Raw genomic sequence first — 72,089 nt, forward strand, 5'->3', positions numbered from 1 at the left:
TATTTTACACTGCAAAAGTGGTAAAATATTAAATCGACTTTTAAGATTATTTTTAATGTAGCGAACTCCCGATCAATTGGAGTAATTGAGTGGGAATACGTGTTCAAACAAATGCGGCAAACAACGATCGAAGTTGAAGTTAATTTGACCTTGATTCTAGTACAAATGTGTAGATAAATATTTATTTATATGATATTAGATTTTAGGCAGTTTGTATGAGAAGATAGTGGATGTATACGTAGGATGCTGAATGGATTAATTAATCAAATTTAATATCGAGTGGTAAACTCAGAAATGTAATTTCCCGTAACAGTATGAGTGTGAGATTAAGAAGCAGATAGATTTTAGTTTGTGGCGAAATTGCATCTTCTGGTACACTAATTGGCTTTTCTGTTTGTTAGTATTAAATGTTAATAAGTTACTATAATAATTTTCTGTGTTTCAAATTGTTTCATTGTTTAAATTTATTCGACTGTCAAGAAATTTAGCTAAATGATTTTTTAATTGTTTAATGTTTCAGGGTATACAGTTTCAAGTACTAACAAGATTATGTTTAAAATCATATCGCTGTCATAATATCGATTATCAATAATTTAATAAGGGCGATATCAGGGAATTAACTTATAGAACCATTCTCCGTTCTATAGTTTTGCTACTAGTTTAAGTGAAAATAAACTGAAAAACATATGAGAATGCATACATTTTTTTACAAAAAAATTGATTATTTAAAATTTTTTCGATTAATGAAGAAATGTCTGATATGATAACATTTTTCTTATTCTTTCCCCGGTGGAAAAATTCCCGATGAAGTCATATATGTCTACATATATAATTTTTCATACGTATTGATATGACTTTATGCACCCATATAGAACCTGATATAATCATATTTGACCATATATAATTCTTTGACTATAGATATATATGTAAGGTACCGGCGGGTAATAAGGCCTAGCTAAGGGAGATTTTTGAAAAAAATTGAAAATATTGCATTTAATTATTGCAATGTATCATTAATTTTTAAATTAATGCATTAGCCATAAAATATAATGGAGTAATGGTAATTTTCACCATAAACAAACACAAAATTGAATTTTTTCAAAAACCTTGCGAATAGACTTTATTTTACTACGGTAGGGTAATAAGGCCTGCGAGTTATACATACTGGAAATAGTTATACTATACTTGATAAAATTGGTATTAGAGATCAATAATCACTTAAATTGAGCAACAATACTTTTTAAGATGTTGATAAAAATTAGAACAATAATTTTAAATTATTAAATTATTAAACAGAAAGTATTTACCATTTGGTCTTTGTTCCAGTTCGGTTAATTTCACAAAGATAATGAAACCTGTTATAAATATATTAAGAGAAAAAGGTTTTTTAATAGTAATTTGTTTAGATGACATATTTTTTTCGCGAAAAATTATAACACTTGTCGTAATACTGTTTTATGAGCAAAAGTCTTTTTGGAGGAACTCGGCTTTGTAATTAACGATGAGAAAAGTTGTTTACAACCTACACAAAGGTATAAGTTTTTAGGCTTAATAGTAAATTCAAGAGATTAAACCGTTGAATTGATCATAAAAAAGAGTAAATTAAAAATTTACTGACTAAATTTAAAGTTGAAGGTAGATATAAAATTAGGGAAGTTGCAACCTTGTTAGGTATTTTGAATGCCGCTTGTCCAACAGTTGCATATGGACTATCTTACTGCAAGACGCTAGGAAGAGAGAAATTTCTAGCTCTTACTTTAAACAACGGCAATGATGATTGTTTTATGTCGCTGTAAGTCAATCTCAAACAAGATTTAAGCTGGTGGAGCAAACATAGCCAAATTGGTCAAAATCCTATTAGAACATTACAATACGTGATCAAAATCTCATCGGATGCATCATTATAAGGATGGGGTGCTTTCTGTAATAGAAAATTTTCATTCGAATTATAATTTATAATAATCCTTCGTAATAATTATCCTAATTTTTTACTGACCTTTTTCATTTTCTTTAATTTGATTTATTTATTTAATAAAAATAAAAAAAATTTGAAATTATTTAATTGATAAATTTCATTTTCAACAGTTTTTTTATAAATAAATTAGGAATCATCAAGTACAAATATTATTACTAAATTATTCGATGTTGGTATGTGAGTAACACACTGTGTATGTGATTATGTTAGAGGTAGCCGTTGAAAAATGTAATATAGTTCTCTTAGCAATCTAAAATATTGCAGTATTGCTACTGTAGAAATACGTTTTGCTGTAGAAGCGATCTACGAGTAGCTATCTAGTATAGATGGCTCCAGTAGCATTATTTTTTTCTCCGAGTACTTAGATAATTATACCATACTCTCATAATTTTCACTGCAAAACAAATTTCTGAAGTTTATTACAACCATTATTTTATTATTCATTTTATTTTTTCTATTTTTTTATCAGGAAAATGTTAGTGCACCTGATTTAATTGAATTTTATTACGTATTAAAGTTATGAGGTTATAAAAGTGTCAAAGTAAAATTTTTATTGATACTTTTATTTTCAAAGTTTCAAGAAAATATCCATTAACAGTTAACAAATATTTCTAACTAATAATTGTTAACAATTTATATTTAATAAATATTGATAAAAGGATCTTAAGTTCAAGAATCATTTATTCAAACTATTAATAAATCATTTATTGAGTATGAACAAATTCCTCTATCATCGTTTAGGTGATTGTTAAGTTATAAGTTTATAAATTCATTAGAATGAACCAATCGAATTCATTAAATTTTTTGTATGGTAAGTTCATGTTATTTCTTTACTAAGTTTTTGTGACTTCATTAAATACAGAAGGAACATATAACAATACCATAAATCTGTGGCAAAACAAAAAATCTCAAATTTTCGTTAATTTTTTACGGTATTGTTAAGCCTTCATTTCCATTTTAAAATGTACTCCACAAAAAATATGTAAATTTATTTACATATGTAGATCCAGCCCCAGAGATATTCTGGTTACTGAAAAATGTGTTTTAAAATCAACCTCTATCGTCGATAAATACACTTCACTTGACAATCATCTATCTGATTATTAACAACGTCACGGTGACGGCTGAAGGCATCATTAATTAGTGTCTAATCTCTACAATTCTATCCGAGAGCTTGCATCAAGCATAAATATGTTCCAACTGAGCCAGGACAAGTCTACCAATTTCATAACTAGAACAGTCGATATTTATGACAAAACAAATATCTATTTAGAGTCCATAGTTTTTAATTTAATCAACGAAGAATTTTATCTGATTGTCAACACACACACACACACACACACACACACACACACATACACACGCGCGCACGCACGCACACTATAGGAGACTTTCTATAGATATAGTCATTCATCACGATATCTCTGGAACTGTAAGACCTAGAGACTTGAAATTTGGCAGAAATATTCTTTTCGCCGAGTACACGGAGAAAAAAATATCGCTCTCATCACTATACGTATCGTAACTATCATGATCCAGGCGAAAAGTAGTGGGAAAGTAGTGGCGCTGCAAGCGGTGTATCGTGATTATCACGATACGTATAGTCCTTAACACTATACGTTTTGAGGTAATCACAATACGTATAGTGATAGAATACAAACGTTTGTTAACAGTCGCTATACATATGATTGTGATAATGACGATACAGTTTCGTGTTTATCACGATGTTTTTTTCGCCGAGTAGAGGTCATCTAAGAATGGATTTTACGAAATTCCACCCACAAGGGGGGGTTGCAGAGGCGTTAACAATGAAAAATTCCCGTTTTTAAACTAAAGCTCTTACCGACTCCAAATTTGGTAGAAATCTTCTGTAAGAGATGTAGAAATAATCTATAAACGAATTTTACGATATCTTACCTCACAGAGAGTTGCGGGAGTGGGTATTAACAATCAAAATTTTTAATTTTCAAGCTATAACTCCTACAGACTCCAAATTTTGTAGGAATTTTCTGTAAGTGATGAAAAAATAATTTATGAACGAATTTTACGATATTCTACCCCAAAGAGGATTGCGGGGGCGCTAACAATGAAAAATTCCCGTTTTTAAACTATAGCTCCTATCGATTCCAAATTTAGTAGGGAATCTTCTGTAAGAGATGTAGAAAATGTCTATGGACATATTTTATGATAGCTCATCTCACAGGGGTTTGCAAAGGTGGGTGTTAACAATAAAAATTTTTAATTTCCAAGCTATAGCTCCTATAGACTCCAAATTCTCTTTTCAAATTTTTTTCTTCGTGTCAATTATTATTCATCTTTGGAAAAAAGCCACGTAAACATGATAATGATTGCACATTGAAAGTTACAATGAATATTAGCTGGAATAATTATATGGATAAAAGGTAAATGCTAATTCGATGAAATTTGAAATTTGTGCAAGTCAAAACAATACTCTAATTAAATTTCAAGTTTAGATCTAAAAATGTTTAGCGAAGCGGGCGGATAACAGCTAGTATAAATATATGCATAAAAGCTTATCTACTGTACTAAACACTGCATTCAATTCATCAGAGAGGAAAAAAATAGTTCAAATTGTATAAGCAAAAAATGACATTCTATGGTGACGAGCTACACAAGTTATTGTTCACAATACATCCTGGACAATGGCTCGTGCCAAGCAGCTGTTGCTATTTTCTTTCATCGAATTTTCGCCCCTCTCATCATACGCTCACAAAATATACTCTACCCTTATATCCATGTGTGTATGGATGTGTGTGTGATGATCGTATACAAAATGCGTGTGCCAAAGAAATTGATCAAAAGAGAATCATTCACGGATATATATGTACTATACATGCTCGGCTAGCTCCACCAACTTAAACCAAATGTTCATTTCATCCCTCTGCCATAAACCCCTCTCTCATACTCATCACATTACATATATACTCTTACCGATCGAACATATTAAACACCGCGATCCTGAACCATTCGGCTAGTAACAATAGAACCTACTGAAGACACGTGCCAGCTATGAGAATAATGTGCCAACGGTCACGTGCCCACCAACGCTTTCTCATTCAGGGTGTTTCTCTATTATCAGAAAGGGCCACACTGTTACTTTTTTTAATTCTTTACTTCGATAAAAAAAAAAAAAAAACGACGTTATAAACATGTTTTTACGTTTTGACAAATTTTTTTGTCGCCTGTATGTTAGTATGACGCACCAGGGACGTCAAAGAAATTTTTTATAATTAAAATATAAAATATCATTTAGTAAAAAGTATTCAAAATATTTATGACATAAATATGCTTGATAAAAAAATTTTATATGGATTAAAAATTTTTGGCTATGGATCTGTATGGTGGATATATTTTTGTTATAGTTGTATCCATGCGAAATAAAAGCGTAATGAATATGCTCGCTAATTTTTTGTAAAATTATTTGTTCAACTGTGACATGAAATAAATAAACATCATTAACAAATAATCAATAATTTGTTTTTTAAAATTTTTTTTCTTATATTTTTGATTTGGAAGACACCATTGAGTATTTTTTTTATTGAATTATGAATAATATAATTTTGCAAGTATTTTCATTACAATTTCTACTTTTCGAGTAAACATTTTAATTTCTCAGTGACATACATTCTTATGTATGGATAAAAATATATATAATAATGCAAATAAATATTAACCCAGTAAACTGTATTCTTTATTATTGATTGTATTTCCTCAAGAATTTCAAAAGATGGCGACAGTAGTACAATCGAACTGAACATGAAAATAATATTTCGTATGTTGAAAAGTGAGTTTTTGGTAGAGAGAACATTAGAAAATATTTTGTGTATTGTGATTATTTAAAACTTTCATATGTTTATATGCTTGAATATTGAGTAAAAAACTTAATCATTGAATTTCGAGTTTTTTGTCAATCTTAGACTGGTATAAGCAAGATCTTTATTAAAAAAAAAACATTTGAACTCATGCAAAATGTATATCTATATATTTGTCATGTTAAATCGTTTTTAATCGCATTGAGGCATTATGCATTATGCAAAATCGTTTTAAATCTTTTCTTTTAATAAGGGGAAGCCTCATCGAATCTAATTTTTATATTACACTAGCGACCCGGTCCGCTTCGCTGACCTCAGTCAAAATGACTAAAGTTTTTGTTATAATTTTTTATTTTATTATAATGATCAATTAATTTTTAAGTTCGAACAATAAGTTCAATACAATAATAATTAATCTAGAGCAATAACTAAAATTAATAAAATCATAAGTAATAAATTTTGCATTATTCATCGTCAAATAAAAGATTCCTACCAAATTTCAAGTCTGTATTAGAAGTTACAGTGTGGAAATGGAAATTTAACTTTCTAACACCCACCCCCGCAATCCTTATTGGGGGTGGGTTGTTGTAAAATCCGCTCGTAGATCATTTCCACATCACATATAGAAGACTCCACCTAAATTTATCGTTTGTAGGATCTACAATTTGAAAGTTAAAAATTTTCATTGTTAATATCCACCCCCGCAACCCACTAAGGAGCAAGCTATCGTAAAATTCGTTCATAGATTATTTATATATCTCTTACGGAAGATTTCTACCAAATTTGGGAGCTATAGGAGCTATAGTTTACAAACGGGAATTTTTCATTGTTAACGCCCCCGTGATTCCCTTTGAGGAAGGATTTTTTAAAAATTTTTTTACATACAAACCTTCTCCTAAAAATTCTAAAAACAACAAAAAAAAATTTAGCTCAATCGGTCCAGCCGTTCTCAAGTGATGCGTGGACATACATGCGGCATTTTATTTTTATTTATATAGATTTCAAATATCCACTAGAATAATTTTAAAAAATTTGAGTTTTTTCTTTGAAGAGTTTACAGTATGTAAACAATTTTTTAACGTTTTCTAAATGCATTAAGCTCTTAAAATAAATTAAAATAAAAAAAATTACCCATTTAGTTTATAAAAAAAAATCATAATAAAAAAAATAACAAAATTTGCAATAAAGATATAAGCAGTGTTTTATTCTCAATAAAAAATTTTCGGATGTAGCCATATCTGACTTGATATGGCCTGATATGATAAAATATGTCCTGATCTGGTTATATAAGGCTATACATAAAAATAAAACAATTATTGATTTAGTCGGAAATATTCAACACTACCTTGGATCAAAAAATGATATATCGTAACAAATGACCATATCGAATCAGATATGTGTTTATTAAGTCATATCGGATCGGGTGTGGTTATATATGACTTAATACGGTAAAATTTTCGTATCATTCTATGTATGGATCTATCAGGCCACATCAAAAAAATTTTCCATCGGTCGATTCAACAGACGATTTTAATAATTGAATGAGTTTATAAGACATGAAATTTTGAAATTATTAAATTTTTCTTTATTTACCCCAACACGAATACTTGTTTGTTATTCTAAACTTCAATGCGTACAGTAAATTAGCAATCTGAGAACATTTTTCGGATTTGTAGCATGCTTAAGTGTGGGATAAAATAATCAATGGGAGAGCGTAAATTATCTAGAGCGTTATTTTAAACCAAGCTCAATACAAAGTAACACGGGCGAAAGAGCTTATTGTGCAATCATGTTCGAAAATAGAGTCTTAAACCGTGAACAATCCTGTGATTATATCAGAGCACAAAGAGGGATAGGAGCTCTGAGCCGTAGACGTAACAGTAGCAGTAGAAGTAACAGTAGTTGAAAACGCAATATGTATCATATATGTATGTGTATTTATTATCGATGTATGTACAGCGGTAAATTTTTGCTTTAATACGAAGCCCTGGAGGCTTTGAGTTTATTCGCACACTCAGCCCCCCTTTGTTCGCACCACGAACCTCTAATAAATTGGGTTTTTCTGCATACTAATCGATTTTCTTCATTATGACTAATGAATTCCATTAAAATTGCTTTATTTTATTATTCTCGGAAATAGAGCTATGAATTAATTGAATTTTATTCATTTTATATAACTTTTTTTTTCTCTATTCACTTTTCATAAAACTTTATTTTTTTATTTAAATTCTCGTTAGCATTCAAAGAACACATCTTAAATAATTTTGTAAAATTAGTGCTGAACTAATACTTCGTACTCTTTGTAAGGAATTTCCTCACCGTTATAGGGAATGTAAAGACTTCCATGACTAGGATGAATCTATCAAATTAAAAATAAAAAAAAATAACGTTTTCTTTATCAGTTAATGAATTATTTATGCTTCAAATATTTACCTTCCCTACGCAAGGAGTTCCATTATGATAAGCGCGACCGATAAATAATACTTCTCCATTACTAGTTCTGCCACCCTCGACAGCTCCAGGTGGTACTTGACCATGTCTTGATGGTATCCAATGAAACTCCGCTGGCATTAAGATCTAAAAATATATTTGTAAATTGTGATTAATCACAATAATGAACGGTAATGGGAGAAACTACGATAATTAACAGTGTTTGCTTTACAAGGTAAATGAGCGGCTTTAAATTAAGATATTTAAGAATTTAATAAAGCCTAACTGTTCATAAATTTATTTACAATTGATAAAATTTTTGAAAAACATTCGAATAATTTTAAAGTGACGTATGATTTTTTTTTAAATAATTTAAAATATTTATTTATTTACGAACCAAAGGGTTTAAGAGCATATTTAAATAATTTAATAGCTTGGTTGTGAAAAATAAGCTTTGAGAATGTTAAATTATCGGTTTGAATACAATTTGCACCATCGTTTTTTTTAATGCTAATTTAATTTTTAATTATTAACAATTATTAACTACAATTGTTATTGTTAACTGCGTGATCCAATGAGTTAATCTTGAAAAAATAACATTTAATTTGTTTCTCAAATTTTTCAACAACTTTATGAACACTAACACATAATATTTAAAAAATTTTAAGTGTGTTCTGACTTATTAATTTGTAAATTTATCAGTTGTAATTGATACCTTCTACCTTGTTCATCACATCATTGCATCCTATTAAAAATAATTATTTTTATTTTATCAATACATTCAAAATAATTAATTAATCATTCTTTATTAATTAATAATTACTGAGTAATAATGTATTTGGATGAAATCATTAAAAATTTTATTTTTCCCGCCTATTTCAATTTAGTGTAAAATTTTTTTTTCTTTTCTATTTTGATCTTCAAAAAATTTATTTATTTAATTTTAATGCCAAGGCGTTGAGCCGAATGGCAAATTTTATAAACATAGATAATGTTCAAATAAGTAGAATAAATTTTGAAGTATTAATAAAATATATAAAAAACGAATTGCATTTAAAAAAAGAATATAAATCATGTTATTATATTATTTTCCAGCATACTAATTTCTAACTATTCATTACTTAATAAAAAATCAAATAACTTAATTTTGAAAGTCTCTAAACTAAAAACGTTTACAATCTCAGGAGGTCAGTTCTTCCAAAACCTAATTTCAGGATCTTCTTCTGTGAATAACTTACGTAGAAATTTCGGTTTATCCGTCATTATTATGAACTCGTTATTAAAATTGAAAAATTTTTTTTGACGACAGTTGGAAATTTGTTCTATTTAATTTAAGTGCATTAGAAGAAAAAAAAATTTACTATAGTTAGGTTTCCCAAAAAATTCAGCATTTCCGTAAGTAACTCCCCCCCCCCCCCAACAACCTTAATTCATTTATTAAATTTTTTGAAATTGACGATAGTCTTCACAATGTCAAATATAAATTGATTTTTTCTAAATAAAAGGTACTCGATGTTTCATTTAATCAAAATTTTTACTTATCAGCTATACTATCAACTGTGTTACCTACATTATTCCTCGATACACTGAACGTAATGAAATGACGTAATCACTCTACTAATATAGACTCTTCACTTTCGATAAATATTATTAGTCAGAATAGCTTATCTTAAATCATCTCCTCTTTTTGATTATTATATTAATTAAAATATTTATTAAAGATCAATAAAAGGTTATGCTAAGAAAATTACATAGCTCTATCGAGAATGATCTATTGATTTAGACAAATTATTATGTATCTTAAATGTTAGTCAGATGTTACTCATGATTTATGATTAATATTGAGTTATTTCGTCTATCAAGTCGGTAATTTCCGAGAGAAAGGACGATCACTGACTTTCAGATTGTTCATAATTTGCTCAGCCATTTATAGGAATTTTCAATCAACTATTTCATGGTACATACAATATTATTGACATAATATTTATTGACTTACTCGATACTGTGACAATTGGAATTACTTTAACGAGTTCACGACTGCTTCAAGTCTTGGGTGGTGTATGTTAAAAGTAAATACCCTTTGACTTAACCTTGTAGCCAATCCTTATATAAAATTGAGATGAAATGTATGTGGCATCAAACTATTCGTAACGTGATTGGTCGAATATATCATGAGCATGAAAATATATGCAAACGCTATAGTAAGGCGCGCGCAAATTTGAATTCTAGTGTTGTAAAAAAAAGTGTGAAAGAAGCAAATAATTATAGTCATCCTTTTTTTTTGTTTTGAAATATATTCTGTAGAAGTTAATCATTGTTTTGTTATAACTAATTAAGTGTACTTTCAATTGGGATATGATTTTTTTTGTATAGAATATATTCAGAATTAAAAATTGTAGTTATACTTACAATATTGGAAAAAAAAAAAAAAAAAACTTCATTTTTGTAAAAAGTATTTTTTTGAATTTAAGTAATACAATTTACTTACATCCGATATTTGATATCGCGTTCCAGATGCCATAAGGGCGTATACCGGTAAAAGGTCCCAGTGAAAATCCATAAGGGGGTATAACAAAAATTCTATTTTTCTTAAGTTCAAAAAAATTTTTAGTTGGAAAAAAAAAAGGTTTTTATCATTTCTACACTTTTCATATAAAAATACGTCGGTTCCCAAAAAAATTTTTTTATTGTACGCCCTTTTAGGCATCCGAGGTCGGTTCTGAGAGCCATAAGGGCGTATAAAAAAAATTTTTTTTTGGGAACCGACGTATTTTTGTATGAAACGTGCAGAAATGCTAAAAAATTTTTTTCTCAAAACTAAAAATTTTCTTAGGACTTAAAAAAAAATAGAATTTTTATACGCCCTTATGGCATCTGTAACGCGATATATTTTCTATACTTTTAAAGTAAAAAAAAAAATTATATTTACTAAAAAGTTCATGATAATCATTAAATATTAACGATTGTAATATTTTTAATAAATAAATAAATAAGTCATTAAAAATGAAACAAAAAAAAATACATACTTCAAAGTCATGTTTCATGTGTTCACCCCCGCCATGAGCAACATATGCAACACCATGTTCAGGTTTAGCTTTAGCCGGTAACAAATCGCCATGATGATGCGCCCGGCCAACAACAAGATGAGCACCATCCAGATCACGGCCAATGGTAATCATTCCGGGAGTCCAATACCTTGCTCCAGAGTATCTCACCCACTTGTATCCTGTGGTGGAGAAACAGAACAAGAGTAAGACCAAGAGAGAGAAATAGAGAGAGAGAGAGAGAGAGAGAGAGTGAATAAGAGAATAGGGAAACCACCATTGATTCACTCTGGTATTGTGGTATACTTCAGGGATTCACAGACGTGGGCACGATTGTGGAAGCAATTGTGGTGTATGATACCGTGCAACAGATTTGCTCGCTGATTACACCCCCCGGTGGTAGTGGTGGCAATGGTGGGTTTTGCGCTTGATAGAATTCAGTTTACTACTCTCTATGTCTATCAAGTGCATTGCGTCATCCAATATCCACCGAAATTTCTATTTCACTAGTCATTTACTTGTCATTGTATTTTCAGAGAATCCACTACTGTCCCAGGTACACATGTAAATACCTATCGTTATCTCTATTCGTTTAATTATACGTCTAATTATCAGTTATGTTAATAGATAGATATACATATAGATATATGATACGAATTCAATTAAATATGAGAGATCAGGAAGAAGGAAGTCCCCAGGGAAAAAATTTATTCGAACCTACAATGGATAATTTTTTTTTTTTAACATTTTTGTCATGTAAATATTTAGATAATAATATGGGATTTTAAAGTAAAATTTGGTGTCATCGAAATTCTAGACAGTTATGTAGTAACAGCAAGTTTCTCAAAAGTTGTACAATACAGTTCAATCTGCTAAAAGTTACGTGTGTAACGGCCCAAGAAGCAGAATTGATGATGTCGTTAACAGTTACTAAATGGTTATTAATCCCTATGTCATATGTTTTAAGTATTTAACGTTTACTAAAAACTGTTACTTCAATGATTTTTCGTGCAATTTTCTATTAAATTTTATTAGTTTGCTAAACCTGCTTAAATCAAACTAGCATTAATTTATAAAATAAGTAAATAAAAGAATAATTCAGTTATGTATAATTTTATATCTAGGGAACTATTTTTAGACTAAAATTTTATCGAATTAGCAAGAGCTCGTTCATTATACATTAACTCATTGTTCAAGCAAAAAAATCAATTTGTTGCTAATTAGTTGTTCTTATTTAGATTTCCAGATATCATTAAGTATATTTATCCAAAATGGATTTTTCCACGGCTACCTTAAGGACGCTTAAAATTTTTTAGATTGTACTACCTTTGGTCGGAAAAACATAAATATGTAAAAATGAGCAAATTAGCACATCAAGTCATATCAGGACATACACGTCCTGTTATAGAATTCATCCCGATTTTTTACAATGAATTTTTAATCCCGTAAAATTAAATTTTTTAAAATGTAAAGTTATGTAAAATTTGATAAAGCTTAACTAAATTTTATGGTTTTTATTTAACAATGTTAGATGAATTTTTTTCCTAATTCATTTCTATACTTAAAGGCTAATTTTTATTTTTATTTCTAATTAATTTAAAACAAATCCTCTAAATTCAAATCCATGAAAGTCTTGAAGTTAGTCATGGGTCGAAGCTCGCAAAAAACGGGCCACGATGTTTATTGGTTGAAATTAAAGTGCGCATGTAACGTGCTATTTAAATTTCTAGTATATGCTGATAATGTAAGCTCACACATCTTTGGGTGATTGATTTTTTTATATAAATAAACGATTGCCTTAATTTAAAAATTATTTCTTCATGTATCTACTCTCAGTTTTGGTTATCACAATTGGGTCCTACTACGAGCCAAGTTAGAAAAACCCATCGATGTTATACTTACATTACGTCGGGGAAATCCTCTTCGGTCTCACACAGATCTCATTTGGGAAAATTTAGCAATTTTATTTTTATTTTTCGTTGGGTTATCCCTCTTAGGTCCCACACAGGACCCTATTGGGAAAAAATTTAATAAAAATTTTTAATTTTACGTTGGCATTTTCCATTAAAGTTCCACAAAGGGCTTCATTGAGAAAAACTGAATAAAACTACTCATTTTTGCGTTGGGATTTCCCATTTAGATCCTATACAGGGCCCTGTCGGAAAAAACAATAAAAATTTTCATTTCTACGTTGGAATTTTCTAATTAGGTGTGTCTCTTCGGGATCCAATCAGGTTTAGATGTATGCGCTGGGTAATCCTAAAGTAATTTCTAATAGAGTATCAGAACATTTTTTCTCGGGACTATATTTGGAATCAGGCATGATCCTCTTAAAATTATTTTAAGTCTTAGTTAATTAAAAGTGAAATATTGATTACGTAATTTGAAATCTAGAGTAGTATAAGTTTAATAAGTAATAACAATTTCAATTAAAGTTAATGAAGTTTATGAAAGTTCAATATTCTATCTTATTTAAAAAAGCATACTTTAAAATGTTATTAATCGGGTTTTTAGTGAGTTAAGTTGATGAGAAGAAAAAAAAATAATAATTTATACGAGCTAAATTTAGTCTTCGCAAAGTCACGTTTTTACGTGTCTCACTTACGTGATAAAAACTTCATATAGTTTGCAGTGTTTTAGTAAGAATATCCTTTATAACGTGTCCAACTAAAGGTTAAATCCAGTATATAATTTTAACAGAATAAATTTACGTTTTTCTCATCTGGAAAATTGGATTAAAATTACGATTAATTTTACGAGATTATTCATCGAAAATAAGACACAAACACGATTACTCAATAACGAACTCAGTAATTAATTCGTAAGCTTGTGGTCATATAATTGGATATAAACTGATGATAACAATCCATGAGATAAACTTTTCGAAGAACTAAATAATCAATAAAGACTTCAATTTAAAAATTACTCATCAACTGTAAAAGGTTACTTCGTTAATTGTGTTTTAATTTACTTCCCCAGTAGAACAATTCCATTTTATATTTTTCTACTTTTTCCAGCGCGGCTATAAAAAAGTCAGTCAATGACATAAATCAATTATCGGTTGAACGTTGAAAAAGCTCAGAAGTAATTAAAATGTTTATTTTTTTTCAATTATGTAGAATCAGAATCAAAATGAAGGTATCGAACTGATTTTAATCACTTTACTTTATCATATGTATAAATGAGAAAAACTTTTTGATTTTTCAAAAAAAGCTTTAAAATTTTTCTTTTGTCTTAAAATAATTCTAATGAAGGAAATTCAAGCTTTTATCTACAAATTACAACTCTGAGATGAATAAAATATTCTTCAGAGAGTTTTGCTCTTACGAAGCCTTTTATTGTTTCCAAATAAAATACGAATATGTGCTTCTCTCAATAGTTTCTTTTCTTTGGAATATGACATATGGTAACGTTGGTTTAAAATAATATCAACTTGTTCAAAGTATGCCTCTGAAATCTAGAAACTGTCGAATTTCAACTACATTCTTCATTTAAAAAAAGAAAAGTCTTACATGCTTTTCAGAATTGGTTGAATCAAAAATTTTGTTTCTTCAATAGAGATCCTATTTTTAACTTTCTGCTGAGAAAATTGAAAATTTTTTTAGGTAGATTTTATAGAAATCAATCTCTTGCATTGGTCCTCATGTCGGAATTTACTCTAAATTTTGTCGTAATATCTCTTATCTATTTCAAATAAGATTCTAAAATTATCCAAATAAATCGTAATTATTATAGGTTACGATTGAAGAAGTTGATTCTATCAACTGAAGATAACACCCCGAAAAAAAAATTAGGAAAGCGGTTGACCCTAAAAGCCATCCCTGCAACTTCCCGCTTATATTCCATGCTTAAGCTTTCAAAATTTTACTTCTTACGTTTTTGAGCTCTTCGAGCTCTAAAATATAATTTTTGAGTCATTTTGAGCTCTCTAAGCTCAAAAATCTAATAGAAGCTTGATAAAACACTATATTTTGAATTTTTAAACCGCAATAACTTTTAAATACATGAACCGATTTTCACGCGGTTGGCGGCATTCGATGTAGTTTTTTAAGCTTCATGAAGAATTTGCAAGTTCAAATTAATTGAACTAGAAATTTCGAAGTAATTCCGAAAAAACACTTTTTTTCGGTTTTCTTTCGACAACAATAACTCACTAACGAATCAACCGGTTTTGATCGGGCTAGCAGCGATCAACGTGGTTTTTTTATGTTAAGAGCTGATAAGTTATTGAAAATGATCAATTGAGCCGTTTCAAAGTTATTCCAAAAAAACCTCATTTGAAAAAAATTTTCTTTGTAGTTTTTTTGAGATTTCTCCAAATCTACCGATCCGAATCGATTCAAACTGTATTCAAAATCTAAGTTTGGTTAAGCCCTTTCGAATGGCCCCAACCGCGATGGAATCGGTCAAGCCGTTCAAACGTTATAAAAGAGTCACATACATTCATACACACACACACACATACGGACATTATTGTAAAAACATTCAGGGAAGCTTCCTAGAACCTCAAAACGTCGAGATCTGATGAAAACTCGATTTTTGAAAAACGGGGTAAAACCAATAACTTCCTAAGTAGTTAAACAGGGGGTGCTACTCAATCGGTAAAACAGATTATGGGTTCGCGTCAATGCTAAGGTGGGATCTGCCGTATTGGCAATGGATATGGCGGATCTGTTTTACCAGTACCTTAAGGGAGTTGGTCGCTCTGTTTTACCGACATATTGGGGATATGGTGGCGCTGGTGGTTAATTCTTCCGCAATTTTTTAAATTTTGCTATCCGCCATTTTCCCGCCATTTTTTTAAATCTTTCTATCCGCCATTTTGAATTTTACTATCAGCCATCTCGTGGCTGCTATCCGCCATTTTGAATCCGCCATTTGGTGGCTGCTATCCGCCATTTTGAGTCTGCTATCTGAAATCTGACATTTTGAATCTGACTTCAGCCATTTTATGTTATGAATCCGCCATTTTGAATCTGATTTCCACCATTTTTGTTAAAAAATGCACCTGTGATCTCAGCATCAATAATAGTTGCTTAGATCACAGGTGCATTTCATTGTTTATATTCTGAAAAGATTAATATATTCAAATTGTACGTCTGAGGAGTACATGCGAGAAGATACGCCATCTGTCGAGGTTTCTGTCTACTTCTAAACAGGTCTGAACCTGTTCAAGGTCACGGTAACGGCGTAGTTCTCTTTGCTTTATTCCTAACTGCGTAGTAGATGACTCATTCTGTTCTAGAATTTTCTAACTGCGTAGTAGATGACGTCATCATACAGGTCTGAGCCTGTTCAAGGTTGCGTAACTGCGCAGTTTTCTTTGTTCTATTTCTAACTGCGTAGTAGATGACTCATTCTGTTCTAGAATTTTCTTACTGCGCAGTAGATGACGTCATCAAACCGGTTTTTAGGTAGAGGAGTGGGGGTAACTGCACAGTATTGTCTGTCTATATAAGAGGCTTGCCGAGAGTGTACTTCACAAAAACGAAGTACACGTCTCCAGTAAAGTACGAGCTCGTGGTGACTACAAGTTGAAGTACGAGTTCTTGGTGATATACATCTTCTACCTATCAATATTACTAATTGTAAGTATTCATTTACTGTCTAATCAAAATATGAATTAAATGAAGAATCACTTAATGAACCATTACAATTAATAATATATAATATATAACCAATACAATTAATTAAAAAATTTTTACAGCAATCAATCATGGATCTTACCAAGATAAATGAGGTTAATTGTCTTACTGGGATTCTTCCTGTTAAGAAAATGAACGAGTTGGAGTTTAATCGAGAATATAAGATTAACGGTATCAAAGCTATTACAACTGAGTATGGAACTAGGATTGTTGCTAATATAAACGATGAATTCAACATTTATCTACCATCAAGAACTATTCAACATCTAAAAGATGATAACTTCATGAAGAGTTTGAATGAATTAATAGATTCAAACTATCTGTTTATGCGTTATCATGGTGGAAAATATAATAAATTTGAATTTATTAATTCTAGTCTTGATGTAAAAATGACCAGTGGAATTATTTAATCAATAAAATATTGGATTTCAATATAAATAATTCATTGTTTTTATTTATAATTCCTCACATTTTTAATTTAAGATTAATATTTATAATTCAAATTCAATAAGTTATATTAATTAAGTTATATTCATTAAGTTATACTTAATCATAATTTTTTAAGTTACTTATCATAATGATAGTTTGAATTTTGCGCTTCTTGTACTAGAGCCATCTACTATCAGTTTATTCTTAGAGCGTGAAAGCTGTCAATTCAAAAATATTAAAAAAATTTTCTAGTTATATATACATATATAGAATAATACATGACTTTTAATTTAAATAAAAGATAAATAATTATTATTAGTTTATAATATTTTGTTATTAATATTATTAATATTTATTTAAATTAAAAGTTATGTATTATTTGATAAACTAATATGGGTTTGATGTGCTCTCTATCGTCAAATCCAAAAATCTTCTAGCGATATATTTTGAAAATCAATACTCACTTTTTATTTTCATATTACTTTATAAAATAGCATACAACTTTTAATTTAAACAAAGTTAATAATATTAATAACAAAATATTAGAAAATAATTATTATTTATCTTTATTTCAAAAATTATTATTATTATTATTTGATAAACTAATATGGGGTTGATGTGCTCTCTATCGTCAAATCCAAAAATCTTCTAGCGATATATTTTGAAAATCAATACTCAGTTTTTATTTTTAAATGGTTATATAAAATAATGCATGACTTTTAATTTAAACAAATATTAATTATAAAATTTTAAAAAATCAAAAACCATTACGCCATCTGTTGATAAGTATTAATATCAGTAGTAGTGTTGGAAAATTATTTGAATTTAATAACTAACAATAATTAATTCTATTCTTAATTAAATGTGTTAGGATGAAATAATAATAACAATTATAATTCATTTATTTTAGATTTATTGAGTGCTTACAAACCAATCTTTTAAATTTTTTACATTTTCCAAGGCACATAAATCAGATAAACGATCATGATAATTACAAAAATGATTGTTACAAATTTTCATACTTTTTAGAGAGGGACATTTGAAATTATCGAGATCGATTACAATTTTATTATTACAATCAATTAAATTTTGAACCCATAACTTTTTCTCGATACCTTTGACATAAATAATTTTTTTATGACAAGTTAAATAATTGAGAACTTCTTTGAGCTTGTAATATGAAGTTGTTCCAGCATTCCAACCGATTCCATGATAATTTCGGATCAGCCAGGTATTCAGACGTTGATAGTTGACTGGTAACACCTTCCAGCGATATGGCGGTTGAAATAGTGTGCATGATAACTCTTCAATATTATCAATATCATGTTGAATTGTTATTGAGGCCAACTCCTTAACAATGAAGCGATTATCAGCTCCTCTGAATCCTTGAATGTCTAGAATGATCTCCATTTTTACTGCTCTTGACAACGAAGAGTGACTGAATGATGACTCTTACAATCAATTCAACCTTTTTATAACCCGATCTCTGGATTTTACCCCCACCACTCGATAATCTTATTGGTTAATTATTTTTCTTGATTAATTAATAATAATTTGATTGGTTATTCAAACTATACGGTAGAGTTTTGAACTGCGTAGTAGATGACATCATCAGACAGGTTTGAGTCTGTTCAAGGTTATGTAGTTCTCTTTGTTCTATTTCTGCTGCGTAGAAGATGACGTCATCGGATAGGTTTGAACCTGTTCAAGGTCGCGTAACTGCGCAGTTTTCTTTGTTTTACTTCTAACTGCGCAGTAGATGATGTCATCAAACCGTTTTTGAGGTAGAAGAGTGAGGGGTAACTGCGCAGTATCCTCTGGCTATAAAAGCAGCTCGCTGAGAGCGTACTTCACAACAGTGAAGTACAAGTTTACAGTGTGAAGTACGAGTTTACAGTGAAATATTGTGAAGTACCATAGTAAAATACTGTAGTGACTCTGCTACCCTGGAAGCTGCTACCTGCTGCTGAAATCTGCTGTTGGAATCTGCTATCTGGTCCTGGAATCTGCTGCTGGAATCTGCTATCATCACCAGGATGTACGGGTGCCGTCTACCATTCAGGCGAATGCATGAATTGGAAACTGGGCATAATTATGAGATCACAAACATCAGAATAGTTAGAACACAATTTGGATTCAACGTTGATATATGCTTGGACAACACTTGTTCAACGTTTCTCCCTGCTGCATGCAACCAGAAGTTTTGAATAAGCCGCATCTACTTGCAAAGATGAAGAATATTATCAATAATGGTGAAAAGATTTATTTGTATTACATCGGTACATCATACAATAAATTTAAATTCATTTACACACCATCTATACCAAATGTGCAATTAATAAAAAAGTTTAAATCTATGTAATGTTACTAATATATTTCGTATTTATTATAGTAAGGTTTATAATTAAAAACCCAAAATTATAAATAAGTTTTTCTTTATTTACTATTTTTAATTACATCATGTTTATTTACTATTTTTAATTACATTAAGTTTATTGATTAGTACAGGATCAATAATTTTATTTATTTGTTGTATTCGTCGGTGAAATCATTCTCCGTCTCTTGCTGCTTGTTCCCATGATCCTTTCCTCGCTTGTCTGGATGCAAAGTCCCATACATACATGTAATGTATGGTGGGTTTGGGATCAAACTGCACCATTAAGTAAGTTTTCTCACAGTGCTGCTGATGGGATTGTACTCAATTATTCGATCGTGAATTATCAAGCAGTAAGCAGCAGTTTGATTTGGAAACTGTACTGATGATTCAAATTCCAAGCGTATATCCACAGGTCCAGACTTGATTGACTCGTTCTGCTTGGAACAGTCAATTATATACAGAGGTGCTTTATTCAGAAAAATTTTTTTAGCCAATAGCGGTTCAGCTTCTTTTCCATAGTAAGCACTTTGAAAATTTGTGTACATATCATACATCAAGGCATACTGATTATGCACAATGTTGAGGTTCAAATTTCCATATGGATAACTCTGAGAGTTCAAGAACAGCTTAATGTCTCTTATGCTGCAGTGATCAAACTCGCTTGCGTTTTGATTCGATTGATTCTTTCTTGCTGTTTGGAATCCAAGGATAACAAAACGAGGTTTCTCAAGCTGATTTGTTGTTTTGATTACCCAAATATGCTTGTTGGTAGCTGGTAGCAGTGGATACTCATACAATTCCCAAGTCCGGAAACTGATTGGGATAGCTGAATCGGAGGTTATGTAATTCAACACCTCGATTTTTTGCTTGTCAGATATTGTTATATACGGTACAATCCACTCAATTTTTTGAATCGTAATTGAAACATTTTCATTCTCAACGGTAATAACATAAGCATTTTGATCAGTATTTGATCTGATCAGTATCAATTCATGCTTGGTATTCACGATAATTCGTTGATAATCTTCAGCAAATCCAAGAATGAAACTCAGCGGTACTGAGACATCAAAGTAACCGCTATTATCAGTCAGCTTGTTGTCATCTTCATTAACAATCCAACCAGCATTTTCCAGAATATTTTGTTGTCCCGGACTCAGAGAAGCGTATCCTTTTATAACACTGGTGATACCAACATTCTTACATCTATCGATTTCTACGTCATTGAGCTCATAACGTATCTCTTCAAACATATGACAAACAGCCATGTTGACCATCTTCGTAGTAGCACTTACAGCAGTACCATCAGCTTTCCTCATTCTTCCATAAAAATGTAATGTGCTCTTGCTTGGGAGCAAGCACAGATCTTGATGTTGAACAGCAATCCTGATTTCATCACTGTTGTTGAATGTTGATGATGCATATGGCAAGTGTGAATGAGCTTCACAGTGTGCAATAGATTCATCGAAAATAATTGATTTTTTTATATCTAAGATTTCCGCCATGGTATCACACAAGCTAGACAACAAAAAATTATTTTTATCTTGTGAATTTTCCACGTAATTTTAGTCCTAGACTTTTTAGGAACTCTGCGTTTTGACGTGTCAACACTTTCAGAGCTCGATGATGACTGATGATCTTTGGGCATCCTGCAATTCTTTTATACCCGTTACCAGTCTTTGTCTCATATATAATACCCATTACAGGCTTTTTATATGCAGTCTTATCGTGATAGTCTCGCCACGGAAATTTGCTATTCCCCCGTCCTGATCAACAATACGGAGCCTCAAGTTGTGTATTGCTCGTACGGCGACTGGTAGGTAAATGATGTTTGTTGGCACTTCCACTATCTTATATCCTGCTGGAACCCTCGGGAAAAATTCATGGATTGTGTGATTCTTCTCACCATTGATGTACGATCCAGTAGTTATATTGCACTCGACTCTCAAAGCATTGATTTTCAATATTTTGACTGGTAAATCAGATTTATGTGCTGTGTTAGGTTCAAGCACGCGGTTGGTAAATTCAAGTAATGATCCAATGGAATCTTCAGGTTCAAAATTTATATATTGATCACATTTTATTTCACTTCTCAACTCATTGTTGTTTACTTTTAAAGTGAAACTTAGTTCAGGTAATGTCTTGTTTATATAAGTTTCAATATCTTTAATTTCATAACTCCCTGTTGGTATAGTTATTTCTTGAAATCTCTTGATTGTACTTCTTTTGGATCTTTTTGATGACATATAAAATTTATTAGCACCAACATCAATATTTGGTATTGAATTAAATGTTAGGAGCTTAACAAGCCCAAGAACATAATTTTTTGTTGGTGATAGCTCAATCGGTGGAAAATAATTTGCCTCCAGTATGGAGGAGTTTCCGGATAGTGTCAAGGTGAATGACTCTGCCATGACTGACGCTTGTTGTCTCGACTCACTTCAATTTATAGTTGTCCAGCCAGGAATTTTAAGCACAAATGTCCACATATGATTGTATCAAAGTCTTGATATCTTTTATGATTGTACTTTACGCTACCTACATCGACATATTTCATCAAGTCTTGTGGAGGTTGTAGATTACCAAAACTGTCAAAGTAAATTACTTGATTATGATTCTTCTTGTATGCAACCCAGTGAGTTCCAGGCCCAAGTTTATCATCTAAATTTATTATTGCTGATTCGCTTGTCTTTGGTCCAGATTTTGGTAAATCATTTCTCATGAAAACTCCACGAAAATTTGGAATTTTAAGCAGCTTGACATATTTTAATAAGTCGATGTTAGTCAGTGCTCGATGTGGTAGCTCTACTGGTTTTTTGACTTCTTGCAGCCAGGTCCTTCTGGGTATGGTTTCAGATAAAGTCCCATACCACTGCGGTAAGGTTTGAGGTATAATCCTCTACCTACAGCTATTTCCTCCATCTTCAAGTTGTGACGTTTCTTTTCAGCTAATTGATTTTTGGCTGCGCTGGCATCGTTCACAGCTTTTGCAACACCTGCAGCTCCACCTGTTAGAGCACCAACCGCTGATAACCCTGCAAACAGGGGAATCAAGAATGGAAGTACTCCACCAATCTTTGATGGAACTGGTAGAATACGAGGCAATCGAACGTTTTTCTTCCCACCAACTTTCTTGACAGCTTTGCGGGCACCTCCAAGAGCTGTTTTAACTGGATCTCCACCAGGCTGCATGGACTTTTTAGCTTCATCAACAATCTGTCTCAGAGCAACATCCTTCTTCTTGGAAGTCTTTCTTTTGACTGTCTTACGCTTCATTGTTTTTCTTTTAATTGTCTTACGCTTGGTAACAGGTTTTTCTTTTTTAAGACCCATACCGAAACGTCTTTTCAACTTCATGATGTTATTCACACTCCAAGCAGCAGCTTTTTCACCAATAGCAGCGTCTCTTGCTTGAAATCGTTGCCACGCTTTCTCAGCTAGGATTTTATCAGCCTCGTGACGGGTTTCTAAATTTTCACGATTTTTCGAGTAAGCTATATCGTGTTCCTTACACGCAGCATCCAGAGGATTTATACCTGGATCACCTCGAGCTAACCTCTTAGCTAACTTTGTACCTGGACCGCAGTACTGGTACCCAGGGATATGGAGTTCAAGTGGGAGCTTGTTGATTATGTTGTTGAACAAACCTTTACCACGTCTGCTCTCAGACATGTCACATCGAAGACTGACTCGCTTATCTATATAAGCCGGTATATATACCTCTTGAGCTCAGAATACAATCAGCAGTCATGGACAACAAACCAAGAGCTCAGTTGCCAGTTATCAATTTTGATCAAATTGTTCAAGGAACCGGTGTGAAACTCAAACGACACGGTGCTTTACTTCCCAACAGTATCCGTGCAGTGTTTTGCGGACCATCAAACTGTGGAAAGACCAACGCTCTACTGTCTCTTATTGTACATCCAAACGGTTTGAGGTTTGAGAATATATATCTTTACTCAAAGTCTCTTAACCAACCAAAGTATCAGTTCCTGGAGACGCTGCTTAAACAGATTGATGGTATTGGATTCTTCACATTCAGTGAACATGAAGCTGTAATCAAGCCTGAAGATGCTAAACCTAACTCCCTGATGATATTTGATGATGTGGCTTGTGAAAAACAGGATCACATCAAGGCTTTCTTCTGCATGGGTCGACACAAGGATATAGACAGCTTCTATCTCTGTCAAACTTATACACGAATACCTAAGCATCTGATTAGAGATAACGCAAACTTTCTCGTGCTATTCCGTCAAGATGAAATGAATTTGAAGCATATTTATAATGATCATGTCAATACAGACATGTCATACAACTCATTCAGAGATTTATGCTCGGCATGTTGGAATAAATATGGGTTTGTGGTAATAGATAAAGACAGTGAATTGAACAGTGGTAGGTATCGCAAAGGATTCGACTGCTTCATTAGTATAAATTGAGGTACTTTAGAGTGTGATAGTCATACATGCTGTGGACGTTAACCTGTCAACATGAAGCCTGAAGAAATATCAAAGCAGAAAGATATTCTGCATCAGATATCTCAAGCCAGTGATGCCATCCGACGGAAGCACAAGATGTTGAAGTTGGGTAAAGATACAGCTGAGAAAGCTATGGAAGAAATGTTCAAGCCTATTGTGACACCACTCCAGAGTATAGTTAAATCTTCAAAGTTGAAAGGGGAAAATATTAAAAAAGAAGAAAAACCACAGGTTGAAAAACAAGAGGTTGAAAAATCTTTATATGATGATCCAGAAGTATGCAACAGTTTAATAACAGATGATGAAAGTTCATTTGATAATACAGCACTTGCTATTACTCAGCCACCACCATCAACAAGTACTCCAGCTCGTAGAAATCCTCTTCTTACTAATTATCTACAACGTTTAAGTAAAAAACATAAAGATAATGATATGAGATATGGTGTACGCAGAAAACGTGGTGAAATGCATATGGGTGATTCACCTATTTCATTTGCAAATGATACAATAACTGTCAAAGAAAAAAATTATCCAATAACTCCTGGGTTGTTGGAATTATTGTTTAGAAAATCACCAGAGGATGCACTCATTACCCCAGATGATAAGAAAAAGTACTTGGACATAATTCAACATCCCAACGCTCATAGGAAAAATTATGATCCAAATCGTACCATTTATGAAGATACAACAATCAAGTTTAATAAATACATTGCTGATTTTATCACCAAGTTCGGTAAAGGGTTACCAAAATATATGATTGCAAGAAAACAGAGATTACCAATGGACTATGTTTACTGGGATGATCCAAATGAACTAGTTGATCGTTTGCGACTACTTATGGCATCTCAAGCTGCTGGAAATCCAAGTCACATGAATGAAATCATGTCAATTATTGAAGAGCTTAGGGAGGCTGGAGTTATATATTAAAAGCTTCTGGAAAATTAAATCATTCACACGCTGACAGTCAAAGTGTTCACAACCATGAGCATCGATATATTTGGACGTCCACTGGACAATAACTTAGGTCAACGAGGACCAGCTGGTAGAGGTTTCAATGTAACTTCTGATGGAAACTATAACATTGAGAATAAAAGGTTGTGCAATCTCGGTAATCCTTCAAATGAACATGATGCGGCGACAGTGCAGTTTGTACTGAGACAGATGTCTGAACTGAATAAAAGTATAGACAGTGAACAGAAAGAGATTATTTCACATTTACACTCTGAAATAGTAATACTGAAAGCTGCTGTGGGAAATTTGCAGACGACTATTGAGGAAGTTAAAGCAGTACTTTCCTCTCACCAAAATAATATCAAATATCTCACTGAGAAACTCAATTAACGACAAAAAGACAGTGATAGCTGAAGAGCTTCACAAACCAGCTCGCAGGAACTATAAACGTCGTCATGTTGACATCCGAGGTCTCGATGAGACTTGGCAAGCTGACTTGGTTGAGATGATTCCATATGCGACAGTCAATAAAGGATACAAGTATCTGCTTACAATTATAGACATATTTTCTAAATATGCCTGGGCAGTTCCAATTAAATCAAAAAGTGGTGTAGATGTCACTAGTGCTATGAAGTCTGTACTCCAGCAAGGTCGTATACCTAAGAATCTCCATGTTGATCAGGGTAAAGAGTTTTACAACAAAGAATTTAAAGATCTGATGAAGCAGCACAAGATAAATCTTTACTCAACATTCAGCAATCTCAAAGCATCCATATGTGAACGTTTCAATAGAACACTCAAGAATAAAATGTGGCGAGAGTTTACAGCTCATGACAGCTAAAAGTGGACCGATATACTTGATGACTTGGTGAATACTTACAACAACACCAAACACAGTACCATCAAAATGAAACCTGTCGATGTTACCGCTGCTCAGAAGAAACAACTGTTGAAAAATATATATCAACCACTGAAAACCAAATCGAAGCAGAAGTTCAAAGTTGGAAACAAAGTCCGAATCAGCAAGTACAAGCATGTTTTTGACAAAGGATACACACCAAACTGGACAACAGAAATCTTCACGATCAAGTCGGTGCAGAATACGAATCCAACAACGTACAAGCTCGTGGACTATCAGGATCAACCAATTGAAGGCGGATTTTACAACGAAGAACTCAGCAAAGTCAACTATCCAGATGTATATCTTGTTGAAAAAGTAATTAGAAAACGTGGAAATAAATATTATGTTAAATGGTTAGGTTTTGATACTAAACATAATAGTTGGATCAATAAATCAGATATGTAAAACACAAATTATATTTACATTGTTTTTATTTACAAAACCTTAATACATAAATCCTTAAAAATATATTTACATTGTTTTTTAATATTACTAATTTTTTGTCTCTTATTATTATTTTCATCTTCTACAAGTTTTCGTTTCTTAAAATCTAAGGATCCTTTATAACCCCAAGGCACAGTATCCGTGCTTGCCTCAATGAGTTGACGTTTATCATCAGTCCAACTGAGAGCAAGTTTTTCCAGTTTAATTGTATGTACTTGATGTTTTTTACTTTTGATCATGTACTGCTCTTTCTTCAGCAGCACATTTTCAAAAAGATATCTTTTGAAGTCATCAAACGTGATGGTCTTCAAGGTTGATCCTCCGATACCCTTTGCCCGTTTCTTGATTCTATCCTTTTCCTTCTCAGGATCATGGATTTCGAAGGCGTACAATTTGGCTCTGAGACCCACGAACTCGGACATGATTTTTCCATTGTTCTCATCCTTCATGAGCCCCAGAACCTTTTTATTGACAAGAGGTATGTTGAAGATATTGTTAGGTGGGTAATCGGAGGTATCAAACCTTGAAATATCACGTTTGATGTCTTTATAGATGTTAGGTACATCAAATTGGTAAATTAGACTGTCTGTATCGGTGTACAATAATTTTGAGGTTTTTACATAATTATAGTGAAAGTCGTAGATATAAATTTTAGATAGATCTAATATACTAAACCCTACGTAGATTGGCTTGTTGAAGCAAACTCTAGCTTTTTTAAGTTCAACTATAACCATATCCTCATCAAAAATAGTAAGACTGTGGAAGTTGGGTCTACATACTAAATCGGATACATTGTATCGTCCTTGCCACTTCGTTCTCAAATATACATCTTTGTATTTGCGAACATTTTCCATTGTCTTTCCAAAAACTGCGTTATTCATTAATTTATAAAAGTTTTTTTCAAACTCATTTTTTGCGAGCTTTCTACATTCAGTATTTTTATCAATATATGATTTGAGCCAGTCTGATTGCTCAAACTTCAAGACTCGATGTATTTTCTTAAGAACTAAACCTAAATCTAAGCATTGTTTCAAATTCTGATAATGAATAACATAATTGTTTTTATCATACAGAGTTGTAGTGAGTTTTTGTTGCTTGCTACCAGGTGGTACAAAATGTTCTGGACATAAAGGTAGATCTTTGTGTAGATCATGTAATTTCTCAGGATAGCGTAAATGTACTTCAAGGATGTAGCCTACACTTTCATCATCATTGAAAAACTGATCTACATTGTCTACATTTTCAACCCATTCAAAATTACCCTTGGGCAAAGACATACTCATTGCTGATCCATACAAATTATTTACATCATAATACATAAGGTATGTTTCAGGGTTGTTTGAATCAAAATCTTTACCCATGTACCGGTTGTTAGCTTCAGCGTGTCTATTAGCACACATCGATACCCCACCACGAACACCCTTTTCAATGAAAAGAAGCATCTCAGGATCAGTTAAGGGGGGATAGCCACTGTAAAATTTCGGAAAAAAAATTTTTTTTTTTTTTTCATTAAACTGAAGTTTATATATTCAAAATTATGTATTTCAAATTTTATAGAAAAATTCCGAATAGTTTTCGAGTTATAGTCATTTTTATAAGAGCGCGTCGATTGACCGTTTTACGCGCGGCGCTTCGACGAAAACGTCGCCTGCTCGCTCCGTCTTTGATTCGTACGGGTTGGCGATTGTTTTCCCTCACGATTGTCAACCGTTACAATTATTTGACTTTTAACGTATATTTTTTCTTATTGTTGAGATACTGTACCTCATAGTTTAGTTGTTTTGTATGAATACACACTCGTTCTTTAATTTATTGAGTTTCTTAGTGTACTCGTTATTGTTTACTTACTTATTTTTTTAAATCTTCTGATCTTTTTTTTTTTTGTTTATTTAACAAAAAAATTTGTTAAATAATGGATCGTAAACAAAGTAAAGTTATTAAAAACGAAAGAAAACTGCCAAACGACAGGAAAAATTTAATCGACCGCTCAACAGATATGAAACTGAAAAAATACTGGCTCTCAACGACGTGATAGTGCTTCCAAGAGGAAATTATCACAAAAATCTGATTGTACAATTGATTCGAGTATTAGCTACAAAATTATAAATTTTTTTCGATATTTAATTTACTAAGTGGCTGTGTATCGTGTAAAAAGTGTGGTGGTGATGTAAACTTTACTGAGACAAGTATTCGAGGATTAGGTTTTAAACTAGTTGTGAATTGCAAAAATGTGATCCAGTTTTGATAAATTCATGTCCACTCATCAAGAATGCGTATGAAATTAATCGCCGTTTCATCTTTGCAATGCGGATAATTGGTATTGGGTTATCTGGAGCTGAAAGATTTTGTGCTTTCATGGATTTACCACGACCAATGTTCCATAGCTTTTACGATCGTCTGGTCACACAAATCAGAAATGCAGCTAGAAACTGTTGTGATTTAGTGTTGAAAAAAGCTGCTAAAGAAGAAATCCAAGAAACCTGCAAGCATTTAAAATCCAATGACATTCCTGGAATTTCTGTCTCCGGTGACGGTAGTTGGAAGAAAAGAGGGTTTAAATCTTCATTTGGTATATCTTCTCTAATTGGTTACTTCACTGGCAAAATCGTAGATGTAAGTATGAAATCCAGTTATTGTAAGATGTGTGCGCTAATGAGCTCAAAAAAGGAACAGCTGAATACGATCAATTTATGCAAGACCATGCTCTAGACTGTCCAATAAACCATGAAAATTCTTCTGGACAAATGGAGGTAGATGGAATAAAAGAGATGTTTATGCGATCAAAGTTATTACATAACGTTAAGTATGTAAACTATATAGGTGATGGTGACACTAAAACGTATAAAAATATTTGTGATGCTAAACCGTATGGGGACATGGTGAAGATAAAAAAAAGGAATGTATTAATCACGTGCAAAAACGAATGGGCAGTCGACTAAGGGCTTTGAAGAAGCAACGAACTAACAAGAAGACAAAAACAGGAAAAGAAGAAAATACACAGAAAAGTTTAGGTGGGAAAGGTCGATTAACGGACAAAGCAATTAATGAATTTACAAAGTATTATGGTTTAGCAATCAGACGTCATTCTAATGATGTTGATGAGATGTATAATGCTATTTGGCAAACATTTTATCACAAGTTTTCATCACCCGAAGATCCGCAGCATTTTCTTTGTCCTGAAGGTGCAAATTCGTGGTGTCAATTTCAAAAAGCTGTGGCAACAAATACTTTGGACTCATTAGTTGAAAAACCACCACTTCCTGCAGATATTGCGGAAGCTTTAATACCGATTTATGAAGATCTATCGAATCCAGAGTTATTGGAACGATGTGTCGGTGGGTTTACACAAAATAATAATGAAAGCTTCAATGCATTAGTGTGGCAGCTCGCCCCAAAAACAAATTCTTCTTATTCCCTTATTGTTGAAATAGCTTTATATATTTCAACAATTACATTCAATGATGGGGCTCTAGCAACTCTGAAGATATTAGAGAATCTCGATGTTAAAGTAGGACCAACACTCTACTCATACTGCGCTGAGCGCGACGCTACTCGGGTTAAAGCTGCTGAAAGCCGCATGGAAACGGCCAGTAAAAAAATAAAAAAGTCAAGGTCAATACTAAAGATAAGGAGGAAGAACCCTCATATGGCCCAGGACTTGATAGTTTGATGTGAGTATGAATATTTTGTGAAAGACTAGATTTTAAAGTTGCAAGAATCTTCTTAAAACTTTACTCGCGTTTTTCTCAAAACGACTTTTTCAAACTTTCCGGTACTGTAACTTTCGTAAATATGAACCGATTCTCAATTTTTTTGTTTCCCCGTATTCGTCTACTTAGTGGCTATCGTCGCACGTAGGGGATTTTGAAAATTTTAATTTTTAAGATTTTTAAGGCTGTTTGAGTCCAAAAAATGAGGAAAAAGACGAAAAAATTTTCAATATGGCGCCATTTTTTCTCAAATCAAAATTTTCAAAATCCCCTACGTGCGACGATAGCGACATTCCTATAGATTAAAATGCCGTTTGGTTTTTTTGTTTCAGATAATCCGTTTTTGAGTTACAGTACCGGCAATGGAGGGGGAAATTTTTTTGGTGCTCTACAAAAATGTTTATAACTTTGTGATAACAAAATATTTTTGAATAAAAATTTAGGAGAATTATCCTCAACATATACTTTATAAAACAAAAAAAACCCGATCCCCAAATTCCTTTATTATCCTAGTAAAAAAAATTCCCGAAAATTGCCTATTTTTTCCAGCGTCACAGTGGCTATCCCCCTTAAGTGTATACCGTGAATAAAATGATAATATTTATCGATCGCAGATACAGATATCTTTACTCATGATTTCATAAATCAAGAATACTTAGTTTTGAAGCAAGATGGTTAAACTTCTTCTAAATGGATCCTTTTCTTTAACTATATATTATTTTTTTCTCAGTGTGTTGGAAACAACGATTAATATTTTTATTTGCGAGTTAAATCTTGAATTAACGTAGAAATTCTCAAAAGAGCTAATGCTAGTTTTGTTAAAAGAGATTGTAATTGGAACTGTTTAATAGTTTAACGAGAGTTTCCAAGTATAGTTTAAGTTGTTTTCAAAATAAGAACGGTGGAATCGTGCTGCATATGCTGCTCTCACGTACACTTTGAGACTCAGCCGCTTGAATCTATGTATACATAGATAAGTATGAATAAAAAATGTATATGGATATATAAATGAGAGTGCAATGTACTTGAATAAAAGGCGCATGTGGCTGCAAGCGCAACAAAATTGCTATCGTATATATATTTCTGGCAACAGAATATGACGTCGTTCATCGTTTTTCGATATCCGTTACTCGTTTTCATCGATAAGCCTCTTATCTCACTCTTAACGCATTTCTCTTCTGTCTGTAAGTCGGATTCAACTTCAACGATTATTATTATTCCTATGTTTATTTAAAAACTAAGCCTTTTTTGTGTTGGCCCGATAATTTGTGCTATTTTATCCATAAATTTTGTTTTCTATTTATTGCACTATTGTTTGTTCCGATTTTTCTTTCATCGTATTTGAACAAATAATCTAAATATAAAAATATTTTTATTTCTCTCACGTGCTACAAGCTTAATCAATTTATCAAGTGCTTAGATAATGAAAAATATTTTTACAATTCTATATATCTCAATGACATTGGCCACTCTGATAATCTACAAGTATTTATAGTTAAGAAATACAATGAAATAAATAGAAATAAAAAAAAAAAAAAAAAAGGATGATAATTATAATTGGGATTCGTTGCTTTAATAGTTTTTAAGAAAAAAACTTGACAATACTCGTTAGTAGTTAGAATCTCTTTCTTACTGTCCATTATAATTGATATCAACTTTGTCAATCCTTTCAAACTTTATTATTATTTATTTTTCATTTTCCAATTTTAATATAATCTTTCTATTTTATCGAGATAAATAAGATCTATTTTACAAGGTCTATTGTTCTCTTATCAATTGATTTGGATATTTGCTCTTGCGGATTGTGAAATGATCGTTATCAAATGATTAATTGGATACTAATGGGTTAGAAGTTTTGTGAATTTGAATTTATATAAGACTAGTAATTCAGATAATTAAATACGCAATATTTTACTATTATTTATGAAAAATTATTTATTAATTTAAACTCACCTGGCATATTACTGCAGAATGTATGTATAGAAAGGTAACTTTAGTTGACGCTAATCGTTCAAAGACTGTCAGCTCGAGTAACTCTAAATATATTTGTATGAAATGGGACGCCCACGGTGACGTGATAGATAGTGATATTAAAATATAAACAAAAATACATTCGTCAAGCTATGATAGGTGTTCATTCATTTTATCTCAATACCAGACCGAGAAATAAGATTTTTTTATATACACATTTGTCGATCGAGGCGCTGCTATAGTCCTTATCAAACTGAGTTATTCTACAAATCTGGTGAATGATTTATATCGTTTATACAAATAAAATGTATATTGTATTCTTCTGAATAGTTTCAAAATTTTTAAAGGTAGTTCCTTCGTGGTATGATGTGATCAGAGAGCATTTAATATTGTCAGAAAGTTGATACTATTGTCAAATCATTGTTTGCCATAGCACTACTAAATCAAAATGACCAAAAAAGGTTCAAATAATTATATCTCGACAATAAAACGATAAAGTGTTACTTTTTTGTTTTTTTATTAATTAATCAAAAAATTATTCGTTTTCATTCTGCCAATTTTTTTTTTCTATTTTGTCGAGGAATTTTTTTGATATACCGGAGAATATTTGAGTAGTCAGAGAGTTTTACATGCTTTAAATGAGAAGTTAGCTTGAAAATCGCGAATTTTGTTATTAAATATTTAGCTTTCTAAACGGTCAAAAATTCTGAAACTTCGAAATTTTTTAGTATGAACAAAATCTGTCGAAAAATGGTTTTCCGGAGGAACAACTTTAAAATGCATGATAAATTTTTTGTGTCTATGAATTTTTTTACACGCCTCACAACGCAAAGTAATTGAGATAGTGCTTTATTTTCGAAACGTCAAGGTCAAGCAATTTTGTACATCGAGAAAATACTGTAAATAATCCATCTGGAGTTCCATCATGTGAACGTCCGGATGGCGGGATGCTGATTTTTTATATAGTGACGATAACTCCCAAAAAAATTAATATGTCAAGAGTTCGTTTTTTTTTTTTCAGTTTCAAAATTCAGTTGACTGGTTTCGTATTTCATATTAATAGTCTCGTATACGTAGATTTTTTTTGTTAAATAATTTTTTATTGAAATTGATTATGATACACATGTACAAAAACAAAAGAATTTTTCTCAATTATCTTATGTGAAAACTATGGCGCCACCAATTAAAATGAAATCAAGCTATCATATTACTAGCTTTTAAAAATCAGTTATACAGTGCATTTGTGTCTCAAAAAAGTAAATGAGCATTATGAGGCGTGCACTTTAAGATTTATCAAACTTTTTTGTAATGTTTTGATTTATCAAACTAAATTTGTAATTTCATAGTTAAAAGTTTTCAAAACGATTGTTGAATTGTTTTTAATCATGGCACGATGTTAAATAGAAGGAATAACTGAAGTGGTAAAAATAATTTGAATTACAATAAGCACAAAACACAAATGAATTAAACTTTCAATTTTTACGTTTATATTAAATTAACACTTTAATTTGTATGTGACCTTTAATGTTGTGAATTGAATTACCCCAGATTATATATGCTGGCGACATAATATGAAGGGTTTCTTTTATTACAAAAACTATCGTAACTAGCTAGTACGAGTAATTATAATACACGCGTTCGAATTAATTCACACGGGTAGTTCCTTGGGTATTAAACTTCAGACTTGGGGAATATAGTTATTTATACGAAATAAACTAATTAATATATTCTAGACGTTTTTATGTGCAAATTGTAAAATTTTTTTGTTCAAAAAATTGACAGTTGGTCATTTTTGTATTTCTGTAGGATGAATAAAAATTAAAAACATTTTTATTATCTATTTTTTGCTCAATGTTCCATAACATTTCAGTATTAAAAAAAAAAATCGAAAATTCAAAGAGTTACAGGCTGAAAAAAGGTAGGTTCTGGTAGAAATGTTTCCAACCCTCGTAGCGTTTTTCAACAAAAAATGTTTGAGTTTTTTTGAAGTTATACTTCTTTAGGCGCGTTATGAAAAAATGATGAGAGTGAAATTTTAAGATGCGCGCGCACCTGTGACACAAAATTAACAGTATGAAGCCGTCTGCTTAACCGCTCATTAAGTCTCGAAAAAAAAGCTACCAACAAAATAGGAATTGAACCTCGATATTAGTCGCGCATGTTGGTACGCTCGTCACCTCTGATCACTGTTTTCATATTTATAATATTTATCAACATGTCTCTAGTTTACACATTCACAACACGTGTTTGAGTTTCATACAAGTGCGAATTATATATGTGCTAATAAATTATATTCAGTAGTGATTTAAATTGAATATTTTGATTGATATTACTTACTATTTGTGAATAATAGTGAAAAAAATTGTGCTTATATACTTTTTCAAGTGCTCCAATATAATTGAGGTTAACTATCCGTATGTATTATTTATTGATATAAATTAAAATACTTTTATTTAATATAATTAATACTAAATATTATTAAATTATTAATGTTAAATACTTATTATTGGTTATTTAATATTCACAAAATAAAGAAATAAATTTAATAAAACATTTAATAAAAAGTTTGTGATAAAAATTAAAATTGAACATCAAATTATAATATTAATTTTTAATATTTGCTATTAAATTGAATAAATAATAAATATTTATAAAAATAACTAAATAAATTTAATGAAAACTTTTTAATAAAAATGAAAAGTGAATATTAAATTAAGAAATCAATAAAAATATTTAAAAAATGACCAACCTTAAATTCGATTTTTGAATTTATTATTAAATTTATTTTTAAAATATTAAATAATCAATAATAAACATTTAAAATTAAGAATCTTATAATATTTAGTACAAATTTTGTCTTATATATTTATTATTCTCTAAATTTTGTTTTTAATAATTATATATATCTATATATAATTATATATATATATATATATATATATATATATATATATATATATATATATATATATATATATATATATATATATATATATTATTATTATTATTATTATTATTATTATATATTATTATTAATAATATATTATTATATTATTTAAATTTATATTAAATATATATATTAAATATATTATTATATAAATATATTAATTTTCAATTTTTAATATTAATTATTGATATCTAAGATCAATCTAAGATTCTTTTAGTTTAAATTTGATGACTATTAATGGTACTATTCAATTTCTGTTCTAGTTTTCAAGATGGGTAAAACAAATGCGGAACACTGTAAAAACTATTACAATCGAAAAAAAGCTGCCAAAGAAGCTGAAAAAATTCGACAAGGCTTTTCCGTAGAAAAACCAATAAAAACAACAGGAGCAGAACGTACTCGTGCTTATAGGCTGCGAAAAATAATGCTTTCACAAGCAAACGAATCATCCGTGACTGACATTTTGAAGTTATACTTCTTTAGGCGCGTTATGAAAAATTGATGAGAGTAAAATTTTACGATGCGCGCGCACACCGTGACACAAAATTAACAGAAATGAAGTTGCCCACTAAATCGCTCATTAAGTTGAGGAAAAAATGCTACCAACAAAACAGAAATAGAACCTCTATTAGTGGCGCATGTTGGCACGCACGCCGCTTGGTTCACTGTGTATTTATATTTATATTATTTATCCACATGCTTTGAGTTTCTACATTTAAAACACGTGTTATAATCAGAAGTGATTTGAATTAAATATTTAAATCAATACTAATTAATATTAGAAAATATTTGTGAAAAAACTGTGCTCATCAACCTTCTTAAGTGCTCCAATACAATTTAGATTAACTCTATCTGTATGTATTACTTAGTAATATAAATGACAAAATTATTATTTAATATAATTCATACTAAATATTATTAAATTATTAACGTTAAATATTTATTATTAATTATTTAATATTTAAAAAAAAAAAGAAATAAATTTAATAAAACATTAAGTGAAAAATTTGTGATAAAAAATTAAAATTGAACATCAAATTTAAATATTAATTTCTAATATTTATTATTAAATTGAGTGAATAATATAATAAAATAATTAATAATTAATAATAATAAACATAATTTAAAAACAACATTCGAATAATAATAGAATTTATGTTACACTTAATGTAAGAGAATAATAATAAATATTTATTTATTTAATTTTTCAAATGTAAACTTCACTTTATTGACTATAATAACTCTTTTTCCAGTCTTGGATTATTTTATTGTAATTAATTATTTGCATACAATCAAAAACTATTTTTTTTTTAATGTTAAAAGTATTAAAAAACTATTAAAATTATTATGCCAAAGAAGTATAACGTCTTACACGTGTACATAAGTACACGCACCCTTTTTTTTTTCATGATTCGTCACTATTTTAATTGTAATGTTTACAACAAAACTTTTAAGTGCTTTATTAGTTTTTACCTGCTATTATATACCATAATTTGCGATGACTCAGACTTGTAACATAAATAGCAATATTAGTTCTGAGATAATTAAAGAATGAACACTGAAAATTTAAGATGTTCAGGATACTCATTAGGGTGATTCAAAAAAAAAGAATATTTTTTTTTTCGTTTGGTACTCTGAAAAATAGGTTCCTAGACACCTCTAAGAAAGCCTCTCCAAGCATGAGTTCTTAATTGTAACGGGAAGGTCCTCCTTCTTACAGTTTTCTATTTTTTCTTATTATCAGATAGAAAAATTTATATCTCGCTTCCAACTACTTGAAAAAATATCTTGTTCCTTAGATTTTGTAGGAAATTGAATGCTCTACAAAAAAGGTCTCTTACGATTTTTTCGTAAACCCAACCGTTTAAAAGATATTAACGGTTAAAGTTTGATTATTTTTGGGAAAATTTTTTATTTCTTATGAATTTTATAACTCAATGAAAAAAAATCATTATGAATGATGAAACTCATAGTTTTGTAGGAAATTTACTGCTCTATAAAAATGGTCTCTTATGATTTTTCGATCAAGTTGAGCGTTTACGAGATATTCATCGTCAAACATCAATGCATATCAATTTTTCTAGTTTTTGATCAATAATTCGAAAAATTTCAATTTATTCTGTGAGTTTCAAGGAAATTTAGACAAATTTGAGTTTTTATTATAAAAGCAACTCCTATAGATGTTTTCTGTTCAAAAATTCATTTGAAAGTTTTTATTCTAATAATATTTTTTTTAAATTTTATCTTTAATAATTTAAAATCTTAATCGCGTTGTCATTTATTATTATGAAATTTGTTCAGTGCGTATTTTTAAATTGTTTTTCACAAAATATACATAAAATTTTCGATCGAGGGGATTTTTGTTTTGAATTCCATTTCTTCTTCTGTTTGTCTTCTGAAACTAACGCCATCTATGTTTTTTACTCTCAACTATCTTCAGTATCTACCCATTTAATACCGTATTTTCAGTGTTCCTAAAACTGATCATCTTGAATACGTAATAAAATAATTCATTTTAAATAAGTCTTATAATCATCACATAAATTTATTTATCATCAATTAACCTACAATGAATAAAGAAATACGTTTTATCGGAATACCTCTACAAAGAATTTCGGAACGTAAGTTACCAAAAGTGAAAGAGGTTATGCGTGTGTTTTTCTACCAACTTAAAATTTTAAAGTATTCAATCAAACAAAGTGCTAAAAATTCAGTTGACCAAGTTATTGAACTGTGGAGAAAAAATCAGATTCCAACTAGTGGAGCTCCTAATGCAGTCAAAAATTTCTTCGCTATCACAGTCAATGGTTAAAATTACAAAAAAATTTCGATAAAAAGAATTCAGCGCAAAACCAAAAGGAAATGAAATTTCAGACTGATCTTGAACAATTATTCGACATTGTGAGCGAAAAATCCTTAAAAGTGCTTGATGATAATATTAGAAAGTTGTATTTGGATCAAAAATTCGGTACCCATAAAGAGATTCTTTCTAATAATGTACCTGTATCAAACTTAACCACAACTATGATGGGAATAGATGAGAGTAGTAAGTATCTGAGATATTTAATTATTATAAAGTCAGGTAGTAGTGTAACTTTTCATAGATGACTAGATGACATTTGACTAGACAATTTTTGGAGTCCTTTCTTAATTATTTGTCATCAAAATGAATAAATTCTATACATTTTCTTCGTTTAATTTATAAAACAGATCTTATTCCAGACTTAGATCAACCGTCTACCAGTCATGCGATTGTTCCAAGTGAAAAATCAGAGTCGTTCTCTACGTATACATTAAGTGGAGTTACAAATTTTGGATCTGATTCAGAGTATGAACCTCCAATTCCGACAAAACGAGCAAAACTTGATGTCTTAACTCCTGAAGTCATTTTTGGACTCGACCGAGCTAATGTCAGCAGTAGAAATGCGATGTTTATTATTGCTCCGGTTTTACTAGCAGTAGGTATTAAAATTGAAGATACAACGCTCAGTAATAGTTCAATTCAACGAGCTCGTATGCTTCAAAGAGAAGACATTGCTAAAGGACTTAATGACAACTTTAAGACACACGATAAATACGTTGTGCATTGGGACGGAAAAATGCTGAATGACCTTGTTGGATCAAAATCTGTGGAACGGCTACCAGTTATTTTAACTGCATTTGGTACCGAACAATTACTTGGGGTTCCAAAAATGAATTCTGGGACGGCAGACAATCAAACATCAGCCATTTTATCGACATTGAGTGAATGGGGTATTACTAATTATGTTAAGGCGATGTGTTTTGACACGACGGCAGTTAATACAGGTAACTTATCAATGATAATTTAATCTAAAAAATATTTAATTATTAACGTTCTAGTTTAATTTTTATTGCTTACTGAATTTCACTTTTGAAATTATTGAGAATTATTTACTCATTTGGATTTTAAATATAATCTACAATTTGTTGAAAATATTAAATTTAACGATAGTTATCTATTTTCTTTATACAGGAATTCATAACGGTACATGTAAGGCAATTGAAAAGACTTTGGGAAGAGAGTTAATCTGGTTACCATGTCGTCACCACATTTTTGAGATCATATTGAGAAGTGCATTTGAAGTATATTGGCCTGTGTCATCTGGGCCAAACGTACCAATGTTCGGAAGATTTAAAAAATCATGGGATGAAATAAATAAAACTAATTATAAATCTGGAATTGAAGATACTGTTGTTGCTGATATCATTTTGGATAAAAAAATGAAATATCTAGTTTAATTGCACAATCCTTACAGGTATGATTTAACTGCGATTTTAAGAAAAAAATTTTCTTGTTTCTGACAAATTTTTAATTGTTTTTGATAGTTACTACAACCCCGAGATGACTATAAAGAATTGTTGGAATTGTCGTTGATTTTCCTTGGAGAAATGCCTCAAGAAGAAATTTTTTCAAACGTCCTGGTGCAATTCATCATGCTAGGTGGATGGCGAAGGCAATTTACAGTTTAAAAATGTTTCTATTCAGAAATGAATTTAAACTTTCTAATAAAGAATTGGACGGTCTTCGGCAAATTTGTATATTTATAGTTACACTGTATTTAAAAGCTTGGTTTTCATCAACTTCTGCAACAACTGCTGCTAATCATGACTTGCAGTTTTTGAAAAATTTATTCGAGTACAAAAATATCAATTCATTGATTTCTTCAGCAACTTGTGAAAAAATGATTTTGCATTTATGGTATTTAAGTGATGAACTTGCCATTTTATCATTATTTGACGATACCGTTTCATTGGAAGTAAAAAAATATTGTTGGAGCTGTTAATACTCGTAACGGTACAGATTCTAAAGCTAAAAATTTATAATTGATAAAAACGATTTGAATTCATTAACGCAAAAAGTCTGAGTGACTTTGTTTCTAAAAAGTCTTTAAATCTCTTTAAAATCTTTGATTTACCATATGACTTCCTTGATAAAGATATTAAATCGTGGCCTACTAATGACAGTTACATTGAAAATAAAGAATACTTTAACCAATTGAAAGTTGTTAATGATTCAGCAGAACGAGCTGTTGCATTAGTTAGTGAGTATAATCAATGCTTGACAAAAAATGAAGAGCAATTCCAATACTTATTGCAAATTATCAAAGAACATCGAAAAAACTACCCAAACTGCAATAGAGGAAATTATTTACAGTAAAAGTGTACCGTTATGTTGAAAATATTGAAAATTATATGGCAGTTGATAATTAAATAAATAAATTCTTCGATAAAAAAGTGAAACACATGTGAAACACACTAAATTGAATTATATATTTAAAAAAATGCACTAATTTTTTGTTTTAATGTAATCAAACATGTCCAAGACTAAAAAAACTAATTAAAAAAATAGTTCATAACATATTTCTATTCATAGAAACTCAAATTTGTCTAAATTTCCTTGAAACTCACAGAATAAATTGAAATTTTTCGAATTATTGATCAAAAACTAGAAAAATTGATATGCATTGATGTTTGACGATGAATATCTCGTAAACGCTCAACTTGATCGAAAAATCATAAGAGACCATTTTTATAGAGCAGTAAATTTCCTACAAAACTATGAGTTTCATCATTCATAATGATTTTTTTCATTGAGTTATAAAATTCATAAGAAATAAAAAATTTTCCCAAAAATAATCAAACTTTAACCGTTAATATCTTTTAAACGGTTGGGTTTACGAAAAAAATCGTAAGAGACCTTTTTGTAGAGCATTCAATTTCCTACAAAATCTAAGGAACAAGATATTTTTTCAAGTAGTTGGAAGCGAGATATAAATTTTTCTATCTGATAATAAGAAAAAATAGAAAACTGTAAGAAGGAGGACCTTCCCGTTACAATTAAGAACTCATGCTTGGAGAGGCTTTCTTAGAGGTGTCTAGGAACCTATTTTTCAGAGTACCAAACGAAAAAAAAAATATTCTTTTTTTTTGAATCACCCTAATACTCATAGAGCAACACATAATTTCAGTGTTAATAAATCATCCAAGGTTGATTAAGTTTTGTTGTTTAAAAAGTCTTAGCAGAAAATATAAGAGGTATCTATGGGTGGATTATTTTATTAATTTATGCGACAGAGTGTAAGCGCAAGTTGAAGAAAAATAGTTTCAAGAAAATAAATAACTAGAGATCAAAAGTATTAGTTACTCAAGTCTGTAAGTGAGTTCAAAAGCTAGTTTATTATTTATAATTAGTGAAACATCTTTTTTTTTTGGCTTCTTAAACTTATTTTTAATTACATAAATTTTTAAAAATCTTCCTGTGTGAGATGTCTAAATAATTTATGGCAGCGTACTTGTTGGATAATTAATTTATGTTTCTATAAAAAATTTTTAATGCTAATTTACAAGTAGAACAAGAAAATATGCCCAGATATTAACATTACTACGTCAGCGAACGTCGCATTGCAGTAGAAGAAACTCGTCATTTACATGTATAGAATGAGAGCTAAATTGCATTATCATTCCCATTTAAAAAAGAAAAATTGTTTAATAAATGTCCACGAAATATTCACAGCTTGTAACATCAAAAGATGACACTATGGTGAACATTTTTTGAAGACCTGATAAAAAATCGAGAATGCTTTGAGAAATGCAGAGTCTCGATTGGTTGATAAATTTTGAGTATTTTGTAATGTTTTTTTAAGAAATTTTTGAACATTGATAATTATTGTAAGTAATTAGTCAGGCCAATAAAGAGGTTTCTTTTGCTGATTTTATTAATAAAATCAAGTAATTGTTATTTTTTGTTTCGACGTGATTCCCTTCTCAAACCCTGGAACTCAGCAGACCAATTACAGCCGGGGATTGATAAATACACAGATAAATCAAATTCTTAAACAAATTTTGATACGCGGTTGTTACATGTGACCTAGAAAAAATTTATAATAATGTTTGAAAAATGATAAAAATGATATATTTTAAACAAATTTCAGGCACCTCGAATAAAGGCTTTTTCCTGTGTTACTCGAAAAGACGTCATAACAGTGTTCAAAAAAAGTTTACAAAATGTTAATAAAATTTTCAATTTTATACAATTTAAAAAATGTTAGTCGTTAAAATGTTAAGAAAATGTCTAAAAAAACGTCACAAGATTCTCAAAATTTCTCGATTAATCCCAACTGTCAAGTTACAAGTTGTGAACATTTTTTGAACAATTTTTTTTACACGGGTTCTTCAATCATGAGAGTACTCGTTATTCTATAATGCAAGGATAATAGTAATGAAAAGGAAATAGAAAATAAAATAAGATGTATATTCCTTTCATCACGCAACTTGAATTATATGTGTTTTTAGAAATGTGAAATATAGTAATTGAAAGCAAGAACACTTGGATATCTTCTCAATCGCGTGCCAATAATCTTTTCAACTCATTCAATCGACATGATGATACTTTACCAGGGTATTAAATTTTCAATACTTACTTTTTTATTTCATTTGCTTCCTATTAATGATAATGACATAGCATGCTCTTAATAACAACAACAAATCGTTGCTGATCAAGTGGAAATCATTTCGTTAATTACTCTTAAAGTTATTTTACAGCATTACTCGATAATTTTATTGAACATAAAAAAAAAGTAAAAAATTTATTGAATTCAATGAATCATTACCCTTTTAAATAGTTTATTGCATTTGTTTTCTTTTTTTTTAATTGAATTTTTTTTTAGATAGAAAATAATAGAAAAAGAAAACAATCAAATCTCATTTTTCAAAGACATTTTTTTGTGTTACGACTAGATCTCTTTGAATTCGTTGCTAAATCTAAAAATTTAGATATTATGATGAAGTTTGTTTTCCTCTATTTATGAAAAATATGCAAAAAGAAAAAAAAAATATTTTTATTGATGAAGTAATTAATTATGAAAAATTTTTACTATAAAATATAACGCCAGCTATTGACAATACATTTGAGTTTTTTTATCTACGTTATCTAGTAGTTTTTTTATCTACAGTTATCTACGTAACATTTATATTAAGCATATATTCAAATACTGCAAAATATCTATGCTTTTAGCATATATTTAGGGTATTCCATACCAAATCAACCACTTTTGACCCCAATCCTTTTCGATTTGAAAATAAAAAAATTTTTTTTTTCAATTCAATAAAAAAAAAATCGGCTTACTTTGGGTTTTGCTGAACAAATCTCAGATTCAATTGAAGTTTTTTTTTTTTAAAAATTAAAAGAAATTAAAAATACCAGATTTATCATCTTGACATTTTTTTGTATATTTTTCTCAAAAGTTAATTTAAAAAAAATTTTTGGAAAAAAAAACATCCTAATTAATTAATTTTAAAAAAGTTTATAGTTATTTGATAACAAAACAAGCAATTTTTTTTTAATTCTTAACTTTTTTTAGGTTGGGTAAAAAAATATGAAAAATTTTCAGCTCAATCAAAAAGGTTCGGAGTCGAAAGCGGTTAATTTGGTGTGAAACGCCCCATAGATACATTACATATTTTACTATAGATTGAAACATGATTGATTTATTAAATATTTTATGAAATAATTGAGTTTTTGGTAGAAATGATAATGTTTCTATTAAATTCAAAATTTGTAAGATTTCGATTAATTTTTATTTTAGCATATTAACTCATGTCAAATATTAATTATTGCTGAATAGGGATTAATCATCAAATGATTATTTTTAACCAAGGTTATTTTAAAAATATCTCGAATTATCATAGACAATTATTTCGTACAAAAAATTGATACGACCGATATTTTCGTGCTGCTTTAAAACATTAAAAAATGCATAATTTTTCCATTTGTCATAGAGACATAAATTGTAGAAGATAAATACAAAAGTTTACATGTGTAAAATCATAAAAAAATTTTACGCGATGAATATGACTGTCATAGTCATGACTGAGCTACAAAATACGTGGAATACTTTTGTGTTTATTTTGAGTAGATACATACACTCCAATATCATTATTATATGATTGACTATTAGTATACCTTCATTGTGATGGTAACACGTTAACTCAAAAATTATTTTAAACTAGGTTCCAGACTTACATCGATTTCAGTAATTCGCCGAAAAATGAAAAGCGTTATCGTACTTTTAACATTTATCGCAATACTGAAAAGCATTCAAGCACTTACTTCCAATAGTAATATTGATTGCAAAAATTCTCCAAATACAATCTGCTTAAATGGAGAATGCATTTGTAAAAATAACTATTTCTTACAAGATAACAAATGCATCGCACTTCTTAACACCAATTGTGTACGGCATTCTGAGTGTAGAGTTAAATATTCAATATGTTCACCCGGGGCAAAAAAATGCAGATGCGGTTATGGCTACTACTCATCAAATGACAAAAAAATTTGCAAGAGATTCGCTCGATGTAAGTTTAATATTTTCACATCACATTTAAAAATTTACGTTTTAGGGTATGAAATTCCAGTTGATTTTTGTGCATTTAAAAATGTAAAATCATCCAATACTTAAAAGTTCTAGGAAATATTCTATTAATTGATTAAAAAATTTGCCTTTTGTAGATTTGAATGATACTTGCGTCGAAATTTATGGATGTCGTAAATTACCATTTTCTGAGTGTTCTAAAGATAAAAAATGTGTCTGTAAAAAACATCTCGTAGAGAAATCCGGTAAATGTAAATCCTCTGTTGGTGGAAGTTGTAAGAATGATTTCGATTGCGGAGTTGATAACTCAGTATGTCGATCAGGAAGATGTCAGTGTTCTAATGAGTTTATCTTTTCAAATGAATTACGTACTTGCATTGAATTAGTTGTTCGTAAGTATTTTAATCAAAATATTTTTGATAATAAATTATAAAAAGCCATTCAGTAACGAAACTAGATGTATACACTGATAGAATGATTTGTTTATAGTTAAAAATATTTGTCAATATTTAATAAATCATTTATTAGAGACCACTTTTTAGTATTAAATAAATATTTCTTAGTATTTAAAAAGATTTATTAATATTTAATAAATGAATATCAGATTTATTAGATACAAATAAATCATTTTAAATATTAAGAAATATTTATTTAATACTAAAAAGTGGTCTCTAATAAATGATTTATTAAATATTAAGAAATATTTTTAACTATAAACAAATCCTTCCATCAGTGTAGATTTCAAAAATAGTAGAAAAAAAAAATACGAGGATTATGTACGAAAAAAAAAAAAAAATTCGGAAAACGGTTGACCCTAAAGGTCATCCCTGCAACTTCTCGCTTATTTCATACCTAAATGCTCAACATCTCACTTATTTTGTTTTTGAGCTCGAAGTTTCGTCATGAGGACAAATGCAATAGTTAATATTCTATGAAATCTACTAATAATTATATGCTTGCTATATCGTTTGCGTACTTTCGGTCGTGATGCTTCAGCAAATAATACCGAGAATTTTTCCTCTAAATCGGTTAATGATAAGTATTAATCATTGATCAACCATCCCTTTAATTTAAACTTATATTATAAGAACAATACAAAAATTTCAGAAACATCAAAAGAAACACATTCTGAAGTCTATGGAAGTAATAGCGACGTTCCATCTACAACTTGCTCGGGAAATAGTTGCAATGATTCTGAAAATGTTACTTCTTCTTCTTTTCCTGCGAGTACCACTGAACTAAATACTGGTCAGTAGTCATCATTGAGTTGTTGTTTTTATAATACTACGCAATTTTTCATATGGTTCTTCATAAAATTTTTGACTATTCTAAACTTTCTACTTGCATCTTTATTATTCAAGTATTAGAATTATTGATCAGTCATCGCGGTAATTTAAACTCATACTTTAAAAATGATAAAAAAATTTCAGGAACATCAAAAGAAACACATTCTGAAGTCTATGGAAATAATAGCGATGTTCCATCTACAACTTGCTCAGGTAATAGTTGCAATAAATCTCACATTGGCCTCCCTTGTGTTACCGATAGGGATTGTGGAATCGAAAATTCACATTGTCATTCAAGTTCCTGTCAGTGCAACGATGATTATGTTTACGCGCCTTTTCTTAAAAGATGCGTAAAAGTTTATTAATTATTTTGATATTATTGATAATTTTTGTTGTAACTATCTATATTACTAAACATTACATCAAAGAAATTAAAAATCATAATACAATGAGTAATTATACTATTATTTTTTTCCCTTCATATATTTATACAAAAATATCAAACGTTACAAAAAAATTGAAATCTTAATCGTGATTTTAATCACGGTGGTCTCCGTGCTCAGCTTGCTGAATTCTAGAGTTCAGGAGGGTGATAAAATATTCCGTGGGGACTGATTTGGTATGCTTACCCGGCTATGCACTTAGAATATTGCACGATACAAAACTTCAAGTTGTCAAGTTTTCAAGGTCACTTGAGTCATCTGAATTTATATTTGAATTCTTGTGAAAAAACGTTCAAAAAAGCGGTGAATCTAATATAAACTATTTGCGAAATTGATTCTAGAACATGTTGTAACACAAAGATAACCAAAGTGAATTCACCACCTAGTTACGCTCGGACGCAAGCTCTCACCCATTACCCTTCAACGCAAAGTAAACTACCAACTCTTCCTTTGAGATCTTGTGGTGTTCTGAAGGACATTGTTAACACTTGTAGACCTTTACTTTGATCAATAGCGCCGAATTATGCCAAAATAATTTTAAGAATATTACCGTCAAACTTTGAAATTGGTTGACCCACTTTGAAGGGTATACAAGTTAAAAAAGCTATAATTTTTTAATGTTTATTAGTATTGAATTTACTATATTTGAAACAATAAAAAAGAGCCATTCGGCAGCCGAAATGGAAATAGATTTCATTTTATCACTTATTAATCAAAAATACAATTAGATTAAAGTATGATGTATATTGTAATCATTGTAATCAAAGTTTACACAGTTATTATATAAAATTCAATCTCATCGAAACTAGATTTTTACAAAACTAGGTAAAAACAATAACTTTTCGATATTTGGAAATCGATAATTTTCTATGAAATCTACTAAAACGAGTGCAACAGCAAATTTCATATTTGGCATAGCGGAATAGGACTTAATTTTAAGACTACACATATGATTTGGTACTCAAATTAAAGCTTATTTAAAGCACTTTCAAATGCAGTTTACAGAGATTCAATAAGTTATTCCATTCAGAAGTTATTCGAGTTAGAAAGTGAAGAAATATGAATTTTTATGATTTTGAAAATTTTGAAATCTTGGCATTTCTAAATTACTTGACCGATTAAGCTCATCCTCGAACTTAACTTCGGTATCTATCTGTAGAATAAGTATGTTGAGTTTGGTAAAGATCCGTTGTAAATTGGTGACGCCATCGTCGTGACAAGCTGCGTTATATCGTATATATATATATATATATAAACTTTTGAACCATATGTATTTTCTGACTCAGCTCGTCGAATTAAGTCGGAATATAGCAAAATTTTTCAAAAGTTCCGTCATCAGAACCAATGCAATAGTTAGATTTCTATGAAATCTACTAAAAAGCAGAAATGCCCCTAAATCGATAATAGATGAGTCTACAACCTTGAATTTGTGTGCACCCATTGAATATGTACAACAATAAACTGTTTTTTAGTCAAAAATATATCAGTACTATAATTAATCCTTGCAAAAATTAATCTTGCTATGATTTCTTAGTCAACCATTACTCATTGATGATTACTCAATGATGATAATCAGGCTCGAATAAATTTTATGTGATTTTTTTTTCTTCAAATTGTTGATCTAACTTTCATTTGCAATTAGAAATCGTATTAAAAATAATTAGTGAAGAGATGCAAATTTCAGTTAACACTTATTTTGTTACTATAGACACTTCAATTGCGTTAGGTGATTTATTTCTCTTTTGTGACAGTGATTTAACACCAATCTTATCTGAATCGTACTTAACTCAATTATGATGATGCTTATAATGATATTAAAAGTGATGGTGATGGCGATGATGATGGTGGTGATAACGGTGATGATGGTCATGATGAGAATGATTATAATGGTGATGATGATAATAACGATAATTATGATAATGGTGATGATGATTTTAGTTGGGTGATTAATTATCGTTTAAATATATTTTTGTATAGTAGGATTCAGAAGTAAATCCGTGCAAAAAAAATTTTGATTGAAAATGAATTCAAGATTGAAATTCATATGTTGACACAAATATGAATTAATTTTGAAATCCATCCAAGTTTAAAATAGATTTGTAGACAGAAATTAGCACTCCTGTAGACCTTTCGATTTTGCTTCAGAATTTCAATAAAGGCCTAAAAATATTTAGGACATTTTATATTTAAAGTATTCTTTAATCTTGTATATTTTCAAGTCTTAAATTCAAGTCTGATATTAAATTAAAATTGATCTCAAAACTAATTCATATTTGTGTCAAAATATGAATTTCAGTCTTAAATTCATTTTCAATCAAAATTTTTTTTGCACGGGAAAGTCCCACATATAGAATGCAAGATTATTCTTGGTTGAGAAATGTGTATTGATGAAAAAGCCATGCAGCCAGGTGTTTGTGTGGCCTGCAGCTTCATCCGTTTTTTGAATTTTTTATCGAATGTCAATTATCGTTATTTATTATCAATCAAGACTTTATAAAGAACGAATATAAGCATTTGCGTCTTTTATTTTTTCCTGATAACTCATGACTTATGACCAAGAATATTATATCACGAAGAATTTGAAAAACAAATCATAAATTATCAGTTGTCAATAATTCAGTGTAATTTAGTTCTGATATATTGTTCTAAGAATAAATTTCGTTGAACATCGAAAAACTTTCAACTACCTTTATACAAGAGACGATTTTCAAGGATGATAAGCTGCAAAACATACAAGCAATAATATGCTCATGTTTTTGGGCAAGTCAATGAATAAATTATCCTACAGAAAATATTAAGTATTCATGTAAATATGATACAGGATACAGGAAGGTAGTAGTATAATTAAATTGCATAACATGCGGATCGGTATTTTCCTATTAGAAAATAATTAATTAATTTTTAAGCTTTATATTCTCATCTATCTCTGATCCGATGTATCTCATCTCATCTCATCTAATATTAATGTTTAAAATTAATGAATAATTCATAAATGGTTATATAATAAATGCTCCGATTCATCTTACAGTTTATCGCTAAAATCCTAGTGTATCAGAATTTCATCCGGCTGATATTGCTTGAATACATCTATACTGTCTAATGGGATGAGGGAGCTTCGAGTAAAGCCATGCAAATTTAATCCAAAACTAGCGGTTGCTGTACTCTCCAGCTTCTCTTATACTATCTACATTACTCATACATATATTTTAATACACACGTGCCTATGTACTTACACACACTGCATACCCTCTCACTGTTTTGTATAAGTTACCAATACATAAGGATTCTCAATATCAGCCCAACCTGACAGAAAGATTTTCACTCATTGTACAATCCTTCATCATCTATTTTTCACCTTTAACTCGATTATATGGTACCGACCTTTGCTCTTTTATCTCATACTCCTACTCACATTCTGGATTATTTCATATTATTTAATTAGTTAATTGTAACTGCCCGCAGAAATACTTTCTAATATCGTCATATATGTCCAGAAAATTTCTTCGCGGATTATTATCCATTTTTTATTTTCAGCTAATTCAATTAATGTCTTCTCGACACCTCATCATCTCATCAGAAATTTATACGATGTACAACCGTGATAAAGGAAAAAGGTGTAAGTCATCAAATATTTTTTGCACTACCAATTATGCTTTTTATTTTCCACAATGTGTCTCATTAAGATTTTTTTTTTTAGGTTTCTTGATTTTTATTGGACCACATTCTTTGCTCATCAACTGTTCTATAGAATTTAAAAAGAAAAAAAAAACCAAATAGTAAAATTTAAATGAAATAGCTCTGAGAATTTCAAGACGTTAAAGTCTTTATACAATTTTAATGATTTAATTATTAATACTCGTTTCTTTAATGTAATTTACTCAAGAATTTTTTTCTTTTATATATTATATCTAAATGATAAATGTTCTAGTAGCTTCTATACTTTATACTTGTTTAAAAAGTTTCCTTTGATGCACGTTCGCAATGGATACTTTAAATGGAAATTACAGGTTGGATAAAATTATAATTTTGTTGTTGGAGTTTTTTCTCTTTTTGGATCAAACTATTAGATTACTTCTTATAGAAAAAATTTTCTGTTAATTATTATTGGGAAGTTAAAAAAGTTTATTTACTGCGTGACTTATAATGTGAAACATTAGGAGTGTTTTGTTACCATAAAATTAAAAAAAATTATTTTTGACTATTTTTATTATTAAACTGTAAATATAGATTATTTTAGTTTTACTCAATCAAGCTTATGCTATGTTATATGATATTATCCAATGATGTTTATTTAAATATTGATTTCAAGTACTTTCAAGCTGTTTACATTGTTGTTAATTGTTTCATGAAAAATACACACATGATTTATTGTCTTTCTATTCTCCAACTATATTTAATTAAGTGTCTCTTAGTTTTAGAATTAATGGTCTTAACATTTTAGAAACTTATTTTAAGCTGTCTCAAGTCTGTTAATTTGCATAAAAAAATATAGAGAGCAAACTATTTGTTTATTCATATTGTAATACCAGCAATTAAGGTGGATAACTTTTATTCCAAATTTTTAATCATTTTCTTTGCTCTATAGGGGAAGGGGGGAAGGGGGCAAAGTGGACCCCTTAAGGAAAAAATGGTCATATGCGTATTTTTTTTTTTACTCTTTGTACTACTTTTTAAAAAAGATCCCGAGCACTAAATTGCTAACAGCAATATTTCAGGAGATATAACCATCTTAAATTTTTATCTACGATCACTTTCAAACAAAACTATTCTTTCATTATACATCATTACGTTTTTAACAAATTACTTCTATTAAAAAATTAGGAGAATTACAGAAAACACGGGGTATTTTATTTGTCAAATTGATCACTTTTGAACTCGATCCTTTTTGATTTGGCTGAAAAATTTTTGTTCTTTTCTATACTACCAAAAAATGTTTTAGGATTTTTAAAAATTTTTTTACTCACCCCAAGAAAGAATTAATTTAAAAATAATCGGTTTTTTTATTCTCGAACAGCCATCAATTTTTTAAAAATTGATCATTCGGAAACGTATCATATAAAAAATTAGCGTTTTCAAATGTATTTTCTAAAAAAAAAATACCCGAAAATTCTCAAAGATCAATTTTTAGTGAAGCTATAGACTTAAAAAAAATCTGCTATTTCAGATCATCAATAATCATCAATAATCTGCTATTTTTTAATAAGAAAAAGCGTGTAACTTCACTGTTAACGAACCGTTCTTTTTATTTTTTTTTCTTACTTTTTAGAATCAATGACAATTTTCTTGACAAGAACCACTTTCAATCATTATCAAAAGTATAAATGATTTATTATTCACCTTTTTTATAAAAAATTTTAGGGGGCCCACTTTGCCCCCCCCCTCCCTGCCCCTAATGTTATTAACAATAATCAATTTCCTTTTTTTTCAATTTATTTTATACATCTGCAATCGAATATATTATATTTTTCCAAAAAACATTGCAACTACTATTATTTTTGTTTCAGTTTATTTCAAGCTAGCCAATGTTAAAAAACCTAATTCAATAATGTTTAGACAAAAAAATTAAACTCGACATGAAGAAAAAAACAGTAGACATCGCTGGTAGCAGAAAGTAAATTTTTATTTTCACGTTATCTCTATAAAATCGATATTTTTTACAACTTGGTACCAATAAAGTGTTGTATACCTACTTGTTTTTGTTGTCGTTACTTTATGGTAGTGGCACTGGTCTGGTACTGGTAAAATAATCTAGTTATAGAAGAAAATCGCTTAGAAATACAAATAAAATAAAAAGGCATCGGAAAATGCTACAAAACCATCTGCAGAGTTGCTACACTGTACATTGATCGTACCCAGATTCTAAAGTCATTGACGTTGTGTTAGATATAGATAGATACGTGTAAATATTATATAAAAGTGAAGATTCTAAAAGATGAAGGAGGTGGTTTTATCGATCAGGTAATTTCTATAAAGCTACAGAGACAACAAACAATAGAACGTTAGTTTCTGCGCCGATAACTATGACTATGACTTGCTTATATCTTTTATCTTTTATCATATATGTATAACGTTTTATCCTTGATCTTTCTATTCTATATCGTAAACTAATGCTCAGTATTTGTATCCACAAGGGATATCGTAAAACGACGTTCTTTCGTGTAGTGTACATATTACTTCATGTGCTTTGCATTGCTACCTTGTCTACATACACGTATCGAGGTTAGAGATCTAGATTGTATATAACACTATCAGCCTTAATACATAGAATTTTCATCGAAAATTTAATCTGACAAGATTAAATTGTGTAAACATTCTTGGTGAAGTAAATGCAATCTACTCGAAATAATTTATTATTTCAAAATCGTGTTTATATTTTTTTTATCAAAATTATTATTAAAAATTCTGTTTTACCGTGTAACAATTTATTTTTATCAAATTCTAAAAACTGATGTTAACAATTTTGCTTTTCATTAATGAAACAATATAATGTTACATTTTTTTTAACCGAAAAAAGTTTATTAAAGTAGTTTTGCCTATAATATATTATATGTTCATAATATTTATACTTTTGAGTAAATAAAAAATAAGCAAAAAAAATGCTCCAGTGCTTTTTATCCTAATGATACACGGTGAAAATAACAAAGCACCATGGCTTTATTTGAAAAGTTTGCCTCGCATAGACAAACATTGATATAATTCAATGAAAATGTTTAGCTGCCCCTGGCTACGAGGCTACTAACTGTGGTCGAGCATGAAATGCTTCATTTAGAAAAGTCAAAGCGGCGAAAAAAGTCTCAGAAAAATAATAATGATAAAAAATATCTCTTTGATGTAAAAAAAGACAAAAAAATTATATTGTAGTACAAAACAGTAGAACATATTTCTTAAGAGTAACATTCATGTTTTCTTAATATAAATATTATTTGATGAGGATAAGAATGATAATTTTAGTCTTTTTTTTTCAAGCTGTTAAGATTTTTTTGTAGCTCGACCTACAGAGAAGATAACACTACTCGCGGGAAAATTCAAACAAAAAAACGAATAATAAAAAATAAAATCGTAACCATAAAGCCTCAAACGAAATAACAGTCAATCTAAATGTGTCAATGTAATTGGACTATCAAATAAAAGAGCTATTAAAAAAAATTAAAATACTTCTTTTTTTGTTCCATAGGGATAAGTAGTTTCATGAATAAGAAAAGATTAAAAATAATATATCATGCCCTTATAGAAAGCATTATAAACTATAGAATAACGGCATGGGGAAGTGCATATGATAACATAGTAAAGTTTATTTTGATAAATCAGAGGAAAATAATTAATAAAACAGGTGATAATATGCTTAACGTACTCGATATAAGTAAAACGTATATTCTCAGATCATTATCAATGTTCTATGATGAATGTAAAGTTGAGTATGGAAATGTAAGTGTAAACACTAGAAATAGATCTATTCCCTTACCAAAGATAAATAAAAAAATTGCTAGCAAAAGTGCTATATACACTGCGATTAAATACTTTAATAAACTACCCAATAATTTAAAGAGTCTGAAAGATGATAAGTATTAAGAAATCAATTAAGATTAATCTCCTGAAATGGATTATAAACATATGAAGGCTAGTAATTGCATTTTGGCACATCCTTACAATAAAAATACATGATAGTGTAAAGTTAGTCAATTGTCGAAACTAGCAAAAAATGGGAGTGTGAAATTTAAATAGCGTGGCGCGCTATTTAAATTTCTAGTAACTTTAAAACTTTAATTAATAATGTTTTGAATATGAGTAACTCATAATTGTTATCTATTTAGTGTATACGTATTCGCTATCTTGAATTAATAAATATTATACCAGTTCTGTGCACAGATGCTTTGGCATCTCTATAGGACAGATAATAATATAATTATTATAAAATATATTGATCTGTATTTTCTACTGGTTGAATAAATAAAAAAAAAATAAATAAATAATTTGTGTATGACATGAGCGCTTAAGGCATGCTCATTTGGATTTTCCAAACTTTTTTTTAAATAATGAAATCCACAACGTTTGAATATTAATTAAAGATCACACGTCTGAATAATTAAACTCGTTAAGGACCCACAGAGATAATTGCTGATTACTTCCAGCAGTGACTATAATTATATTGAATATTAATATCAAGTGGAAGTGCAGTAAACGATTTTGTCAATCGGGCAAAATGGGTGTTGTAGTGCACTAAAATATAACAAAATTCTTGCGTAATAGTACGATGCACTCTGGCAAGTATGTGTACACATTCATAAGTGGATACCTGTATACATACGTGAACATATGGAATGAGAATATAATTATTGAATGTCGAAAATGTTGACGCTTGTGTCGATTGCATGGTAGTGACGTTGTGAGATAGTTGAAGCGTCCAGAAACACTGATGTCGACAGAGAGTAGACAGACGAGGGATGAAAGCGCGGTGGCTGGATTATATTGTTAAGGCAGTGGCAGTGACAGAGGCAGTAGCAGAGCGAGATAGAGTGCTAGAGGTAGAAACCGAAACAGAGCCGAAACTCATGCTGAGAGAGAGAGAGAGAGAGAGAGAGAGAGAGAGAGAGAGAGAGAGAGAGAGAGAGAGAGAGAGAGAGAGAGAGAGAGAGAGAGAGAGAGAGAGAGAGAGAGAGAGAGAGAGAGAGAGAGAGAGAGAGAGAGAGAGAGAGAGAGAGAGAGAGAGAGAGAGAGAGAGAGAGAGAGAGAGAGAGAGAGAGAGAGAGAGAGAGAGAGAGAGAGAGAGAGAGAGAGAGAGAGAGAGAGAGAGAGAGAGAGCTTATGATTAAGAGTGTGGCTGTGTAGAATGATATATGTATATGACGGAGGAAGTGAATCCGTTGGTAATTATGAATTTAATTGAAATCCTCCAGTGTGTTGAGTATAAATGTCGGGGAGACATACAGATAGAGGAGACACACGTGGTCTTGGTTAATTGGAACAACGATGTTGGGCTGGCTCAGCATTGGCCCAATCAAAGTTTCACAAGCTAAATCCTTTGAAACGGATATTTATACCACCACACTATGCCTATCTGCGTATGTATCTATGTGTATGTGTATGTATATAGAGATATACACATGACTTTTAAGCGGAAGCCCTTTGGTCGTAATACTCACTTATTATTTCGTCGTGTTTCATGTGAGCTTGCTCTTTACTTGTGAACTTAAATAGATATCGGAGCCATTTGTATTAGTGTGCAGTTACAGTCATATACAGTGTATATATTATAAGTGTATGTTGGTAAGAACCTCAGGCTACATGAGATATTGCATGAAATACGATAAAACAGTTTATTGATCGATTTTGGTCCATTTGTTTTATTGTTTTTGTTTTTGTTTTGTTTCTAGTTGGAAGCTCATCGTTTTCCCTCCAATAAATTCTTCTAATATAATTTTTATCACTTTTACGAACTTTTAATTATTATTTAATAAAACCGGTCTAATGGGACTTTATACTTAAGGACGTTCATAGACAAGAAAAAGACACCAATAGGTTATGGCTATTGGTTTCTTTCTCACGCACTATAGCTGCCTCTCTTTACAGACTATCGCTCACTTACTTCCACTCACGTAAAATATCGAAAGTCACTAACTTCAAACATTTTTTATAAAAAAATAAATACCGCTCGTTCATGTTATTTTTGATAAAAAATACTTGATATTTTTTGAATTAGTGATTCTCAGTTTTTTAAAACAATCCTAAGAAAAGTGCAATTGATATTTAATAAAACGTTCGCTTGATCAGCTCTAATTACATAATATATGATTTCATACATTCTTATACTTATAAATTTACATTAGTCAAGCATACTCAACTCATTAAAAGCACTGCTTACTCGATTAATTATCAGTTTCAGTGAAAAAATCCGTTTTTAAATTTTTTTAAAAATTTTTAGTGGACATAACTATCAATATGGTGGTGTGGTGAAATCATCTGAAATTATATAAAATTTTTGGATTCAATTTTTTTCAGCTCTGTCATTAAGCTTCAATGAAGAAACTTGATATTGCTTAGTTTAATTGTAATTAACACATTTTGATTGGCAATCACACCGCATTTTCTCAATTTAGTCGGCCATATGTTTTCTTTTCTAGAGCACTCAATTGTATCCACTTTGAAGTAGTTTTCATAACCAAATACGAGAGGGCGTTTTAGTAAAATCATAAATGATGTCTGGAAGATTAAAAAATTTCAAATAACATATGTACGACATGTCGATTTTACCTAAATTTTGTAAAACTTATTATTAAATAATAATAGTTGATTAATTAAATTAATGCATTTTATAGGTTGACTTAATTATAAATTTTTAATCATTCAAAAGATGTTTATTTATCCTGAAAAAATTTGGGGTACTCAATGACGCGCGCCAAGTACGATAAAAAAATTTTTTTTTAATTTTTAAATTTTCAACAAATTTTCTTTCAATTTTTTTAACATTATGACAGTTTCTTGGTATTTTTTTGTATTTCACTTTTTTTTTGTAGAGAATGACAATTATTATATTGAGTCTTATTTTTTTGTAAAGTGCAAACGTTATTGAGATGAGTTTTATGAACGTGGACTTGGCGCAATTTTTTTACAGTGAAACTGTTTTTGTTCGGATTTCACATCTTTTTGTAAAGAATGAAAATTTTTGAAACGAGTCTTATTTTTTTGTAAAGTGCTAATGTTATTGAGATGAGTTTTATGAACGTGGACTTGGCGCAATTTTTACAGTGAAACTGTTTTTATTCGGATTTATTAATAACAACAATCATTTTAGTAATAATAATGATAATGATAAACATTATTATTGCTTTCATTTTTAACATCAATTTATTATTACCGATATTAATACTTTCAGTATTATAATTACTATTATTGTTATTTTTATTATGGTTACCAATATTATTTATTGTTATTATGGTATTGTTGTTAGTAAATGACGCAATATATCAAACGCATAGTCATGTTTCGTATTATCAAGAGATTAAGATTATTTGAAACCCGCTCAATTGGATGACAGTGCCACCTACAGGCAATAACCATAAGATCACAGAATGTTCACACTTTTTAATGAGAATTCCCCAGACACTGAACATTTGGTTTATCCGAAGAAAGTATAACTCATACAATGTTTGTGTGTTTAAACTGGTTAATAAATAAAATTTAATTAAAAAAATATGTTTCAAACATAAACATGGAAGGTTGTATGATAATTTGTTCTATAAAATTTTTTGTTTCATAAGATACTTTTACATTTTTAATTTCAAACGTAAACTTTTCCCGCGCAATATTAAAAATTCATAAATAAATGAATTTTTTCAGGCAACGCTATAATCATATGAAAAGACGTTCGTTCTTTGATTTTACAGCTCAAATTATGATAAAAAAAATTCAAGTTTTCTTTTCTCATATTAGCTAGTGGTATTAAAAAATTTAAACTGACTAATCCGCGAAAACGCCTCCGGTTTAAATCGACAACTTAAATTATCGATGGAAATTATACATTTCTTATATATACAAAGAGAATTTTGACATTTTCTTAATAAGAAAAAATTTTAATTTAGATTTAATACTGCAATACACATTAATTCAATGAAAATAACAAACAATTATTTTAGTAATAATAATAATAATGATAAATATTATTATTGCTGTCATTTTTAACATCAATTTATTATTACCGTTATTATTACTTTTAGTATTATAATTAGTATTATTGTTAAAAAGTGTTCCTATGCAGAGATATCTGAATAAAAAATTATAATAGGGACAAAATTTAAGCAGTTATATTCAACGCTGTCTGAACCGAAATAATTCTGATTCATAGAACTAAACAATTTTTTCATATTTTTTCAATTAATTAATATTAGGAAAAAAAGGTATGAACTACTGTTATAATAGAAATTTAAGAAAAAGAAAGAACGTAGAATTTAAAATAAAATTTGCAACCTCAGAAAAACGTCATGGTGCCAGATTCTACCGAATATGGGGATTATTTTTTTTTTATTTAGTATTATAATTTTAAAAATTTTTGTTTTGTTGTTTGTGCTCATTTACTTAAGTATTTTTTTTAACTTTAAAATAAAAGAAGTTAGTAGTAGTTATTTTATTTAATTTCTTGTTAAGTTTAAGATAAGTTAATATATTTTAAGTATTAAGATGTCATATATACATAGAAAAAGAAAATTTCTTGAACTAAGAAAATTGTAAGGAAGACCGAAGTTATTTTGGAGCAAGAAGGAATTTTCTTGGCTTAAAAAAAATTAACTTCATTCAAGAAATTTTCAATCTTCCTTAAGATTTTTTTGATTTAAGAAAGTTTACGCTTGACTTAAGACTTTCTTTCTTTCGGTGTACCTCAAGTTTTCAATTTACTTCTTTTGTAAGAAAAATACGTAAGCACTTTTAGAATTCGCAGGCCATCTTACTGATTATACAGTCTCATCATCTATTTGGATCCATGATAAATTATGTTTGATCATCGCAACATGATGATTTTCAGAATTACCATCTTTTGAAGAGTTAAATATAGCACTTACAATAGCATAGTTTGTATTACATATTGATATTTTTGCTTTGGGTACCGATTTTATAAACCCTTTTTTCCTATTTATTAATTTATTGTTTCCTTTGATGGACACATGTAACTTCACAACTAATATCTGTTGCAAGGAATTTAATGAAATTTTTGTTAGCGTTTCTTTGACTTCTATACAATTTTCACAAAATTTGAAATTAGTAAACCAATATCCAAATGATGAATCAATTAATTCTTGTAGTTCAAATGTTTTTTTCTCATCATATATTGAAACATGTAATACATTTTCTAGTATACTGTAAGAATTAGAATAATTGCATGTTTTGCATCGATCATTAATTTCTAATTTAAATTGTACTAAATTTCTAATATCACAATTATCATTACAAATTTTAAGAAATACTGATACAGGATCGTTATTTGTCATAGAATAAGGCTGCTCTATTAATGACTCTTTAATGTCACTGGACTTTAGAAGTAATTCGCGATTATTATATTTGCTAAATAAATTACTAAGTTTATTGTTGACAGATTGATACTTTAGGCCATGATTGATTAATAATGTCCTAATTATTGTATTATTAAACATACATTGAATAATTGAATTAAGACCATCGGAAACGTTATCACAGTTTTCGATACCTCGACAATCTAATAAACTAAGAAAAGCTTTTTTCGCATTTTTGAGTTCAATTTGAATAGAATGTTCTTCAACTGCCCAAATCATGTCCCATACTTTTTGCCAACGTGTATCAGGAATTGGTATGGTAGGTAAATCAGACCTATAAATTTTTCTTAAACGATTATATTCTTTAATTGCTGAAGAGCTTGCTTTAACGGAATGAGGATCAAAATTGATTAAATGTAGTCCACGTAACTCTGTTACACGAGATAGGGCTACATAAATTTGACCAACATTAAAAATGGTGTTCCCTGCTTCAATGATGGCATTTTTTAAACTTAAACCTTGACTCTTATCAATAGTTACTGCATAACTCAAGCATAATGGAAATTGTTCTCTTACAACGAAAGCTCTTTCAAATAATTGAAATTTTACTTTAATACCATTTTAAAAATCAGCTCCTAAATTATCATTTATTATTATTATGATATTGTTGCTAGTAAATAAGACAATGCATCAAACGCATAATTACAATATGAATTATCTAAAAATTATGATTATTTGAAACCCGCTCAATCGAATAACAATGCCACCTATAGGAAATGACCAAAAGATCATAGAATGTATACACTGCTTAATGAGAATTCTCGAGATCCTGAACAGCTGGTAATCCGAAGAAAGTAAAACTCAAACAATGTTTAGCGTATTATCTATTTGGTCTGGTTAATAAATTAAATTAAATTAGAACAATATGTTTAACAACATACACATAGAAGGTTGTTGGATAGTTTAGTTAGTAGTTTACTCGTTAAATTTTTTTGTATTCATAAGAAATTTTTTTACATTCTTAATTTAAAGTTTGTACTTTTCCCACGGATATGAAATGTTCATAAAATTATTATAAAAATAAATTAAACTTTTATTTTCCGTAAAGAAACTAGTAGCATCGATAAAATTTCATGAAAATTAGTCGCGTATATCTTTTGAATGAGATTGATAGACTTGAATTATCAATCATAATATTTATATTTTATAAAATCGTAGGAAAAATTTTTTATATTTTTTGTAATTTAGGAAATTGTGAATTTGAATTTAATACCACAATCCTTAATCATTTAATAAAATAATCGTATTGTTCAATATTATGAATGCAATTATTTTTAACATCAATCTATTGTTATCATTATAATAACTATCAGTATTATCTTCATTTTTATTGTTATTATTAGCATGATTATTTTTATTACATATTATTATTATCATAATTATGTTGTTAGTAAATAATACGATTCATCAAACTCAATGCATGTAAGCATTATGTACAGAATATTGTCGTTTTGAATGTCCGCGCAGTTCGGTCGCAGTATAGCAGTGCCACCTATATCTGTAAAACACTCGACCAGAATTACTTAGGCAATGATCAGCTGACTATTACATAGAAACTAAACCCAAACAATGTGAGCTCTTGTAGATATTGACTCTAGTTAATAAATAATACTTAATTTAAAAAAAAGTTAATTTAAAAAAATTCATATGTAAAGTTGATAGATAGTAAATTCTAGAGATTTTATTTAAAAAAAAAATTTTAACATTTTATGTGATTGAAAAAATTTTCAATTCAAATTATGTACTTTTACCGCGGAAAATTAGTGCACAAACAATTGTAACAATAAAATCACGTTAAACTTTTATTTCTCGTAGAGTAACTAATAAGCATTAATAAAATTCCATCAAGTATATCCTTTGGTTTAGATTGATAGACAAATTATCAATCATAATATTTATATTTTATAAAATCGTAAAATAAATTTCCATGGTTTTATAATATTGGTGATGATTGTTACTATTTCTTTTATTTTCGATTTCGAACTTTCTAACTACAGTTTGTGTTAGAGTAACATTGACGAGCCCTAGTGAGCATCGACGCAAGCTCATAACTTTTTTTTTAACTGTAGTCTCCCATCTAGTGGAGAGTTACCATACATTCTCGAATTATTTAGTCTGTGGCATGTCACTTTCTCCATAAGAAAAAGTCAAAATCTAAAAATCTGGGTTGCTATAGTTTGTGCTAGAGAATTTACTTAATTTTAAATAGAATTTATTATTTTCAATGACCATTATCAATTAATATTGATAATATAACATATAATGTATAATTATAGAGTAATATTGGAGAAAAAAAAGTTCTGTAGAATTAATAAAATTTTACAACCTAAAAATATCGTTCTGCTTACGGTAAACACATTCGGTAGTCTGGCGCTCCGTTTACAACGGAATTTTTGAACGGAACTTGGCGCCAGATTCTACCGAATCTGTTAATACTCATAAGTATAAGTACTCACAATTTAAGAAAAATTTAAGGAAACGATTTTTTTTTGAAACGTTCTTAAAACCAAAAATCATTACCAGTCAGCTAAAAATCTCATAAGTTTCTTTCAGTCAATTTTCCATATGAATATAATCTTTATAATTTAATAACAAGTTTTTTATTTCTTGCAATGAAAATTCTGATAGGCCGAAAATAAAAATTGAAAAAGTTAATTTTTTTATAGCATATTTCTAACTTCTTTTTTAAAATCTTTATGACCAATAAACTTTTTTGTAATTTTATTAGTATTTTTAAAAAAGTTTTATGATCGTGTAAGTTTTCAAATCATAATAAATTAATAAATGATTGCTTATCCTGAAATTTTGACTGTAAATTTTTTTAGCAAAAATCTAAAGATGAAAATAATGTAAGCGCTTAAATCAGAATAATTAACTCTAAAAGCCAGCGTAATAACTTTTTATTGTTTTCAAGCTTTCGACCGGAAAATCATTAAGTTTTATGTTTTCGAATAAATGTAACTTACAATCAATATTTTTGAGCTCTGTGAACTTATAAAATTTTTCTTTGTGGAGAAAATGTCTAAGAAAACACCAATAAAATTCGACATCTGACAAACGATTTTAAAATGTTTGCGAAAATAATAAAAATGATAGTAAAATTATTAAAAGACTATTTTTTGAGCTAGTGAAGTTTAAATTAGTTATACAAAAAAAATTGTTATTTTTTTTTATTTTACGATTGAAATATATTTATCTGACTGTTGTTACATACTCAATTTACATTCAATGAATGTATACATTAAATGAATTATTAAACAGTATTTCTCCAAAATGTTAGAAAAAATTATGAATTGTTAATAAGTTCATTTATTTGAAAGAAATTTAATCTTAAATTAAAAATGACAAATTTTATTCAATTTCTAATAAATCAACAAATATCAAAAACCCATCTACTACTACTATTATTATTATTATTATTATTATTATTTTGTTATTAAATGCTCAGGGGGGTTATCCCCGCAGTCCGATTCTCCGAGGGCCCAGCCTGAGCTCCATCCGTTACTGCTGGACCACTCTGCACAACAAGGCGGTTAGTGATCACAGCAGGCCAAAGTCATTTCTCTTAAGAGACGGAGAGAACCAAGTATAACAGCCTTCTGCATTCTAACTGCCAAGAACTCAGCTTTTGATGAGCAAGTTGGAACTTTGGCAAGTGAGGATACAAAAGACTGTTTCATCCCTCCTAGGACGCCAACAATCAGGTCGACACGCTTGACACGGTAACCTGGGTAAAGTTTGCCAATTTCAAACAGGAGATCCTGATGTATTTGTCTTTTGTGCTCTTCTTTGGCTGAGATGTTGTATTCAGCCGGGGCCGAGAACTCAATGACATAAATGTCACGAGTGGCCTTGTCGAAGAGCACAATATCAGGTTTGTTGTGATCTATCCGCCGGGTTGTTGCAAATGGCATGTTCCAATAAATTTTGCAACTGTCATTCTCAACAACCTGGGGAATATCCCCTCGCAGATAAGGCAGCACTGGTGTCACGTCAATACCGTAGCAATGACGAAGATAGTAATACAGTACTCTCAGGGCAACATTGTGACGCTGGATATATGCACCTCTCGCCAGCACTGGACATGCCGACAAAAGGTGCATAAGCGTCTCCGGATGTTGTCTACACCTCCTACAGGAAGTGTCCGGAAGCTGCACCTGGAGCACCTTGCTACGGTACTCAAGAGTGTTAATGACACCATCTTGGCAGGCAAATATGAACCCTTCAGTCTCGGACATCAGGCCAGCTGAATTTAAGAAGGAAAACGTCAGCTGGGTGGACAAGCCATGATCACGCACGTGTTTAAAGAACACGCTGTGCATGGACTTGTCCATCAGTTCATCAAGGAGTAGTTTTTCCTCGGCGTTCGTGATGACGCTCTTAAATTCCTCCTTTCGGAGTTCTATAAGAGCGTTTATTTCTCCAAGACCAAGGGTTCGTGCCGCATATATTGCTGCCTTATACAAGAACGACCCCTTATGCGCATTTTCATATTTATGTATAATTTGCATAAGAAAGTCATCCTCGTCTGCAGTGAAATTGACAACTTCATGTGTTAAACCCAGGACCAAACGGTCGTGAAGCCGCTCCAAACTCTGCAAACTTCTCCCACCGATGCATCGAGAGAGGTATAATCTGGCGACAGATGAATTGGGGTTCACAGCACTATAGAGCTTTAGATCATCCATGTAAAGCAGATGGGTGATCGAATAGTTTCGATCATCCGGAGGCCCCACAGAGTACCCATGAGTTTTACGGAGTGCAACAGATATAGGCAGCAGTGAAATGCAAAACAGCAGAGGGCTCAAGGAATCGCCTTGGAAGACCCCCCGTTTATACTCTACAAGTCCGGTTACGTGTAATGCGTGTCCACTTCCAATGTGAAAACGCGTTCGCCAGAGCTGCATTGTACACCGAATACATTCCACTGTTTCCGGATTGACTCCCAGGCATTTGAGTAGATATAAAATCAACTCATGAGGAGTTGAGTCAAATGCCTTGCGATAGTCAATCCAAGCCATTGACAGGTTGCGTTGATAGTAGATCGCATCTTGTAAGACGCATCGATCCACTATCAGGTTCTCCTTGCAACCTGACAGGCCTCTTTTACTGCCACGTTGTTCATATATCTGTTGCCATACAGGCTCTATCTGCTGCAAGATACGGTTATTTAAAATTTTTGTAAAAATTTTATAAACCGCATTCAAGCAGGTGATAGGCCTGATTATTATTATTATTATTATTATTATTATTATTATTATTATTATTATTATTATTATTATTATATACACAAATAAACTCAATTAAATATCAACGAATTCTTTTATCAGTCAAAGTTCTCTAGATTTTAACTGGAAATAAATATTAAGTAAACTCAAATTAGAAATTTTTATTATACAAAATTTGAAATAGTTAATTTAATTATAATAAAAGTAGCTGAGAAAGCCTTAATGAAAATATAAAGCTTAATATAATTGACTCAACAAGAAATTTTATTAATTAGTATATTAGCTTTTGAATCTCTCAGTTTGTCGTAATGGTGTTTATGTAATGTAGGTAAGTACAAATTTATCCATGAGAGCTTGTGTACATGTGTAACGAATAGCAAAGCGCTCAACTTTATAAAGTCTCTGAAACTAAACGATTACTGCTGAGCTTGAACTTTTGGTTAATAAAACTTTACCAGTTTTAAAGAAAATACTCTTCCTAAGATCCGAGATTTTCAAAGGTTCACGTGTTTACAGATTTCGCAATATAAATCTTTTGTGTAACGTCAAGTTAATTAAATTCATTCATTATTATTTTATGATAATATTTACGTGAAAACTTTTTAAAGAGAAGGTTTGTCAAAAAATACGTTCAGTGCTTTTTAAAATTCTGTCATGTGTAGTTAATTATTTAATGGGAAAATAATCATTAATTAAAAAGTAATCATGTTACTTTGTACTTCATAAACCATGTAATGCAATTTGAAATCGATTGTCACCCTGGCAATTTCGTATAAAGTACATTTTTATTCATTAGAACAATATATAAAATCTATTACATAAAGGTACTTCATTTTTACAATTTTTAATCTTATTTTTTTTTTTCAATCTTTTTATTGATGACGAACATGTGTGTAAACTTGAATAGACTTTTTGAATATTGTGTGCAAAACAGTCACAAACGAGGAGCCAAATAAAAGCGTTTCGTTGTAAGGAGGTTGAAAAGTTATCTGACGTATGGTTGAAAGAGCTTACCACGTCCGTTTCCATTAAACTGGTTCTTCGCTTCAGAAATTTATCTGTACAGCGCAACATACTTTTGCATGCATGTTTATGTGTGTGTGTCTATATGGAAATTTGCATATCGATATATCTGTGTATATATATATTTACATACATATGTGTGTGTATTTGTGTGTGTGTATGTGTGGATCAGTAACATGAATAAATGTTTCAAAGTACGATACAAAGTCAGGAATCGGCCGTGACAATCCGATGAAAACCGAAAAAGGACCGCTCACGACCTTCCAGCCGGAAATTCGTGGTCGACTTTACACCGGACACGGAAATCCGATTTGGCTCAATTTCTCTCGACTTTTACCTCTCAATACGCTTTTAAACCATCTCGATCATCCAACAATTAGACTCACACAATAAAAGTTTTTCACTAAAAAATCTTTAAAGAAATTTTACTGGTTTAGTTATTTTCGTTGACCAACGATTGGTAACTAAGAATAAAAGTTTCCGTCTTAGTGAACTTGAATCCGAGAAAACGACGGGTCATTTGGACAAATGGCTCGAATGGACAGAAATTCAATCCACTTGGGAAATCTAAATCGAACACGTAAATAAATAAATATTCTTAGCTAATACAAAAAAGGGTGTTCCGAAATAGTGGATTTTCTATATAACCATTAAATATTAATACTTTTGTATGCTTTAGTATTAGCGCGAAACGGATTTAAAATTATAGCTAAGTCGTTATTCATTTTGCTATAAATAAAATTTTTTTTTATAAATTTTGATGTCTTGATATGAAAATTTGCCATATTGGGAGATTTCAGGACGGATCTGGCCATCTTAGGCTTGATACATTCTGATATGGCCCTGTAAGACAATCTAAATAATTTTTATACCCGTGAAAAAATATTCTGATCAGACCTGATTTGAAATTTGGCTTTATCAGACTTGATATGGCCTGATCAGAGCTGATATGGCCACATCAAGATATAGACAAACCTGAAACATAAATAAAATTTGTCATTTCTGATTTTATTTTGTTGTTTAGAAAATATTAATGGCACTAATGCGTAGTTGATAGAAAGTTTGTTTGAGTTGTTTATTCAATTTCGTTCAAAAACAGATACACTCTGTAATAAAGTACAAGAATCTCACTCTTTTGGGAACTTAACACTCCAAAGTCAAGTATCTAGAAAAGGAACAATTCCGCGGTCATGCGCCATCTATCGAAGACTTTTAATACTAGTTTCGACAGTGCAGAACATTTGATTGCTCCATAATAATGTTTTTGTAACTAACTAATATGTTGTCAGACTTATAAATATTTCATTGTTTACTTAAATTTTTTCCAAAATTTTCAGTTTTAATAATACATGAATAAATAACTGAAAATTACATTTCATGATGAATATATAAATCATACATTGAGTGTGGCTAGTAGTTGGATGGGTGACTACTGGTGTTATAGTCATGCAATTATATGTAATCATTTTTTTTTTATTTTAATTCATCATAGAGAATTGCGTATGACTCTATCAAGTACTATATCCATAAAATTAAGCTAAATAATTAATTAAAAGTAACAATGGGCTTTTAAACCTGACCGTGCCTGATCAGGTCTGATCATTTTTTCCCGGGAAATTATACCAGGCCTGATCAAGCCAGATCAAGCTATATCAGGCCTGATATGGCCAATTTTCATATCAGGTCATATCAGGCCTGCTATGATTATATAAAAAATTTTGATGTGGCCATATCAGGACATATCAAGTCTGATCAGAATATTTTTTCACGGGTAGCCTAAGAACATAGAGGCTATAATATGTCAAGTCTGATATGATAATTTCTCATATCATAACTTTTGCATGGCCTAATATATGCAAGTCCGATCATATCAGGAAATTTTTTCGGGATATGATAAATTTATCATCGAGTTGTTTGATTTTCCACGTGATTTTTCATTATTATCTCGGGAAATTCTCTAACTCATTGTTATCCAATCATCTAGACTTGTATCGAGAAAATACTACAGTGTCAGAGCAGCTATTCAATTGCCGACCAATCGAATAACGATGACTAGCATGTATTGTATAAGTTGATTAGCTTTCACGCATGTACACATACCCGCGCACGTTTATTTTATAGCTACCGACTGTACAGATAGATATAGAGTTGTCCTGTAAATGATGTCTACTCGTTATGCCGTTCATCCTATAAATCATCCAATTATATTAGGATAGTTGGTCCCAGTTTTGTTGCGTGCGGAAAGTTTGTAACCCGCCAGGCATCAGTGCCATTTTCATTATTAAATGCTGAACGTCTATCCACCTCTACCCTAGTGTGATTTTGCCCGACGGCACTTAAAATACCAATTCCATACAACATAACTAAATGTTCACCGTGTATGTATATATTAGCTCATGTGTTAGCAAAGTTCGAATAGAAATTTTCTATTATAAAACCGAGTATATTAAACTTGCAGAAACTGAGAGAAGTTCAATGTTCATGAATTTAAAAATGGATAAAAATTTTAAATATAAAAAAAAAAACATCAGGTAAAAAAAAGAATCTGAATATCCAAATAAAATTGCTCACCGTTATTTCACACCATTTGCACGACGAGTTTCACATCATATCATGTCAAATAACGTCATTTCTGCAAAAACAAATTTCAATAGAGTTTTTCACCCAAAAAAAAAAAAAGATGAAAAATATGAATAGAGTACTCGGTGATGCCTGATTGAGTGACACGGCTTTTATTTACGCTTGTCAACGATCACAGTTTTGCTTTGAAAAAATTAGCACTCGAACAATCGGAAAATAGGAGAAGGAGAGCAACAATTAAGCCCGAAAACAAAATAGATCAATTGATTATGATTACCAAATTTTTAATCAAGGATTTTTTAAGCAATTAGTTTTTTTGTGTTACACTGCTTTTTGCTTAGCAACTGTTGAAATTTACGAGTTAGCACACGAGAATAAAAAAATTAAATAGTAAATGAGACTAGAACAAAAAAAAAGTCGTTGTTATTTTACGAATAATTGTTCCAATCATTAAAGCTATTTGTTGATTGGTTCAATCAAGATTTCAGAACGACAGGGAAAAAATTATATTAATTTGAGCGTGGGAGAAAAATTGAACGTTTCCTCGTAATTATAAACAGTTCTTTTAAATATGTATTTCTATATTAATTATTTTATTCTCTTTTGCGATAAAGTAATCAAGGAACTATCAATTAAAAAGAAAGTTTCATTGGCACTCATCGTTAACTATTAAATTTGTAATTGGTTTTTCTTTTTACAGTAAGAAGTCTTTTTAAAAACTTATATTTCCTTTGGTGTCATAGTTATAATTAATAATATTAAATAAGAGTTCGAATAAAAATCTTAATCAACCCGTTTTTCATTACACAGAAAAAAAAAAATTTCTTGAACCAAGAAAATTATAAGGAAGACCGAAGTTATTTTGGAGCAAGAGTTATTTTCTTGGCTTAAAAAAATTTAACTTCGTTCAAAAAATTTTAACTTCATTCAAGAAATTTTCAGTCCTCTTTAAGTTTTACGCTTGACTCAAGATATTTTTTATTTCTGGGTAGAAGAATACTTTTATTAGGAAAAATTTTTCGATGTAAAGAATATTCTTGATAATTATTAGGGGGTATTCTAGTCTATAACCTTGAATTTAGGGTCATTTCTGAAGTACCATAGAAAAAAAAGGCAATCAATATTTTCAGTATTTATTTTTTTATATGATATTTATTAATATTTCAAGAATACAAAAAAAAAAAAATTAAAAAATTAAACATTGAAGAAGTGAAAAGCTGATGAAGTGGGAGGTCTCAAAAATTAATATGCGACTATACCCACGATTCTAATCCTCCTAGCAATCTGAAAAAAAAAAAAAAAAAAAAAAAAGATTTTAAATAATATTCAAAAAAATTCAAAATTAATTTCATAAAAGATTACACAAGAAACAAATTACAAGTAAAAAGAACAAATAATAAAACAAACTATTTAGTTGGAAATAATTATATTTTTTATTTTTAACTTTTGTATAGCAATATATTGCGCTATAGTAAATTTTACGAATAAATTGAGAAATCTCTTCGTTAGATTTATTATCTTTGCAAAAATCTCTTAAGAGGTGAAGCAAAGTATATGCAAAGAGTAACTTTTTTTGATAAATAATGAATTTAAATGCTGAGCTAAGTCTTTTTATAGTTTCAAAATGATTTACTAAATTCAATGATATAATTCTTGTAAAAATTATTTTTTTTATGGTAAGTGAAAGAAAACTTTTACGTTCCAGTCTCCCCTACTTTCGAAAACAAAGATAACGCCTTTTATATATTCATGACTGAATTTATGATTTATATATGTATTAAAAAATAAAAAAAAATAAATTTGTCGTGTGTAATACAATCTTGAGCACCCTAAATTGTTAGAATCATGACAAATCACCCTGTTTTGAAAAACTGGGAGACTATGAATTTATAAGAAATTCTCAATAGCAATAATTTTTGTTTGTATTATTGACTAAAATTTATATCAATTTACGACTTGCAGTCTTAATAAGGTTGTCAAGAAATACGAATTAAATATAAAAATACTTCGGCTCAGTGATTGCTCAATATTTTTAATAAATTTAAAAAATACTATTGTTCGATAGAATCAATTTTCAATAATTTAATGAAAATTGTTTCGAACGCGATCAAACCAACAAACTATTAAAAACTGCTCTAAAAAATTAATATTACAAAAAAGTATGAAAAATGGTAAAAAGTATAAATTTAAATCAAGGCCTTTTTGACGGTATCAAGATAAACTGTTTAAATCTATTTTAAAATAATAATATGCCTGTCACAATATTTTTCTTATTTTCTTAATCATTTAAATGATAAATTGATTATTACAAAAAAAAAAAAAAATATCAACTTGTGTAAAGACATAAATTTTGATTACGAATTTTTTGATGCGTACTAAATTTCATTATAGAAATCCATTTTATGATAAAAAAATTGTCAGTTACACATTTTCCATGTTCCTGTTAATTAAATAAATAAATATTTAAGACATATCTCAAGTTAAAAAAAAAAGTGACTAAATTTTATTTATTGTTGCATTTGAATCTTATGAGAGCCACACCAAAAACTTATTATAATAAATTAGTTATCTTTGAAAATCATATGAAACCTCGCAGTTACAAAAATTCAGGTCAAGACCTTTTCAATGATACTAAATTTAATTAAAAAAATTCATTTTATCAACAAAACATTTTCCTTATTTTCTCAATTCTACACAGTAGAATAATGTTAAATTCTACACTCTAGTGTGTAGAATTTAACATTATCATGTGTTGATTTAATGATTTAACACACTAGAATAGTAAATTTTACACACTAAAGTGTAATATTCTACACACAAACTTTAACACTCTACACAATGACGAAAAATTTTTTTACTGTGTATAGATGAACTGTTCCATAAATATCACCACATTTTATGGAATCAACTTGAATTCTTGTATCATTGCAATGATAAGATTTTAATAGTAATTATTTGGTTATAATTACTAGCTGATAATTTGTGGAAATAATTGGATGCCTGTTAATTTTCATCTCAAAGAAGTTAAGCGTTTTAACAGTCATTAAAATGCTAATGAACGAGGGAAATCGTGATTGTCGGGTGTATTGGGAGAAGCATAGCGTATATGTGGATATGTATGGGTATAGGTGCACATGTGCCAGTTGGATATCGATACCATCGTTATATTAACGAAATACATTGGCTGATTGAGGAAAATAATTATCGGATCAATTTAATGTATTCAATAATTTTCTATTGGCAAAAGTAAATTAATTTCCCGACGAAATTACGCTGCATATACCTATTTATATATTTATACATATGTACATTGACGCGTAAATACGCGACAGTTAAATTTTAATGAGTAGAAAAATATTTAAATTGTATTTATTTGCTGTTAAATAATAAATTTCAATCAACATGTTAATTTTGATAATGTTCACATTCAATATCGATTTAAATAATGTTTTTACCTTGATAAGGCTTACCTTTTTTTTTATGATCCAAACATTGCGGAAATGAAATTTTCAAGTGGAACGATAACCGTAAATAATGCGAATGAACCGTGTACAAGTATACCTGTATATGTTCCGTCTCGAGGGAGTTTAAGAGGTCTCGAAAGAGGTCAAAAGAGGATAAAAAAAATCCACCAGGGATCCTAAAACACAAATAAATTATTCGGAACTAAAGAAGAAAAAAATATAAATAAACTCTCAGAAAAATATATATACATATAAATAATAAAATATATAATATAATGTTACATTAAAATACAGTGGCTATTTTTAAGACGTATGGGTACATAAAGAGATTTGTGATAGGGGCTAGTGTAAAAGGTGAAGGGTTTACAAAAGGACTTGCTTGGAAGGTGAAAAGTTTACAGACAGATTTCTGTAGGTGAAAAGTTTACGAATGGGTTGTTAGAAGAAGGATTTGTGGAAAAAAATTTGAGGACATAAGATATA

The 72,089-nt window shown here is 29.9% G+C and overlaps 3 protein-coding genes across 3 annotated transcripts; 2 read left to right on the plus strand and 1 right to left on the minus strand.

The window, feature by feature from the left end:
• Positions 1 to 7,131: 7,131 nt before the first annotated feature.
• Positions 7,132 to 32,312, minus strand: LOC141534959 (natterin-3-like). The gene is made up of 4 exons (XM_074254622.1): positions 32,168 to 32,312; positions 11,265 to 11,464; positions 8,242 to 8,385; positions 7,132 to 8,167 (listed from the first exon to the last, which is right to left on the minus strand). Exons 1-4 carry the CDS (start codon positions 32,172 to 32,174, stop codon positions 8,081 to 8,083), a joined length of 438 nt encoding a protein of 145 aa, XP_074110723.1. The 5' UTR covers positions 32,175 to 32,312; the 3' UTR covers positions 7,132 to 8,080.
• Positions 32,313 to 36,546: 4,234 nt separating this feature from the next.
• LOC141534103 (uncharacterized) lies at positions 36,547 to 39,392 on the plus strand. The gene is made up of 3 exons (XM_074253242.1): positions 36,547 to 38,178; positions 38,355 to 38,939; positions 39,127 to 39,392. The coding sequence occupies exons 1-3, from the start codon at positions 37,995 to 37,997 to the stop codon at positions 39,390 to 39,392; spliced, it is 1,035 nt and encodes a 344-aa protein (XP_074109343.1). The 5' UTR covers positions 36,547 to 37,994.
• Positions 39,393 to 44,024: 4,632 nt separating this feature from the next.
• LOC141534566 (uncharacterized) lies at positions 44,025 to 46,266 on the plus strand. The gene is made up of 4 exons (XM_074253995.1): positions 44,025 to 44,507; positions 44,662 to 44,916; positions 45,632 to 45,772; positions 45,955 to 46,266. The coding sequence occupies exons 1-4, from the start codon at positions 44,201 to 44,203 to the stop codon at positions 46,173 to 46,175; spliced, it is 924 nt and encodes a 307-aa protein (XP_074110096.1). The 5' UTR covers positions 44,025 to 44,200; the 3' UTR covers positions 46,176 to 46,266.
• Positions 46,267 to 72,089: the final 25,823 nt, after the last annotated feature.

Source organism: Cotesia typhae, unplaced genomic scaffold (assembly GCF_013202065.1).
Source record: "Cotesia typhae breed Kobodo isofemale line unplaced genomic scaffold, CoteBio_Ctyphae scaffold_13, whole genome shotgun sequence".
Taxonomy (NCBI): Eukaryota; Metazoa; Arthropoda; class Insecta; order Hymenoptera; family Braconidae; genus Cotesia; species Cotesia typhae.

Bases quoted from the DNA above. Each gene is read 5' to 3' on its own strand.
- LOC141534959 (XM_074254622.1), bottom strand. The intron at 8,386-11,264 runs GTATGTATTTTT...ATATATTTTTAG, and splicing joins ACATGAAACATGACTTTGAA to ATCTTAATGCCAGCGGAGTT. The intron at 8,168-8,241 runs GTAAATATTTGA...TTAATTTGATAG, and splicing joins GAACTCCTTGCGTAGGGAAG to ATTCATCCTAGTCATGGAAG.
- LOC141534103 (XM_074253242.1), top strand. From the start codon at position 37,995: ATGAAATTTCAGACTGATCTTGAACAATTATTCGACATTGTGAGCGAA. The intron at 38,179-38,354 runs GTAAGTATCTGA...ATCTTATTCCAG, and splicing joins GATGGGAATAGATGAGAGTA to ACTTAGATCAACCGTCTACC. The intron at 38,940-39,126 runs GTAACTTATCAA...TTCTTTATACAG, and splicing joins CACGACGGCAGTTAATACAG to GAATTCATAACGGTACATGT.
- LOC141534566 (XM_074253995.1), top strand. From the start codon at position 44,201: ATGAAAAGCGTTATCGTACTTTTAACATTTATCGCAATACTGAAAAGC. The intron at 44,508-44,661 runs GTAAGTTTAATA...TGCCTTTTGTAG, and splicing joins TTGCAAGAGATTCGCTCGAT to ATTTGAATGATACTTGCGTC. The intron at 45,773-45,954 runs GTCAGTAGTCAT...AAAAAATTTCAG, and splicing joins TACCACTGAACTAAATACTG to GAACATCAAAAGAAACACAT.